General features: G+C 45.0%; 3 protein-coding genes across 3 annotated transcripts in view; 1 reads left to right on the plus strand and 2 right to left on the minus strand.

The window, feature by feature from the left end:
• Window positions 1-11,245: 11,245 nt before the first annotated feature.
• LOC119446879 (ras-related protein Rab-35) lies at window positions 11,246-41,588 on the minus strand. Its single transcript, XM_037711458.2, has 7 exons — window positions 41,431-41,588; window positions 36,583-36,633; window positions 34,336-34,459; window positions 31,483-31,607; window positions 29,039-29,163; window positions 20,460-20,640; window positions 11,246-13,449 (listed from the first exon to the last, which is right to left on the minus strand). Exons 1-6 carry the CDS (start codon window positions 41,480-41,482, stop codon window positions 20,515-20,517), a joined length of 603 nt encoding a protein of 200 aa, XP_037567386.1. The 5' UTR covers window positions 41,483-41,588; the 3' UTR covers window positions 11,246-13,449; window positions 20,460-20,514.
• A 103-nt stretch (window positions 41,589-41,691) lies between these two features.
• LOC119446878 (probable tRNA (uracil-O(2)-)-methyltransferase) lies at window positions 41,692-56,838 on the plus strand. The gene is made up of 10 exons (XM_049664477.1): window positions 41,692-42,292; window positions 42,696-42,915; window positions 43,824-43,892; window positions 44,846-44,950; window positions 45,720-45,791; window positions 46,828-46,928; window positions 47,571-47,754; window positions 50,981-51,288; window positions 51,801-51,913; window positions 56,634-56,838. Exons 1-10 carry the CDS (start codon window positions 41,844-41,846, stop codon window positions 56,807-56,809), a joined length of 1,797 nt encoding a protein of 598 aa, XP_049520434.1. The 5' UTR covers window positions 41,692-41,843; the 3' UTR covers window positions 56,810-56,838.
• Window positions 56,839-66,536: 9,698 nt separating this feature from the next.
• LOC119446880 (putative RNA-binding protein EEED8.10) overlaps window positions 66,537-72,089 on the minus strand; it is a 50,540-nt gene continuing 44,987 nt past the window's right edge. Inside the window, exon 19 of the mRNA XM_037711459.2 lies at window positions 66,537-68,353. Within this exon, the coding sequence (XP_037567387.1) occupies window positions 67,977-68,353 (377 nt within the window). The 3' untranslated portion in view covers window positions 66,537-67,976. The remainder of the gene's footprint in view (window positions 68,354-72,089) is intronic.

Below are 72,089 nucleotides of genomic sequence, written 5' to 3' on the forward strand. Positions count from 1 at the left end.
AAGAATTCAGGATCGCCAGCCAGCCCCTAGAGTTTGTAAAGGAGTACGTTTATCCAGGTGAATTACTCACAGGGGACCCTGATCGTGAGAAGGAAACTTACAGAAGAATAAAGTTTGCTTGGAGTTGACAGGTGCATACGGCAGGAATTGACAAATCCTGACTTGGAGCTTACCACTGTCGTTGAAAAGAAAAGTGTACAATCATTGCATTCTACCAGTGCTAACATATGGGGCAGAAACTTGGAGGTTAGCAAATATGCTCGAGAACAAGTTAGGGACCGCACAAAGAGCGATGGAACAAAAAAAAATGTTAGGCTTAATATTAAGAGACGGGAAGAGAGCGGTGTGGATCAGAGAACAAGCAGGGATAGCCGATATTCTAGTTGACATTAAGCGGGAAAAAATGGAGCTGGGCAGGCCATGTAATGCGTAGAATGGATAACCGGTAGACCATTAGGGTTACAGAATGGATGCCAAGAGAAGGGAATCACAGCCGAGGATATGGCAGAAAACTAGGTGAGGTGATGAAGTTAGGAAATTTGCAGGCGCAAGTTGGAATCAGCTAGCGCAAGACAGGGTTAATTGGAGATCGCCGGGAGAGGCCTTCGTCCTGCAGTGGACGTAAATATAGGCTGATGATGATGATGTTCTCAGATAAACGACAGCAGCGAAATTCAGACAGGGCTCCGGCAACAGAAAACTTTTCTAAAATGTCTCAAGGGAGAAGGCTCGCGTCGACCCCACGAACTAGTTCTTTAACACAAGCCAGGTGTGAGGGAGCGAAGCAGCTCACAGGATGTGAGGCAAACGCTGCATATTATAGGCCTGCGACACAGGCCTGGTCTGGCGAACAGCCGGGAATGCCCCCGCAACCGAAATGGCGTACTTCGGTGATCAATTGATCAATAAGTGACCCGTAAAAGAGCGAAGGATTCTGGGCTGCACCGTCTGCTAGCCGTTTCCGGTTCGAGTCAGCGCAGCCGCCGCCTCGCCGTTGAAGCGGTTGAAGCCCATTGATGCGCTTGCAGTCGCCTAGCAAAACGATTGTCGGCTGTTCAGCCGTTGGCTGCTCAAATTCAAGCATTAAAGGTAAACGCATGTAACTACAGTACTCGCATGCACTTATAGCAGAATTATGAAACATGGTTTTAAGGTGCAAACTTAAACGGGACACAGTGAGATAACCCGCCGTGGTTGCTTAGTGGCTATGGTGTTGGGCTCTTAAGCACGAGGTCGCCGGATGAAATCCCGGCCACGGCGGCCGCATTTCGATGGGGCCGAAATGCGAAAGCACCCGTGTACTTATATAGATTCATGTCCACGCTTAAGAACCCCAGGTTGTCGAAATTAATCCGGAGCCCCCCACTACGCGTGCCTCATAATCAAATCCTGGTTTTGGCCCGTAACACCCCATAATTTAACAGCGAGATACATAATATTCCTTGAAAGCAGATAGATATAATGCGCAGCCGTAATATGTCGGCGATACGGCCATTCCCCCATCTAGTTGACAAAAAAGCGATAACTTCCAACTACGTACCACTTCAAATGAATCTCGAGTTTCGACCGAGAAATGCTATTGACAGCGCGCAATGTTTTCAAACATATTCAGCACTTCATTTTCTGATTACGCTAGCTGCGCCGTTACCGACGATATCGGTTGCAGCGACGGTCACAGAGCAGCATTTACCAGACCGCTGTAGCCATCGCCTCAGCACCCGATTTTCTCAAGCAATGCCTCTATACGCTTGATAAATTATCGGATAAAGATTACTTTTTCATCTGTCTGACTGACCCGCAGGCAGAGCAGTCAGTGACGATGCGTCAAAGCAGCGGCAAGTGTCGTAGAGCTAATAGTGTCAGAAACAAAAAAAGGCTGCCGAAGCGAAAACCAAAGTTCGTTTATGAATCAAAGCATATCCTAACCGTTCTTGGCTCGTCATCGCCGCGCCCAGAGTGAACTGAAACCTAGAAATCAGCTGCATGAATTGCACGACATTGCTGGTCGACAAAGCGGACGGAAAGCCTCACACGACTGACAGTTGAAACCGCGCAGAAAAACACGTGCGCCGGGCATGCCGCGGCGTCCGTCGAACCGGAAGCTGCTAGCAGACGGCGCGCCCCACAATTCCTTGCGATTGCTCGTTTTACCGGTCACCTATTGGTAGTGTGGTGTCGCCTTTCGAAGCTCTTCCTGAATTAATTTAGGGTTTCTCATGCGAACTGACTGTTCATTGGTCGGTACCTGAGCCACAGTAACCAATGGTTAGTCCGCTGCGCAAGAAAAGGTCAACTGGACAATCACTAGGAGCAAGAGAAGCCGACCAGGCACCGTTCGTCTGGCTGGGAAGGGAAACGGACATCGGTCTGGTGGGGCTAGGTCAATCACCGTCCCAAATCCAGCCGTACCGACTCACGGAGAGGGTACACCAAGACACCACGAAAGTGCCGCTCCAGTCAAACGGTGTTGGTCGACGTCCGCGTCTTCACTGAACGGCCAGGGACTTCCGAAGAACGTTCTTGAACTTGTTCTTCTTATCGCACAGATTTTCCTTTCTAATTTGTTTCGTTTCATTCGCGTAAATATCCAAAAGAGCTTCATGATGATGATGATGATGATGATGATGATGATTTATTGGCATCCCCTTTGAAACGGGGCGGCGACAAATATTCACCTAGCCTGCTTGATTTAATCAGGTATACTATACATGTTCTTTATCTTGCATTTTTATATACCTATCATTATTTTTCTTTTTCAAAAATTTACCTTGTACCGCTGCCTATGATTTTAAGAGATCAGGTCGCATCCATCTTTTCCCTACTTTTTTTCCACCAGTACTCTAATCGTCTCTTGCTGATCTCTACGGCTGATCTGTTTATGTTTCCTTCCACTTTAAACCCAAGCGCTTCTGGGAGTTGCACGTTACCTACGGTTCTCGCTGGGTGGATCCCGTCGCATTCCATTAGGATGTGCTGAGTGGTCTCTGGATCTTTACTGCAGCATACACATGTCTCATCTAATTCCGAATATTTGTTCCGATATGTTTTCGTCCTTAGGCAACCGGCTCGAGCCTCAAATAGCAAGGCACTGCCCTTTGTGTTATCGTACAGATTTTCCCTTCTAATTTCTTTCTTCTCATTCTTGTAAATCTCCATTGTCCTTTTCGTTTCCATTCTTTGCATCCAATTCACGGTCTCTATTTCTCTCACTTTCTTTCTGATGACCCCTGGTTGTCTATTTACAGTTTCGATTATCCTGTACTTGGTTGCCAACTTCCTTGACCTCTTCCTCCATTCTGTGTCCACGCTTTTCATGTAGAGATACTTGTGCACTTTAGCCGCCCATTTATTTTCATCCATGTTCCTGAGCCTTTCTTCAAAACTAATTTTTCTTTGTGCTTCTCTGACTTCAAAAGAGGCCCAACCCATGTCTCCATGCACTGCCTCATTTGTCGTATTACCGTGTGCTCCCAAAGCCAACCGGCCTACTGATCTTTGGTTAACTTCCAAACCCGCCAATATATCCGATTTTAAGCATATAATGGCATTTGCGAATGTTAGCGCTGGCACCATTACTCCTTTCCAGATTCCACGCACCACCTCATACTTATTGTGGCCCCACAGTGCTCTGTGTTTCATTAATGCTGCATTCCGCTTCCCCTTTATTTTCAGATTATCTTGGTGGTTGCTTGAGTAATTCTTTCCTTCGTTTATGTGTACGCCGAGGTACTTATATTGCTTCATTATGGGTATTACTTGCTGTTGAATTGACACCACGAAGTTACTCGTGTGCTCATTAAAGATCATAATCCCTGATTTCTCTGTGCTGAACTTAAGGCCTAGATTTGTCGCTGCGTTCCCACAGATATTCGCAAGTATCTGTAAATCTTTTTTATTGTCCGCTAGTAGCACAATGTCGTCTGCGTACATCAGTCCAGGGATCTTCTGTTGCACCATTTGTCCATTACGCATGTAGGATAAATCAAAACCTAATTCGCTGTTTTCCAGTCGTCTTTCTATGCCCTTGACGTAAAGCGTGAACAACAATGGTGACAGAGGGCATCCTTGCTTCAATCCTTGGTGAATTCCCACCATTTCATTTCCTTTTCGGCCTTCCCATGCCACTTGTACTTGGTTGTCTCGATATATCTCCCTCAGCAGCTCCACGAAATCGTCATCTATGCCTTCGTATTGAAGAATATCCCACAACAATTCCCTGTCTACGTTGTCATAAGCTCCTTTAATATCTAGAAATGCTATCCATAAAGGTCTTTTCTGAGCTACTGAAATCTCTATGCACTGAGTTAGTACAAACATATTGTCTTCTAAGCGTCTGCCTGGCCTGAACCCATTCTGTAGTTCCCCCAATACACCGTTTTCCTCCACCAACTTCGACAGTTCTAATTTTATGGCTTGCATTGCCATTCTATATATCACCGACGTTACTGTAACTGGCCTGTACGAGCTCGTCTTATCCTTATCTCCTTTGCCTTTGTAGATAAGATTCATCTTGCTTTCACGCCATCCAACGGGAATATTCTTTGTTCTAATCACTTGCTCTATGGCATTAGTCAGCAGTGCCTTGCTTTTTGGACCGAGGTTTTTGATTAGCTGTATTGGGATTTCATCGGGTCCTGCTGCCGTGTTGTTAGGGACATTTTCTGCTGCCTTTTTCCAATAAAAGCTTTCTATGCTAAATTTTGATCTCTCAGGCCTCTCTGTTGTTGCTGGATCTGTTGTCTGAACTACGCTTTTTCTCGTACCGAAGTTATGCCTGATAACGTCTGTGATGTACCGCAGCGCAACATCGCCTTCATAGATGTTACCGTCTTCATCCCTTATAGCCGTTTGCGAGTTTCTAGTTGGAGCTCCGAGTGCTTTTATATGGTTCCAGAATCTTTTTGGGGCGCCTTTGTCTCTTTTGTGAATGTTATGCACCCAACGTTCACTTGCGCATTTAATTTTCTCTTGCACGAGCTCACTCGCGACCCTTTTCTTTTCTCGGTATGTATTCCATCTAAGGAGCACCTCTTCTTCTTGTAATCCCAACTTTTTGGCTTCTCGATGAACCCTAGATGCCTCTTTACGCTCTTCTATAGCTTGTTTAATTTCCTTGTTCCACCACTTACGTGGTTTCCTCTTTCCAATCCAACAATTTTCCAATCCAACAACTCTGGACACGCTACGCCATCTAGCGGTGCCGCCAAGAAGTCCGCGCGTGGTGCGTGTCTGAATATAAATTCAGACAATATCAGGCGGGTTTGGTTCCGCTCAGCACAGGAGAAATTTCTAAATATTTTTTTTTGTCACTGACGAGCAGCACACATCCAGTGACCCAAGTTGGCACGAAGAGGTTAATTGAAGAGTGACACGGGCATACCAAGTGATCCAAGTTAGCGTGAAAGTGGTTAGGTTAGGTCGGCAAACTGGACGAAGTTCACAAAGAATGCTAATCGCATTACAACATGTCCGACTGTATGGGTTTCGGACCCAGTTCCCTCGGCACAGCAGCCCGATCGATGCTCTACCCATTAGACCTCGGACTATCCATCGACCCAAGTTGGAGCGAAAAAGTTTAGACAGGGACAGACAAACATACCGCAAACTGGGTTAAATTAAAAACACATAATTTAATTTTTAATTCTCCTATGCACATGGCTGAGTAAAAAACAATTGATGAGGTAGGCGTGGGAGGGGGGGGGGGGGGCAGGCGGGTGGTCATCGGAATCAACGATATAAAAGGAATAATATGGAATATAAGACGAAACAAAATCATTAGGGGGAATTAAAAATGATACAGATATGTAACGAATAATAATAAATAGAAATAATAGCGGACGTACTTCATATTTACTTTTATGCACGTCGCAGAATAGAAGTTTTCCTTATCTTCCTTTATCTTTTTGTGCTGGCACCATAAGTGATTACAACAGAACTGCAATCAGTTCGTACGTTGTCTTCCATTGCTAAATATAAAATAATTCTTATTTATTTCCGTATTTACGTTTTGTTGCGAGGATATATCATTATAAATTATATCGCAGCCTTTCTTTGTCATTCCCGTGTAATCAAGGAGCTGATCCACGTTTTCTTAGGGAAATACATGGTGTAAGCTTGCCACAAGAGACTATCACGACCACCATAATGATGATGTATCGCTTATTTCTGTGAAAATGTACACTGCCTTTATTCACGATAAACTACTCCGCATATACTGCATACAGATTAAGGGACATACTTCAGTTAATTTTCTCATAACGTACTGGAGGAAAGCAAGGGTCCCGTTAGCAAGAACGTTGTCGAACAAACGGACTCATGATAAAACTTGGGAGCGAAGGTGAGGGAGAGGAGCGAATAGCTAAATTTCCTGTATATATGCTAGCTTTATTAGCATTTTTAAATGCTGTTGGCATTTTTTGGGAACTTCGCCCATTTTGTATGTACGTGTGTGTGTGTGTGTGTGTGTGTGTGTGTGTGTGTGTGTGTGTGTGTGTGTGTGTGTGTGTGTGTGTGTGTGTGTGTGTGTGTGTGTGTGTGTGTGTGTGTGTGTGTGTGTGTGTGTGTGTGTGTGTGTGTGTGTGTGTGTGTGTGTGTGTGTGTGTGTGTGTGTGTACGTGTGTACGCACCTGAACTCTTTCACGCCAACTTGTGTCCCATTGGTAGTGCATGGCCAACTGGGTAAAGCAATGGGCTGTTGTGTTGAGGGAACCGGGTTCAATAATAACCGTCGGACCAGCTTGGGTCACATGGTATTTACCAAAAGGTATGTACCGCCTTTAATAATAATGATTATATAAAACATAGTATCAACAATTGCCCACCAACCATAATACACGAGATCATACAGTATACCGTAGATTGCTAGTAGTATTACAGTCACGAATCATCTCTAAAGCTCTGCAAGTATATATATATATATATATATATATATATATATATATATATATATATATATATATATATATATATATATATACATACATACATACATACATACGGTGTGCCACAACTATCATGCACCAAGATTTACAAATTTTTGAACACGTGAAAATCGAGATGTTCGATTTATTTTTCTGCCTACCACTTCCACCTACTGACCTTCCACTTAACTTATCATCAAACATTCGCATTTTTGGGGATGATTGCGTTTTATACCGTCAAATAACAAATACTTTAGACTGTTCCGCTCTTCAGGTAGACATCCACCAAATACAGGCATGGTGCAGCAAATGGTGCATGTCCCTCAACGTCAGTAAGTGTTCCCACGTGTCCTTTCATCGACGTCGTAATTACGTAGTGCCTTCATACTCCCTTAACAACTGCACTTAACACAAAGTGAGACATTTAAATACCTAGGAATGCCTATGTCGAGTGATTTAACTTGGACCCATCATATTAATCAGTTATCTAATTCCTGCAATCGATTACTAGGTTATCTACGCCGTAACTTACCTTCAGCATCTCCCTCAGTCAAACTACTTGCATATAAAACTCAAATCCATTCTAAACTAGAATATGCATGTGCTATCTATGACAACCACAAGGTTAATATGATTAAATTCCTTGAATCGGTTCAGAACCGTGCTGCCAGATTCATTCTTTCTGGCTACTCCTATAACACAAGTTTCTCAGCCTTAAAATCCCGGTTGTGTCTTCCCTCGCTGATCTCCCGTCGCAAAAGTGCGCGTCTTTTTAATTTTTTTTAGGTTCTTTCATTCGCTACCCACAGGTAACCAAATCATCATTCCAAGCGCATCGTTTCTCCTGCCATACGCATCCCAATGCTGCGTATCTACCAACCACGCGCCCATTCCACTACGTATCGGCGTTCTTTTTTTTTCTGCACCCAGCCCGAGAATGGAATACCCTTCCTTCTGACATCGCCCTCATCATCGACATTTCCCGTTTCAAAGCTCCTATTGAAGACCATCTTTCAAGTCACGCCACCTAACCTGTCCCGCCATTTTTCTACGTGTCCACTCTTCATGTAATGTCCCATTCTGGGACCTTTGAGGTATAATAATAATAATAATAATAATAATAATAATAATAATAATAATAATAATAATAATAATAATAATAATAATAAATATTCACAGGCGTCGTGATCAGTGCTGCCCCATGAAAAGGGGTAAAAAAGCAGGTGGAAAGGTCTGTAAAATTACTTATGATAGATCCATTACTACCGATTACTGCAGCAAGCAAATTCATGGAAGCAGGCTCCTCCTCACTAGATGTGTTGTTTTGGTGAAGTGACCTTTGCCGAGCACATTCAAGAGTGATGCGCGCGTAAGGGAAATAAATAGCTAAATAAATGAATAAATAGTCGAAAGCGTTGTGATCAGTACTGACTTATGAAAAAAAGGGTAAAAAGTAGACGGGAAAGTCTAGGCATGTAAAATTACTTATGATAGGTCCATTACTACAGATTACTGCAGCGAGCAAATTCTTAGAAGCAGGCTCCTCCTCACTAGATGTGTTGTTGTGGTGAAGTGACCTTTGCCGAGCACATTCAAGAGTTATGCGCGCGCAAGGGAAATAAATAGTAAATAAATGAATAAATAGTCAAAAGCGTTGTGATCAGTACTGACTTATGAAAAAAGGGTAAAAAGTAGACGGGAAGGTCTAGGCATGTAAAATTACTTATGATAGGTCCATTACTACAGATTACTGCAGCGAGCAAATTCTTAGAAGCAGGGTCCTCCTCACTAGATGTGTTGTTGTGGAGAAGCGAGCTTTGCCGAGCACATTCAAGAGTTATGCGCGCGCAAGGGACATAAATAACTAAATAAATGAATAAATAGTCGAAAGCGTTGTAATCAGTACTGCCTTATGAAAAAAGGATAAAAAGTAGACGGGAAGGTCTATGTATTAAAATTACTTATGACAGGCCCATGACTACAGGCTACTGCAGCGAGCAAATTCTTAGAAGCAGGCTCCTCCTCACTAGATGTCTTGTTGTGGTGAAGTGACCTTTGCCGAGCACATTCAAGAGTTATGCGCGCGCAATTTGCCACGTGAGGCCGCATGGGAAATCGCGGGATCAAATCCTGGCGACGGCGGCCGCATTTCGATGGGGATCGACGATATATGCAAAAACGCCCTTGTACCGGGAATTTTGTGCACGTTGAACCCCAGGTGGTTAAAATAATCAGCAGTCCACCACTACGGCGCGGGTTATAATCATACCTTGGTTTTGGTACGTAAAACCGCAGAATTTAGTTAAAATCGCGTGCGATGTGATCACGGACGCTCGATAAAAACACAAAAGGCTGTGTGTTTTCATCGAGCGGCCACGGCGATGAGTTAATTTCGTGTCGTACCGTCAGTCCAGGGTACAGCGTGCCGGTGCGACCGCACTGCCGCAACTTCTCTGCAAAGGCGGCGCTGTCAGCAGGCGCAGTAGCGCCGTCTAGCCTCGACACCGCAGCGAGGCACGCTCTTCGTTTGTAGCGTTCCCTCCATCGTCGCTTCGCTGCTTAGCTCCCCTTGCAAATGCGCACCGCACAGCCACTGTAACCGCGCGTAGCTCAGGCAGCAGCGGCGGCGCCACTCATTCTTCAGCGTGACCTCTTCACTCTAGCGTGTGCTCTTCCCACTTCGAGCATGTGGGGTCTGAAATGCTTAGGAACAGAGTAGTGGAAACAAACAAAAGGGAATTTATTGCGAATTTTATACACCAATGCCCACTAGCCGAATTACAACGAATGCATCATGCCGATGGAAGACGCTGATGAATCAAGGGGTTCTGCTCATGACGAAAGAATGCCGAGCGAACATGTTCGCCTCATGCAAGAAAGTCGTTCACGGGCGAAGGCTCGCGAGAGTTGAGCCCCCCTCCCTCCCCCCCCCCTCGCAGAGCACCCGGACAAGCGCGCAGCTAAAAAGGAAAAAGTTACGTTCCTCTTGCGTACGAGTATCGCACCATCAGGTGGCGCTAGCATCAAGACACTAGCGCCAACTCGCGTACTACTCCGCTACTACACAGACTAGCAGAGCCGCAAGTGCTACGCAAGGAAGCCGAATTCCAGGAGACGCGAGAGTCCCATATCTGGCGGCAGCGTTCCTTTGTTCCAAATGGAACGAAGCAGACGCAGCTCACGTTTTCAGTTTCAACTTTGCGAAGAAGAGGACTCGATCGTGCGGTGATTGCGAGAGAGCTCGTGCTGGAGGGAGGGTATTCTGCAAGAGTCCACCATAGTGGACTGTCCATTTCGGCCACTACTGATTGGCTGGCGCTGCACGAGTGAGGAGGAGACAGGTGCCCCAAGCCAGTCTCCGTCTCGCTCGTGCAGCTGCAGCCAATCAGCGACAGCCGAAATGAACAGTCCACTAGGTGGACTCTTACAGAATACCCCCAGTTCGCCTTTGTGATTATCACTGACAGCCGAAATGGGCAGTCCACTAGGTGGACTCTTACAGAATACCCCCCGGTTCGCCTTTGTAATTAAACCTCAACACACACAACCCTTGAGACCCCACAAGCAGTGGCTCCAATGGTGATGCCAGCATTCGCCCCACCCAATCACAGCACTTGTCTCGTTTGGCAATTTTCCACTCGCTGATCTCTTCCACTGTCGCAGCAGCCAGGGGAATCGGACGATGATCGTATTCCTAATGATCAGTACAATGGTCCCCCATTAAAATGGTGCCGACTGAGGGCATGTCAAGGGAATAAAAATATGCAGCAATGAAAGTTGACTAGTGGTTATTGCTCCAATTCCAGACCGCATTAACCACCTTGTGGCAAGTACATTTTCTACTAGCTTGACGTCTACAGAGCATCTGTACCCGAGGGTCAAGGTGCTTTCAAATATACGGGAAAGAATGATCAAAAGAACTGGATGTGCGGAAGTTATAATGCTGCTCTGAGGTCAAGAATATAAAAACCTCAGCAGTGCTCCACAGGGAGCTTAGCAAACAATTTCAGCACAATGCATACATATGCTGACCACTGCATATCTTGCTTTCAAACAACGTCACCCCTTTTATTTGCCAGTATATCCTCAGCCTCTCTCACTCTATCATAAAATATTGTTCTGTAGCACAAAGTTCTGTTAATAAATGAGGAGGTGTACAAGCTAAACACAGCCTGGCAGCACATGCACTGCAACTTTCAAGATGATAGCATCATGCACTACAATCACACTCAGGCCACTCTCCACAACTCTAATGCACTTGTAATAGATTTGGCAGCAATCATTCAACCTCGCAGCAGAGAATAAAGTGACAATGCAAATGTGCGTATGATTCAATATGTTTATTTTGCACTGTAAAATTCACTGTATGCTTTTTTTTTTCTTCTTTTTTTTTTACTTTCAATGTTCTTTGCGCAGTGGAGCGCTAACTCTCTTGCTGGGGCACACACAGCACTTTACAAAGCGTCCAGAGCGAAACCACCTTTTTTTTTCTTCCTCTTGTCAGCAAATATAAGAAAAAAATAAAAGGCAGACTACATACTTTTGTAACATGCAGTGCGGGCACATTTTCTTCCATTTTCGCTTCACACGATGACCCAGATATAATTACCATAACCCACAAATTCAACAACACAGTCACAATCGTGGTGCAAGCTCCTTCGGGTCATAACCAATTGCAGGAATTAAAAATAAAAAGAAAATGCTTACGACTATAAATTCTACCAAACCCGGGCACAACTCGAGTACCTTCCTCACACGAAAGGGCGTGCAAGATGAGTAAAACTGCGCATACAACAGGCCTATGGCCTCCATCCATCATATCCCAAGTGAACCGGCTGGAACTAAGAAAACAACACGTTCAACAAAAAAACACAACAAAAACACACTTGCTACAAACTATTTTTATGGTACATCCTGCTGCACTTTGCTAGCACAGTGAAATGCCAAGCAAATGTGCTATGCAGCTCAAGTGACCAGTGTGACCTGCATGAACCAGGAGACACAGCAGAGACGTAAGAAATACTCATCAAAATTACTCTGCTCACAAAAGAGAAGAGAGAGAAACAAGGGGGACAGTATGCAGTGTACACTGCTCTGTAGGGAGCCACGCGCCTTGCAGAGTTGCACATAAGATGGTGATATTTCTCTGGCATGACATAACTAAAACTCTGCATTGACAAGTGCTTAAGCAATGCAAAATATAACACAGTAACCTGTATTTATATAACCAATAAACGCTATATATGCCTCTGCAGAAACACAGCAGCATTTCAAGAGCAATTTACATCCAGTGATACTGACAACAATATATGATGCAAGTGATGGTTGTGATGAAGCACACTGGACGAAGAAAAAGATCAAAAAGATGACACATTCTGCGCTTCAAAATCTAGAGTCCCATGTGGGGGGGAAAAAAAAGGCTCCATGCTATGTATGCAAAAATTCGGTGACTAAGACTAATCCGAACAAAAATGGTGATAGTCTCTTCCCTGCTGGCCCCACAGCTTCAAGAAGCTGTCTGCTACAATGCCTATCTGGAAATCTCTCCCTTAATTCACGTTTCGACCTGCAGCGCTAATTTTTAAAAAGCTGCAATGAGCACACCGGCATAAGAAAGGGCAAACAAAGATAACGGAGCAATGTTGCTATCGAGCGAAGTTTAAAAAAATTACATAGACAAGACAGGGCTTAGACATGAGAATTACATGCATGCTTTCCCACCAGACTTACCGGGAGGAGATGCAAGTGCGCAGGCTTTTGCAAACACATATAAAGGCCGAGCAACAGACACGGCATTGCGTGCTCTCTACTAAGCAGCTGTGCTGTCCAATCGCGCTACCACTTCTTGCTATCGCAGACCTAACACCTGAGCACAACATCTTTTGCGTACAAACGCTTGCTCAGCCTGCATCACACTGAAGCACACCACAATCTGCTCACAAATATCCACCACCCGGGCCCACCACTACATGCTCCTTTGGGATGCGCATGGTTGCCTGCCGAAGCCCGGCTGCACTTCCCCCTTCATCATATTTACAGAGAACCAAGCTGCACGTCCTTCTGCAGACAGCACCCGCCCGCTTGCGGCTGTAGCTCAGAGGGTGTCGTCCGCTGCCACGCTTATCAATAAACATTTGCACAGACAGGTCATGGCTCGAGCAATGCTTGCAGTGACGGCAGCAACAAAAACCAGGACTGGTGGGCAAGGTGCACGCTTTCACACAGACCGCTATGTTAGCGAGGCTAGACGGGCGAACATAAAAAAAAGAGAAAACCCGCTGCATGGTGCACACTGTAGTCCCCACCTCCTCAACACTGGTGACGCCTTGAAGTACCGCGAGGCAGTGAGCAACGGGCATAGACAGAGGACGAGCAGACGGAGGAGGAAGGAATGAAGAAAGAGGGAAAAAGCGAATGGCGACGACGAGAGTTTCTTCGCACTGGCAGCTCTTGGCAGACGCTGTACACCCCCCCAGAGGGAATGAGCCACGTCCTCTTCCCCCGATCCTATTCAAATGTACAGGTTTTCCTGGAAAATGCAAGATGCCAGTTGAGGGGAGGGGAGTAAACGTCCGGAGTCAAAGAGAGCACTGGAAAAAAGCTGTAGACAGATTTAAAGATTAAAAAATTAAATTATGGGGTTTTACGTGCCAAAACCACGATCTGATTATGAGGCACGCCGTAGTGGGGGACTCCGGAAATTTGAACCACCTGGGGTTCTTTAACGTGCACCTAAATCTAAGTACACGGGTGTTTTCGCATTTCGCCCCCATCGTAATGCGGCCGCCGTGGCCGGGATTCGATCCCGCGACCTCGTGCTCAGCAGCCCAACACCATAGCCAATGAGCAACCACGGCGGGTTGTAGACAGATTCTGCAGCACTTTTTGTAAAAAGGTTCAAGGGTGTGTAAATAACTTCAAAAGCTCTACCGAACAACTTTCAGAGGCTAAGAGCAGCATCACGTTTGACAGCTTTGTAAACAAGATGTCATCAAAAATGAGTAAACACGTCTTTTTTATGTCACTAAAACAGACATACTCGGAAAAATGTCACCGCTCTGCCGAAAGTTTACTTAACTCCAGTTACTTGCCACAAGCGAAATTTTCTTTTTTTTTTCCTTGGAATCATTTTGTGCCTCAATGTTTTTTTTTTTTGTCCTATTCGTCCTCTTTATATCACTTGATTTGGCATAGTGGCGTGCTTCAATGAGCTGCAGTGCCATGGGAAGCCTCAGCACGGGCAGTGACAGTCTTGATCAAAGTAGAGCACTAGGCAAGTACTAAGGGGCGATCCAAACGTAACAAGTTCTTTTAACTTAGGCAAAAGTCTGCACTATCGTCTCCATCAGCTGGCTAAGCAGGGTCCTTGTGTAAAGTTTTGTCTGCTTACTGCATTGCTTTCTTTGAGGCTCTGTCAAAATCTGCGTCGCTCTTGCGATGGTTGACGTCTAAGAACAACACGTCTGCTTTAAGTTTTGTTTGCTCTTGGGAAGTTATTTTGATATCAAAGAAGTTGTTCATTTTAAGTTGGCTTTGCATGACCGAGCAGTGTTTTTACGCTGATGTGCCCAAGCTGTTACGTGATGCAGTTAGAAGAAAATGCTGCAATCTGTGGAACTCGGATGAATGGCTCGTGAATCAGAACTCACTCACCCGCACTGAGTGTGCAGCCTTTCCTGACAAAAATGAGATGACAGCAACATACTTCGCCCTAACTACTCCCCGCTCCTTGCGACTTATCTCCCAAACTGAAATGAGACCTCAAAGAAGAGTGTCTTCAATATGTGCATTATGTAAAGAATATAATGACACTAACAGTTTTCAACAATGGTTAAAGCGGTGGGACAAATCCACGGCATCAGTGACAGTGCTGCGGCACCAAATGCGTATCTTGCAACCAGGCGCAAGGGGAACAGGCGACGCAATCTCCCACGCGAAAAGAGGAAAGCGGAAAGGCAGCGCGGGAGAGAGGGGAGGGGGGGGGCAGCTTCTACTCTTGCCAACTGCGTTTGTACTTTGCCCGGCTGCGGCAGTCGCCCGCATCGTATCTTGAAAGCGATCTCCACACAGCTCTGACCTTTGTATGCGCTGTGCATTCGCCGCTCAGGTTCCGTTGAAGCGATAGACCGCATGAACCTTCGCTCGCTGCAGCGGCTGCGCTTGCTGCGAGCGTTTTGACAGTGGTTGTCTGCGGTCATCTAGTGTGATCTATTCATGTTTGCTTGTGCGCGCTGACACCATGCTTGTTAATTCAGTTAATAAGTTTCTTTTTTCTCTAAGTTTTGGTTGCTATTTTGAACATGGCGTCTACACTGAGCAGATGTCTCTGAGACACATGTCTCGGTGATCGGCGCAACCTTCTGTGCCTTCGCGAGAACTAAAAAGCAGTGCGAAGCTCGTTTCTTCGATCTCCATGGCGAACTCGGTTGGCAGAGATCGCCAACGCAGTGACGTTCGTGTCGACTGTACATGGAGACGACGTCAGTGCTGCGCAAATCCGAACAAGTCGATCCCCTCCAAGCATAGTGTGAGGCAGGGCATTATTAAAGAGTTTTTTTTAAGCTGCACTAAGGGGCCTAGTAATTCTTGTTTTTTTTTTCCCGGCCGAACGAGCTTTTGGGACTATTTTTCAGCCTCCACGAGCTCGGAAAATCGGTTGGCGACTGTACGGAGCGCCCTAACCTAACAGCCACACGTTGCTGCCAGCCGGAAACTTCGAATTATCTGAATAGAGCCACGCGGCCCATTCAAATTATCCGGTAGAATTTGCATCGAATATGACGGGACCGCTCATAATTAACCGAAATTTCGAATTAACCGAGTTCAAATTATCGAGGTTTTACTGTAACTCTATTGTACGAGAAAAAATGCATTAATGCTTGAAATCTCCGCCTCATAGCATGCAAAGTTTGCAGCTCACTGCTGCCAAAATGTGCGCAAAACAAGTATGCCAGTGAGTCAAATCCGCGTTGGCCAATAGGAGGTCTCCCTGCATGCAATGTGATTATAATAACGAATCATGATGCAAATTTTTATCGAATTTTGACCAAGTCAGCCATTTCATTGCCACGTGCAGTTTTCCTATATGTTTATGTTTTTGGGTGATACGAACTTTTGCACCATCCAAGAGATTCATATCACTGAGATTTTCAGTGATTCAGTTCATAGTTTGTCCTAAGTTTCTTTACTATGTACTATCAAAGTGAAGAAGGTTTTTTTCTAATTTCAAATATATCAGTAATTGTGTCTTGCTGATATCAGGATGCGACAATTATGTCGTTAAAAAAATATACGATATAATGAAGGTATTTTGGTGTCATGTTTGATTTCGTTCTAGAGGTTCAAAAGATTTTTGTCGTGTAAGTAGGCCTGTATGTAAGAGTCCTATACAAAGGCCATATTTCCACAAACATAGTTCTTGACTCGTTCTCAGAGTTCCAGACTTTCTTTTAGAACTGCTCTATAATTTAAAATTTCCATTGCTTTGTGGAACTACTCCAAGTTTGTATTTAAGCAAGCTGGCATTTTGTATAGAAGAAATAAATGTCCTTTTGTGCACTGCTAGTATGGTATTGTTTCCTTTGTTACCAAATGCACCTTCAGGGCCCATAAGTAGCGTCCAAAGCTAGACCCAAACCATGGAGCACCTATGCTTGTGCCAGGACAGAGGAATGATCAGATAATGACATGTCAATGGGTTGATCAACGTGTTGACTGGATGACAAACAACTCATGTGCACACTGTATCCTGGAAACTTTCCCAAACACGCCACAGCATTGCGATTGCTGGAAGGTACCCTGCTTCGTTTATGCTTGCACTTGATAAATACAACCATGGGGTTTCAAATCAAAGCATCTTGTTTACCATTCTTACAGCTAAACAACAACAATGCTCTACTTGCCTGAATGAAACAAGTGCATGCTGCCAAAGTATATTTAATAAAAGTTTTCTGGAAAGTGACACTGTGCTGTTTTTTCAATAGACAAGTGTTCTCTATATAGCACTAAATATTTACATATGTGCTGTTCGGTGAATGCTGAGTGATAACAAATTTAAATCTCTTTAACAGCTTGTAAAGACTCAATGAAAAGAGAATTCGGGTGAATCATTGAAAATAAGGTAACCTTTAGGTAACATTTTTTTTTGGGGGGGTAACATGGCATAACCATCATACATCAATGCGAAATATTGAAGCACATTTCCAAATTTTACAGGCATAAGCAGCTCTGTGTGGACAATTAATTCATACAAACATGAAAGGCCAACGTCAAAGGGACGCTAACAAGACACACTAAATAAATTAGATTGATAAAATATTTATTCAAGACTCCACTTTTGTTAATTCTATGGTAATAGGTTGATAACTAGAACAGAAAATGAAGATGGTAAAATTTAATTACCAAGCTTTGTGCCCCAAATCCAACAGCCGCAAACGTCAGCGTGACGTCGTGGCTATGAGACTTCCGTGACGCAAGATTCCAAAATCCTATTCGGCTCCCGTAAAGACGGCAAAAGGAAAAGCTGGTCGCTACCCATCTTTCATTTTGATGCCTTTTCTGGCTTATCAAACCTCCTCTAACATTTAGAGGGGAATATTTTTTTTTTTCACTACGGAAGCAACTTGGGGGCCTTTGTTGTCAACTGCCATCGTCCCACCGCTGCGTTGGTCATTGCCAGCACTGCAGTATAGCATATGGGCTATTTACTTATACAGTGGAACCCCGATTATACAAACTTCTCAGGCACGCGAAAACTTCATACAATCTGGGCGTCGTATAATACGACCATCAAAAACTATGTCTTAAATACAGCAGAACCCCTTTATAACATTTTCCACGGGACCACGAAAAAAATACCGTAATACCTTGGAAACACATTGCGAAAACATGCTGTTAAAATAACAGTTACATTTTAAAATAAAGACGCCATGGATGACTCAGCCTCCAAAGGATTTGCAGTTACCAAATGATAATGCGGACTCGACGGGGATTGGCTAAAATTCAAAATATTGCATTTGGTAGAGAATGAGCGAGTTATTCCAAAAGCGGCCGTGTCGTATTTTCGGATCTTCCCTTTCGCTGATACCTTATCTTTCACAAGATTTCGCATGACAAAGTGCAAAAAGCATGAGCACGTACAAGCGACCGCTTTCTTGGCACAGTTCCAAGCAAACTGTCCTATCACAGAGCCAGAATCGTTGACGCCCGTCAACACGTCCGGTGCTACGTAACAGATGTAGTATATTTAAAAGTGATCGTCCAAGAATACGGCTAAAGTTTGTCAATGTGTTGCTGCACGTACATAGGCTCGCCTGTGACCTGGTCAGTCCATATTTCAACTGTTGTCATACTGTCGTTACAGAGAGACGAAAGCACTGTCAATGCATGCACCAAATCTTCACCCCCTGGCAACATAATACCAGAAACACTGTCGGCTGTATGCACGGATGCTTCTGGTGCCGAGTCACAGCAAATCTTGAGAAAGCGAAAGTCCGAAAGTTTTTGCCCGAGTATACTGCCCCTGCATGTTCAAGTGTCAATCCCGCTTTATCAGAGAGATTTAGCACATCTTGTACCGTGATCCGCAACCCCCCCTCACACCGCATGATAAAACTTCCTTTTCTCAATTACACACTTTTAAAAAATTGGTAAGGTTCTTATAGACTGAGCCATTCAGCAAGCGCTTTCTTCAAAATGCAACAATGTCCGTAAGGCGGTCACCTATGGCGCCACCTGCACAGACAAATCTCTGAACGTTGTCCATGCTACATAGCACACTCACAAACGTAGGCACAGGAACGGCAGCACATGTGACGACATTCTCGTATATGAGGTTGCAGCCAGCACTGTTGATGCCTCTCCCGCATCATATGATGACCCATGTGAAACCGGAAACCCAACGACGAATGTGTGAGAAGTCTTGTGTGCTCGCACATATACAGTGGAATCTCATTGATACGATTCTGCGTAATGCGTTTTTTTTTTCTTTTCCGGGCCAATAGGAGCAATGCATTTTCAAACGGTTGATAAGATCGCATTTTCACCTGAAATAGGATAATACGACTGCAAACCCACTAACAACGTATTAAGGGCCAACCACACTAGCGGAAAAATGCGCGGTGCACGTCACAAAAGCTTCTGCGAAGCAGGTTTTTCGTTCCGCGGGAGGGATCAGTGCTGGACCGATGTAAATTGTGACACGTCGCAATGGCAGACGCACCGTGAGTGAAGAAGACCAATTACAGCTACCCCTTCAGTGACGTACGCGCAGGAGTCATTTGGACCCACCCAACTGCTATTTTCTTACTCACGTCTAGTACCGTCTGCTCGCGTCAGCTTTTGTTCGCATTTGTTTTGGTTCGCTTTTCAGGCGAGGTTTTCATGCAGTCACGTGACTGAGTAAAGCGCCTGCCCTCATCCGACAGTCAACGACGACTGACGGGTGACCTATTAAACTGACAAACTACTTTAAAGTTGCTGAATAAAAGTGTGTTGGCTGTGGTTCGTGATGTCGAGTAATGCTGCTCCGCATAATGCACGTGCTATGCGGAGCAGTATCCCTCGACGCCACAGGAAGCTTTGCTAGCGAGTTTGTCACCAAGCTAAGCCTGTTTTTTTACGTTTTGGCGCTTGCTTTGGATAATACAATTTTTGGATGATACATTTTATTTTACGGTTCCTGCGAAGATCGTATCAATGAGATTCCACTGTAATAAGCTCCAAACTGTGTGCGCGTGAACACGCATATCCAATATGACCTGCATGACTTCCAGTGGCTAATTAGTTTGATCTTCCCACATGCTTTCGTGGTTTCCATACATGCTGTAGTGGTATTCTCAGACAATCAATTTCAGAGATAGTTTTGTTTTCACGAGACTTGGGACGCATTAGTATACGACTGACTACTGGCACAGTGCCAGACGTATACGACGACTCTTGGCACAGTGAAAATATAGCGAGCTTGATACAGCGCCAGAAATGTTGTCAGCCGTATACATGGACATGTCGGATGCCAAAAGCGAAAGTATCTTCGAAAGAAAATGTGGAAGAGCTTGGGTGGGCAGTCAACACAAAAAACTCACAACGAGACAGCAGCAAAGGGATGAAGACGGGCAGCAGCTAAGCGACAAGAAGAGAGGGAAGGGAAAAGACTAGAGAGAGCCCGGCAACCAGTAGTAGCTTTCCGCATTTGAAAGTCTGCTCTCCACCTCCTGAGAGAGTGGACGGCGCCACAAGGGAGCTGCAGGAGGCTGGTGGCGCATCTCACATTTCTGCTGTTGGTTTCCCAACTTTTCACGGGTCATCGTATGAACGGGACGTGTGTAATCTGCTGTTGTATAATCGAGGTTTTTAACACATTGTCTCTATGGGGAACTTGCCGGGAATGCTCTAATCCGTCGTGAAACCCGGGACGTTGCAAAATTGAGGGATGCGTAACCGGGGTTCCACTGTTCAACTAATTTTTTTTTCTCTTTAAGTGCCCCTTTAATCAACTTTCGGTGCCGCAAGTTCAAAGGCAAAGCTGCCCCCTTCACTCACCGGCAACGAGAGCTGCACGGAAGGGTGCTGGTGGTGGGGGAAGGGCCGCCGCCAATCAGCAGCACTGCTTCTTCTTCTTGTGTCCACCGGGCTTTAACCGCAGCTTGTCCTCGGGCACCTGCTGCCGCTCCTTCTGCTCCTTCTTGCTCTTGAGCACCATCCGCGTAATGGCATTGAACATCTGCACACAGGAGTAGCAGGTGCTCTCATCAGCAGACGGCACACACAGGCACGGGTCTTAAGAGTGCAGTCACCCGCTCCAACACCAATCCGAAATCAGATCCAGGAGGGAGGAGATTCACAGTGACTTGACTGTTTGTTTGCTTTGTGCCAGCACTCTTTTTACCTTTGCTATCATATGTTTTGATACTGCTTTCAGCAGCTCTCCCCTTAGTTCTTTCATGGGAAAAGACTGATAGCCCATTCTAGTAAATTCACAATATAGGTCAGGTCATGCTACTTAAATTACTAAGCTTCAATTACTGAAGCTAATTATGGGTTAAGTAAATTGCAAACATCCCGGTGTTCCTGTAATGCACTTACTGAAGAAACCATCCAATCTTTCAGCATGAACAAGTGAAGCTCCGTTCTTAGTACAGTCGAACCTGGATATATCAAATCTGAAGGGTATCAGAAAAAGTTCATATATAGGTAATTCGATATATAATATAAAAATTTTATACAAAAATTTTCAAGGGGATTTTACTGCTGTTTGTTATACACAATAATTCTTTATACGTGGGTTCGACTCTAGAAACAGAACTTATTATGCCAAATTGAAGGAATGCAATTACCGAGCTGTTTCTGGAATGGGGATTTGCAAACCCTATCTGCTTTAACAAGTACGAGGAGTTCATTAGCTACGATTCCCTGGTAACGCAACAGGTACTGTTGAGACCAGTTATACAGTGGTGCCTCGCAGAAGAAACGTTACTCGGTCAGTGGGCGGACACATAAGAAAAAGCTTTGTCATATATTTACAAAGGACAGAGGATGTTCGAAATCCAGAGAAAGGCAGTGGAGGATGGAGAAACGGTGATTATTTATACTACTGTACCCGGAACATCAGGACATTTAGGAACCCCTCTTAGGTCAGTGTGAGTCCGTCTCACTCAGCTAGATGAGGCAGAAGACACTGCTGCAAAAGGTTTCTCCCATCTCTGTCCTGGCATTCTTTAAATATCCAGGACGGAAGAACTGGTCTAAACTCACCTGCCTCTTCCCTTTCCTCAACACATTTCTGAAGACTAGATGTGAGCAATCAGAGAGCAAGGCTAGGTGAGGGAAAATGGTGGCCCAAGAACGTGGAGGCTCAGAAAAACATATGGATCATTCAGGGAAACCAGGTGTGCTCCGCGAGTTAAAAATCGTGAGCAATCCCAATGTGCCCCAAGATATCATTTAAGTGCCCTAAAATATTTTTACAGAGCGAGGCACCACTGAAAAACGTTGCCATTATGGGTCCTCAATAGCTGTAGTAAGTTTTAAGTGCAATTGTGAACTCACGACAAAACACACATCTCACTCCATGTGAAGGATATGCTTACATAACCAGTGGAGAGAGCCTCAAATGCAAAGTGCTGTAGTTACCTGATTCTAACGCGCACCCAATTTTTGTGGGCTTGAAGTAGGAAAATAGAAGTGCACCCGAATGTAACACGCCGCCAATTCATAAAAGAAAAATATAACATGCCCCCCACGCTTGCGATCTGAAAGAACAAGACGTGAATTTACCTTCACAGATGCGATTAAAAAACAACATAGCTCTTTCCGTACCGCGCCCACTAGGCACCGTTAGCTCGCGATCGATGGTTTTAAATGCCGCTTTCAGGACCTTCTGCACCCCTCATGGACACACTGCGCTATCGGACATGAAGGAGGAGAACCATATTTTGGTTTCCTAAGCAGTTCACTTTTTTCCCGCAAGGCGGTGATTTTTAAACGCGCTCCGAAGTTCTGCGATTGTCAAAGCAGAACGCAAGAATGTCCGGCTCCGAAAGCGGTGCGCGCGCTTCAGGAGATCGCAGATATTGCGATTCTGCTGCCTCTGCGGCTCATCTTATCGATGCATCGATCAGCAGCGAGTCGGAGGGCGTTGACTTTTCATCGGATCTTTAGTCTCAAAGTGACGACGACATAAACCAGCCCAGAACATTGGCGGCCGCAGCTATGCATGCTAACTGTAGTGCGTGCAGTTAAATTTTTGTAGCGGAATACCTGTTCAATTAAAATTTTCGATTTTTTCGGAGGTAGTGCCTATTAGACAGCAATACATTTTGTATATTTCATAATTTCCATAACATTTTTTTTCTTGGTAGATACAAGCGTGTCTTTACAAAGTTTGTTCAATTTTATCCCACAATCTTGATTTCGGCAATTAATATATTTTTTATGAGATACATCTCGTTAATAAAACTTTTATGCATGAAAAGTGCATTCATTCGGCTTTTTGTTTATGTGTTACATAAAATATTGAGTGCAGTAGTTGCTTCAGAAAAAAATATCTGGCGTAACCTTCAAAAAACATATTTTCCCCGTGGTAGGGAAAGAGTTATTGAGCTTTCATAATCAAAGTGGCGTGTTGTCATTTGCACTTCACTGGCCACACACACCAAGCACACATGGGTAGTATTCTCGAGTGATCGCTTTTAGAGATAGTACTATCACATTCACGAGACTCTGCATCAGAACTGCTGATTATGAAACAACTGTGGCACACGTCATGTCATTTACAGTTGTGTAACGAGGATGTTCAGGGTCCGAATGTACTTTAAAGAAATATGTGAGACTGTAATATCACCTCTGTAAATGGAGTCACCACTCGTTTGATTCGATGTAGTGGCTACCTACAGGACTTGTCCTGAATGCACCTGTGGCCAGGTAGATTCCCAAGTGGTGAACAGGATTAAGCATGCTTAAAGCGCTAGGTGCAGCAGAGTGGTACAGTCGCCGACCAATAAATCAGACACCGCTAATCTGGACATGCTCGGTAATTCAGACAGCTTCGCGGCACTGCCAATGGCCCCGTAGACTTAATGTGTAAAGATGACCGATATTTCAGGCAGTCACCAGCTCTACATTCGATTATCCGGACTCTGTTCGTGACTGTAGCGTACACGGATTCTGCCGCCATTATCTCCTCTGGCAACCTCAATGAGACATGAAGTATGGCCTCAGAGATACTATACAGTTAAACCTGGATATAACGAAATTGACAAATTCCAGAAAAACTTGGTTATAAAGAGGATTTCGGTATATGCAGGTTCGGCACGAAAATTCGAAAAAGAAACTCTTACTGTATTTACTCCGTTCTAATGCGTCCTCAATTGTAACGCGCACCCGTTTTCCGTTTTCGTCGAAGCACCCATCCTTGGAATGTCACACCAGATGCGTGGACGCGTGTCGTTTCGCACAAGTGCGAGGCATTGGAAACGAAGAGCGAGCGTCACGATGGCGTCGTAGCGTCGTGTTACAGTAGAACCCCGCTGTTACGTTCCGGGGGGGGGGGCTGCGTTTTTCCGGCTGTTACGTCATTTTCGGCCGGTCCCAGCATAGCTCCCATAGAACCCAATGCATTGGTAACCCCGCTGTTGCGTCGCAACTGCGGGACTGTTCTCGCATCGTACATTGTGAATTGCCACCCCGCGCCGGCCCGAGCGGCCATTTTGACTTTTCATGTCGCTTAGCTTGGTGGCTTGACGATGGCATTGGCCGCCCAAAGTGCCGGGGGCGACAACTATGATGTATTTTCGGTTTCCACCAGCAAAAGTATGGCCTTTGAGATCCGTAAACGCTATGTAAAGATGGTGTCTATGACACATTGTGGCCCTAAAATTGGTTTTGGCTCATAGATATTCCGTATAAAGTCCAAGGGCGATAATGCAGTCGCTGCGCGCCGTATGCTGTATGTGCGAGTGAAAACGTGCGTGGGGAGCCGACGACCGCGTCTAAATCTCGCGCGCGCAAGAAAAGCAGGGAGGAAGTGCGACTTCTTCCGTTGTGCTCGAGGCACCGGCGAGGGAGCGAGGGGGAGGGATAGCGGGTCGGCGTTGTACTGTACTCTGGCATCAACTGCGTACTGCGTGGCGGCGCGCGGTCGCGCGGGCCGTATCTTGAAAGCGATCTGCGTTGGGGCAGAGCCTAGCAGTGTAGGTGCGTCGGCGGCTCGTAGCTTTGTGCGTGCTGTGTGTTTTCGGCGCTCAGTTTGCGTTGAAGCGATAGACAACAGCACGAAGGTCACTTCGCTCCCTTCTCCAGCGCCGCTTCCACACGCCGCCAGCATTTGACAACGCGTGTCCGCGCTCATCGAGTGTGATGTGCCACACCGTGTACCAGCTAGCGCTTCGGCAACATCAACTGGAAAAGGAGAGAGTGCCGGCTTGGCGGGCTAGGCCAGCTGCAGCAAGCGGCAGGATCAGGTTTGAGTGAAGGGAAGGGGAAAGGTCACGCCCGCGGCGACAAGATCGCTTCGCATTCTGTCGCGGCGGAGAAGGTGCTTCCGGTTGCTGCTCGTGCAAAAATGACAAAATTTGGGGCGAAATCTCTAGGTTGTCGGAGGGGGAAATTCGTGATATCGAGGGGGTCTCCCGCTGCCACTTCGTTACATAGAGGTCTCAAATACACGTGCTTCTATGGAGTAACGGCGGGGAATAGAAAAACTTCGTTATATCCACGAATTCGTTATATGGAGGTTCGTTATAAGCAGGTTTAACTGTAGATTAAATATGGCCTAAGAAATACAAAACATTAAGTATAGCCTCAGAGATTACACGTAAATGGTAATCTCTGAGGCCTTGTCTCGGCCGCAGCACTATGCTTCAGATTAAATTACAAATGCTCATCTTGGAGGCTTTGCCTGAATTGTGAGGTGGCATCAACATCGCGATCATCACATCCAATTCTGGCATCCCAGCGCATGGCCCGCTCTCGCCATTCTGTTTGTTTAGTTGGCATTCCAGACAGCGTGCTACTGGCTCCAAGAAGTCTTTCTCGTGAAGTTATCGACAGGCCGTGCCAAATGGCACCAACGGTCTCCTCGCAGTCCAACTCCGAATGAGTCTCGAGTCGCAGTACGAATGACCCAGACTCCGCAACTGAAGAGCCTGAACTGCCGCCTACCCCAACGAGCTCAAATGCGGACATCATTAAAGACCTGCTAGGCTGCGGTGTGCCGATTCCTACCGCCATTACATTTTAAGACTTTGCAGACGTCGACAGCGCAGTGTTGTGTGCCGAACTGGATGATAACGAAATAATTGAGCAAGTTTTCCCACCGTCAAACAGCGACTCTAACTCGGATGATGATGTGCCGTGCGGATCTGCCTCGAGCCTTTGCAGTCCTTGCATCAGCGTACAGCGACAACAGAAAACCAGCACAAATTTAGGCGTACTTGGTTGCACGTAAGCGGAAGTGTGTGCAGCAACGAATCGACCACTTGTTCCTTGCACAGGAGTATTAAAACGTAAACAAAATTATCTTTTTTGGGTGCATTCGTTTTTTCAGACATTCAATAGTTGGGACTTATACATTCAATAGTTGGGACTTATTTACGTTCCCTGTGAAGTCCGAATTATCGGTCGTCGACTGTACACCACCGTGCCATAATCCAAGTGTGATCATATGAGGCTTTTATACAGCTTTGTTAGGCCCTTTCAGTGACTGCGCCATGTTGTGCGCGATAAATGTTTTCAAAAGTATGCTCATTGTTTTCAGGCATTTAACCTTGAGGTACTTGATGGGGGGGGGATAAAGGATAGCTTTAAGTCGAGTATGTCCCCTAAAAACATTTGCTACACATTCAGAGGTAAGCGCTGTCCGTCGAGTTCGATATTGGGCTCTGGGCACAGGCCTGTCTTCCTTCTAAAAGGATGCAAGAGCTTTTCTGAGGGTTAAGCATAAACCCATTATCCGTGAGGAAGCTCAGCAAAGAAATGGGTGTCCCTCTTCTAGAACACCATCTAATGCTTGCAGCGAATTGCTTATTGCCGAGGCAGTGGCAGATAACTGAATATGACACATTGTTTATTGAGGTCACTAAGCACGCCTCTGAAGCACATATTAAAATGCACTTTCTAGAACTTCTGGCGAAACATTTATGTCTGGAGTATTACACCGACGCATGAACATGTCATGCCGGTGTGTCTTATGTAGCACTCAGATCATCTTTATTGGAATCCGATCATCTGCACACTGAAACGAGTATCTTTACAGCTGAGGCATACGCAGTACTGTGTGCTGTTAAGCATACAGTGTAGACCGCTTATAACGTAAGTCGCCGGAGTCGCGAATATCCGCACTATAACCAAAGCAACAATTTTCAAGGCCCGCACATATGCAAAACATGTGCACCGAGCTGCCACGCGTATGCGACAGTCGAGGAATGCGGCTAGAACGTTTGCATTCAATTTACCAGTCGAATCTCGTTAATACGAACCAAATCACGCGGCGGCGCTTCTGACCGGCATTGCTCCGGCACCGCCATAGAGTAAAAGCTTAGGAGAGACCCCTCGATGTCGCGCGTGAACAAAAAAAAAAAAAAAAAAAAAAAGAAGAAAGAAAAAAAAAAAAACGCGTCAGAAATTTCGCCCTCTCTCAAATGGCAAGGTCACCGATTCTGCCTTGCGCCGGAACATGCGTGTACGTGCCGACGTCTCAGCCACACTACTGTAGCCACGCGTAGAAAATGGCAGTGAACCCTTCTTTCTCCTTTATGCTTCCTCTACTTTTTAGTCACGTGTTGACCTTGCACGCTGCGGCTATGGCGCAGAGAGAGAAGCAGCGGTGCTGTCCCAGGCCGGCCAGCGAAACTGCCCCACGCCGGCAAACGCCCGCTTCCCGATAACGGCAAAAAACGAAACTTCGGTGAGCTGGCGCCGGGCCGGCTGGAGCGGCGGCGCCTGCACGGCAGCGGGCGTGCACGGTGACAGTCAAAAGTGAGGGAGCTACGAGGGAGGGCAATGGGAGCCACCGAAGCGGCGGAGTCACCAAGACAAAATCCGCTTCCCTGCCGCCCTCCTCCCTCACATTCCACGGTCTTCGCGTGTGCCCTTCGCCGTGCCATGCCAGCGCCGCCCGCTCCCTAAAATTTTGTTTACTGGCGTTATCGTGAAGCGAGCGTTGGCCGGCGTTAGCAGTTTCGTGGCCCTCGCTCGCTATGCGCGCCGTGATATTTTCTCGCACTCAAGGTTCTGGTTTCAGCCTCATTGGCTGTTCGTTCGCACCATGTGCCCTTCTCCTCCACTTCGTCTCTCTTCCTCGAGCACTCCTTGGGGCGCCCATTTGAGGGGAGCGTTGGTCGTCTCCGCTGACTTCTGGCAGCCGCACTGTAACCGGTATTTCGTTTCCCGCAACTGCACTATAAGCGATGCGTGTATACATGGAGTGCTATGGGAAAATTAACGGGAGTTTGAAAAGACTGCACTATATCCGGTCCTGCACTATAAGCGGTTGTTACGTTATAAGTAGTATATACTGTACTAAGAAAATGAAGATGCCAAAAGACATTACATACACTGACCCTTTAAATGTCGTAGAATCTTTAAGTTCGTTGCATAAATGTAAATATCCAGTACTAAATGACCTTTATTCACTCCTCTGTATGACATACATGTCTAATCAGCATGTCATAATATACTGCGTTCCTGGGCACAGAGGCGTCGAGAACAATATGCTTGCTGACAAAACCGCCACATCAATAGCAACAATAACCACAAGCTCCTCTCTAGCTTTACCTTCCATAGACTTGAATCCTTTCCTACCGAAAAACCTTAGGAACTATTGCAAGGCTTATGGGACACTGAAACATCTCACAAGCTGCATGTCATTAAACCACAATTAGGAAATTGGCCATGCATATAAAAAAAAAAAATACGACAGACCGAGGTCATCACCTGTCGACTTAGAATCGGCCACACGTATGGCCCACACTTGTACCTGTTGAAAAGCGATGAGCCACCTATCTGAGGTAGGTAAATGTGGTGCAACGTTGACTGTCCTCCATGTGTTGATGGAATGTTGTGAATTAGAGGCTCGCAGAAAGAAACACTTTCGTTTCACTACATCCAGCAATGTTCCTAGGCAATGACTGCTCTTTGATAGTAAATTAGTGTTAGGTTTTTAAAACGATGTTGGTGTACTACATTTGATACACCCAAGCGATACATAGCACATATTATCAGAAGTTGCTTATCTTATCAGAAATTATTGGCCGAAAAGTCGATAACAAAATGAACCGAGGACAAAATAAACCACCAGCAACCTTCTCAAAATCATGCTGTGATGGTGGCTGTATCCATTGTAATGGTTGCCGCAATCTGAGCGACCAGGCCAAAGATGCAATTGTCATCAAAAAACAGCGATGTTGATGACAGTGCGTCTGAGGGCTCTGACGGTGGGCTGTTCATAATGCCACGGATGTGATTTCAGTTTCATATCCAATTGTAACGTGCAGGCAACTTCCGGATCCATTTTTTTTTCGGATTTTCGGAAAGAAGGTGTGCGTTAGATTCGGGTAAATACGGTAAATAAGATGCTGACGGCAGACTTGTTCCAAATGTTGAAATTCAGTCACAACACTTACCTCTTCGACATTAATGTTCTCCTTGGCGCTTGTCTCAAATAGCTGTATGCCCATCTGGTCGGCGAAGCGCTGTGCATCCTCTGTTAGCACCACTTTCCTACTTGGGTCATCATTTTTGTTGCCCACTGAAAGGTCACAAAAGCAATGTGATTGTACTATAAGTAAGAGAAGGTTCAAACTGCTTTTTATTCCTGTACATATGGCTTCGCTTCACAGCACTGCAGGCTAAAAGAAAAAACTGCAATAAGATCTGCCACTCTGCACTACAACGGCAGTGTATTATGCAGTGAACAACACAATTTGACGACCTTTAGAGATTGTGCAAACAACCGTGCTCAGCTGGAAATATAGCTTTTAACTAGCAGTCCAAAGGCATGGTTTTCCTTCCTCTGACAATAATTTTGTTGGAAAGGTAGTGTAATAGCAAAAGCTACAGGCAGATGAAGTGATCAACTGCACTGTCATCAAAACTGAGTCTTTCCTTTACTGCTCCAGATCATCTTGGACCATCGAGCTGCGCACTAATGTTCCTTTTCGGTTGAGTACAGCCAGTGCTAGCACCTTCCTGTACACTAAAGTTCTGTACGCTGCTTAATATCTGGAATTGCCAGACTTTACATACAGGACAGCCTCTGATAACATTCAGCAGGATTGATATCCTATTCCCCTTCCTCAGTACAGGGTAGCCAACCGAAGACGTTAACCTCCCCGTCTTTCCTTCGCTTTCATCTCTCTATCTCTTTCAGCAGGACGAGTGGTCTATGACAGCTAAATGTTAGACAACCAATGGCCTACATGGTGAAGAAACAATGCCTACACACTGCACTAGTTCATTCGAGATTCAAACGCAGTGGTTCGCAAACCTGTAATCGCCACAAACGTTTTGACGGACCCACAGGCAATTGGAGGACTCGTCTAGTACTCTGTACTTAATGCAAAGATGTAGGAGCAATACATATGTCAAGTTGAAGTTAGTGTGACTAAGCAATACATTTGCAGACTTTTTATTGCGATAGCAATTATATGGACACTCCAAGCGCATTTTTGCCGTCGCCGTCATCGTCGCAGTGAGGTTCCAGTATAAAGTCCAATGGCGATAAAATCGTTGCCGCACGCCGTGTGTGCGAGTGCCAGCGTGCGAGGGTGAGCCGGCAACCGCAGCCTCATCTTGCGCACGCGAGAGAGGAAGGCGGCCGGAAGCGCACGGTCTTCGTTCACGCGCGAGGAACAGGGAGGAGGCGACGGAGACGGGAGGGTGGGGGGGGGGGAGGGTGCGTTCTGCTTACGCGGCTGCTGCTCACGGAGCTATCTTGAAAGCGATCTGCGATGTGGCCGAAGTGTGCGCCTGCGGGGCCTCATCTTCAAAGCGATTTGCGATGGGACAAAGTGCATTCGCACAGTGCTGGTAGCATCGTATGCGCTGCGCTTTCGACGTTTAGTTCGCGTTGAAGCGAGAGCCAGCGCGAAGGTCACTTTGCTCACTGCCGCTGGAGCGCTTTATCACTCCAGCGTTTTGACAAGCTCCCGCAGTCATCGAGCGAGATGTGTTCATGTTTACCTGTGCGCGTGTGACGCCGTGCTTGTTTATTTAGTAAGTAAGTGAATATTTAGAACTTTATACGGCTGATAAAACTACTATCCTTATTTCGTATAGCTGTCTACAAATTTGCTATCGCAATCGATGCTTTGCCTTTCGGGCAAAATTGCAACTTTTTTTTTTACAGGTTCAATGAAAAGTACAAAGTTCCACATCATGTCACTAGGATTTCTTGCAATACAATGGCAGCTGCTTGCTGGCTTTTTCGACTACAGGAGACATCCGTCAGAGATGCATTACCACAGAACCTTCTGCAGAATCCCTTGAACTTTTGTCTACCCCATGGGCTCTGTATAGGCGTATATGTTTCTGTATAGAAACACTGGTATAGGGCGTGATTATGGAGACAGGAGAACAAGAGAAAAGAAAAAGCCCAGCAACAGCAAAAAAAGAAGCAATGAGGTAGTAGGAAACTGATGAAAAACTAAAACAAATGATGAAAAAAAGAAAGATAAGTCTGTCATTAATATAACAGGTGACTAAGAATGAGAAGAAACATTTTATTCATTCACCCAAGAAAATAAAAGCACAGCAACAAAATATACAGGAGGAAGTCCCAAAGCTCATCAGGGCTGTAAGGGGACCTCCTCACAGTTTAACCATTGTCAAAAAACAAATAATGGCTTATTTTGAAAAAGAAAGGTGATAAGCACACAAATCCCCCCCCCTCCCTCCCTTCACCCCCCCAAAAAAGGGCAGGGTGTGTGTGTGTGTGTGGAAGGGGGGGGGGTGTTATCAAGTAGACATACAGATCAAGCAGTCAATGTGCAAACGAATTAAATTAACAGTTGATGACAGAGAGCACTGTAAATAACCAATAGCATGGTTGGAATTCAACAGCACGTACCTAAGATCCTATTGACGACATCGCAGTTCTGCTCAATCTCGTGAAGCCAGCGTTTGACATTGGCAAAGGACTCCCCATTTGTGACATCATAGACCACGACCACACCATGGGTACCTCGGTAATACCTGGGTACAAATGAAAATGTCCAAGTCATACTGTAAACTGCCACTTGAATACATTCTGTGAGAGAAAACATTTATGACTTTTGTAGTTAAGAACTCTCACATGAAGATCTCTGCTGCGTCTACTTTCCACAGAAACAAATCCCACTTGAATAATTTCTGTAACTGTGCACAGGACTATTACAGCAGGTCTTATTTAGGTGGCTGCTCAAGAGCACCTTGCAATTGCTTTGCTACTGTTGTTTCTTAAAGGGACACTAAAGTCAAATAAGAAGTCAAGATAAAGTGATAGAGCAATGCTCTAGAACGGCTAAGGCGTCAATATAATCGCAAACAAAGCTTTAGTAATCGAGAAATTGAGGTAAATGCAGGACATGATAAGAGACTCCCTAGGGACATTCCGGTACTTACCTGATGACGAAGGCACTCCTCAAAAAAGATATGTCACTAGTACTCGACCACTCGTATTAAAAAGATTATTTCGTTGGATTATAAGACGGAAGAAAATGCTACTTGTCTACTTCTATTAGATTCTTAGAAAAAAAATACCTTTTTGGCGTTACGCTTGATAACGACGCGGGCGGTCAAAAGGTTTCGTTTTTGCTCGACTCTGCGCCGTGCTCGCTTTCGAGTTTCAGAAGTTTCGTTATCGCGTAGTGCTGCACTCATGGAGGAAAATCTTTTCCTACCTCCATGACTGCGCTGGTGTTGCTGGCTCGCTAAACTCGCACTTGAATTTGCTAGCAGCTTGAGAGTCGCGACGGCACGTCCAGACGGTGACCAGCTTCGTCGCCCGACGTCGCATTGCAGGAGTCCTCGCTGCTTTCGCGCTCGAAGAGCCGGTGTCGAGGCCGCCGTCATCGTAGGCAACGACGCCGGCAGCGCGAGCCCTCAGCAGCATGTCACGCTCATCGGAGCTTAAATCACTAAAATCGAGCCCAGCATCGCGAGCCAATGTGTCGTTGTCAGGGTTGTCAACTAGTTGGTCCATTGCGACGAGCGTCGACGATCACCGTGTTGACAATTCGGCGCGTGCTTTACCTTCCGCTAAGGTGACTAGCCACCATACTTCCACTTTCGCACTGCCGTCGGCTCTGTCTTGGCTCTGTTTCTGGCCGCGTGTTTGCGCTTTGTGCAAAAAAAGCCATAGCGCCGTCTGCGGGCGCCGTTTTACTCACAGGGGCACAACGTCACAATATGGCCATGACGTCACCACTCCTGGCTGGGGCGGGCGATTTGAATTGCGTTAGAGGTACGCGGACGCTTCAGATGCAATTTTCTCTTAAAATGAGTCTTTTCTTGGCACGAAACAAGCGTTTCAAGGTTTCTGGTATCATATTTTAACAGTCCATGTTGAAATAATATTTGCCTTTAGTGTCCCTTTAAGGCGACATGCTGGTCAAAAAACCAAAATTTTTTTCTCAAAAAAATAAAAAATCGATTTTGTGTCTTGTATGCCTCCAACCCTCCTCTTTTATGCCTTAAGAAATCAAAGCTGCAAATCAACTAGAAGTTGGTAAAAAATGCAAACAGCACTCGTGGTAGCCCGTGAAAGTGCAAATTTACCCTAATTTCGCGCATGCAGCATTTCGCTGTGCGGCGTTGCCTGCTCTTGAATTTTCACGGGGATGTAGTAGGCCTAACCCTCTTCTCCCACTCTTAGAGCCCACTTAAGCAGCGCTGCATTCTTGCTCAAAATACAAAAAAAAAAAAAATGTTTCCCTGCCGAAGTCTAGCATTACCAAATGTTTTTAAAACTTTCAAACCGTTTTTTTTTTTCTCAGTTTTTCCTCTTGTAGCGTTTTTAGAGTTCGTGCATAAAATTTGTGCACATTATGTAGTCTGATCATAATGAAATTTAGCATCCTTATGCTTTAATATGTCCTGAATGCAAAGAAACAACTTTCAGAGCTTTCCAAAAACATATTCAGTAAGATCATTTTAAAAGTTTGTTCGTTGAGAATGGTAAAACAAACTCAGCATAGCAATTCTTTTCTAGACTAAAACACAAATGTTACGTACACTATATAAATATTTTTTTGCTTTATTTAATTCTACTATTCATTAGGGGCAATATGAGCTATTTTTTGTGTTTTCTTGTACTCAGTGTTATCGAATAAGCTTGCACAAAAATGCAATGTTTTTACAATTGCATGGTGTGCAGAAAATTAACAAAATAAGCTATCCAAAAACTACAAGCAGATTTGAAAAGAGGAGTTCAAGCTCTGTAAGTGGCGAAAGCTTCATTGAGCTGTCACAAATATTTAAAGAAAAAGTTTTCCTAGTAGCATCTCCCCTTAAAGACAACACTTTCAGTGCATGAATAAGTAATTAAATATTGACAAATGATGCACTGACATGAAAAATCGAATGAAGTTCACTGAAAAACGTAACATTTTAAATCTTTTCTACTACCATTTATTTCTAATGATACTGAAAATATAATAAACACTTTGAAATTATATCTCCAAAATGAAGAATTAAATTGTAGCTGAAAGAGCTAGGCTAGTATTAGAAGCAACTTTTAGACCTGTGATGACATTAGTTTTCACAGTTTTCTGCACTGCTGAGTAGAGAAAGAAGTCTGCAAAAGTTTTAATTATAATGTAACTAGCAAGCACGCACTCTTTGATCAAGCATTATTTGCGTTTCACTACACCAAAAGAATACCATGAAAGTTCTGAATTCAATGAAAGCGTGAAATACAAGCAAAGTGCCAGACGGGACTTACGTCGATGTGATGGTGCGAAACCGCTCCTGACCGGCTGTGTCCCAGATCTGCAGCTTGACTCGCTCGCCATCTACTTCGAGTGTGCGGATCTTGAAGTCTACCCCGATAGTTGTGATGTAGTTCCCTGGTAGTAATTTAGCAAGCACAATTACTCAACTGTTCGAATGCCAGCTCACACTTCCCGACACAGAAATGCCCGCTATTGGAAATAAATGAATTATGAATGGAACAGTTCTAATACCAGACAATAATCAGGAACATTTCGTTTGAAGGTGTTCAAATAACGGTGTCATTCATTTCCACATACAAGCAGCACAGCAGCATGTGGCAAAGTTAAAGTTAAGCATGGGACCTGCCTTTTCCAAAACTGAGTTGTCCCATTCACATTACGTTCACAGTTGACCCATCCATATGGATTCCAAATATGAACCTATTATAGCGATTTCGCAAGAGTAACACATAAATTGCCTTTGCCTGCCAATGGTGATCGACAAATAGGTTGGTGGCATATGATACAAAATGCTTGCAGAACTGCACCAAGTGAGAAATGTGTGCATGGCACACGAAGCATGCGGCAGTGCAGTTGTCTCTTCCTAGGCTGTTAATTTATCTGCATCAATCATGTATGATCCCATGCGTCATTAATCTATTCTTTTACACACTTTCGAAATTCTACATTATGTTTTACTGACTTTTATAAAAACCCGTGTCCTTGGGCTCTGTAGTGTGTATGGCTGCTAAATATATTGTTAATGGGCAAAAAATAAAAATCATTACGGTATTAAGAATACCTTAATGACGGAACTTTACTGGTAAGACAAAATGTACGTGACGACACTAAATGCGATAGGCTTTTATCACAAAACAAGCCAAGGAAACAAGTATGCAATGTAGTCTAACATGCACACGACTCCATACAAACAACAAAGAGGCACTTTCAGTGACTGACAGCTCCCTTTCATGCTAGCACTGCAGGAGAGCTTTGTCAAGGCTCGCAGGAGAGGTTTCAACTCATACGCACTGTGAAGGAGTTGCCAAGTAAGTGTAAAGAAGAATAAATAAATAAAAGTAAGCGTAAGCTACGGTCGAGCTCTGCTGAAAGATCAATGATGAAATCTATCGCATTGAACTGAAAGTGCAGCCATCAAACATGCTGAATGCAACTGACGGCTACAAATTCAGCCAAGTCCCTGCGTCACTTGCCAGTTTTAATGAAATGTTTTCAGTTTGCAAGTCCAGAAACCTGCACTGATAAGTCTCGACGAACTTTCCATCCATGTTCAAGCACAATGCACAATGCATGCTGCTTTTAGAAAGTTAAGAGAAGACAGCAGTGTACTCCATGGTAGCATTTGCTAAAGAACAAGATCATGCAAGTTAAGCTTATGTAGCAAAGGCGACAGTGCTGTTGTTATGTTAAACAAACTGTTCCAGAAGATAAGTTCACATTGCAAACCTTTTGAACTATGCATTCTAAGACTTGCATGCCTTCTTAAATTGCACATTATATCAAATGTGTACCATAAGTTCAAAAAAATAATATGATAGCCGATTTGGATAGTTCAATGCTACCTACGCTATCTACATTAGAATCCATTAATCATATGCTAGCTACATAAAAAAAATAATAAACCTCTGTGTGCACCCTTCAAATTTTCAATGCAATTAAATCATTCACTTGCTGAAACAACAGACTTAACCCAAACAAAACTGCCCCAATGCCACTATGTATAAATAATAAAGGGTACGTAAACTTCGAAGAACCAAATAACAGCTGTTAGTCTATACAAAACGTTATGGACTAGCAAAGCTTGGACTAAGTTATGGTATACCAAGCTCAATGACATGATCTATCAGTCTTTTAGCATTGACAGAGCTAAATATCTAAAACTTTGTTAGAACTAAGCCAGCAAAACAGGGTTGGTAAATCACTGACATTTTGACAACTATATGTGCTGTCACGGTAGAGAAGAAACGTCAAAGCAAGCATTTCTAATACAGTGAGTTTGGTATTGAAAAGGCTCCATTATGAAGTACTGCAGCCTTTAACAGCAAGAAGCACATTTATACTATGAGAACTGTGGCTGAACAGGTACGATGTCACGAAAGTATGAAAGATGTAGCTGATGTGACCACGTGACTGAGTACTTACTGAGGTTGCACCGAACGTGCTAGTGGGCAAAAAAAAAAAAAAGAGAGGGACAAGTTAAACCGAGTGTCGAAAAATGTTACACAATTGGGACGTACCCGTGAAAGTGTTGTCAGCAAACCTCAGCAACAAGCTGCTCTTTCCAACTCCTGAAACGACAAATGGGGTGAGATCAGAGATAAAGGCTCAAACCTCTTGTGTGTTTACTAAGGGTGTGAGCTACCAGGCAGGAGTTGATCACTTCTGCTTTGAGAAGTACCAGTAACCTGAACATCTAAGCAAGGAGAACAAGGGCAGCTTACATATACTACAGAATAAGCTAAGCGAGATAGATAAAAAGGACACCATGCTCCATTTCGCACACAGCAGGTAATGCTACGAAGGTGAGAAAGACTTATTCACTGCTCCTCATATTCACAACGAGAAAATAGTGCGTTACGTGTGAAAGAAATATGAAGATATAAGTCAGGTAATTTCACGCAAAATTAAGTCTCGTACTTTTACGTCACAAAATAAGATATTATTACATGAGGATGTTGCTGATCTGAACCTGTTTACCACCATGTGAGCGGAGCGACATGTTTCTGCGACCAGCACCACTTTTGCGCTCAACCAAAATATAGTATGCTGAATACTAGACGCACAGAGGCGCGCAAGAAATGCCTCTTACACTTGTTGCATCCTTATGCAACCATCTGCACAGACATCAGACGAACCAAACTGCAGCACATCCCTTTGTACTGCTGTCAGTGCCAAGGTGCTGCCAGCTACAACGCATACAATGCGATCCCACTCAGCTCATAAACTGAGGAGCCAGAATGAAATGTATTGCGGCAACCCTGTCATGAACATGTGACAAGGAAATCAAAGTGCTCAAGTTTCAATTTGTCACCTAAATTTCATGGTGCTAAGCTCTTAAACTAGTGTTAAGCGTTTGAAGAAATGTGTTACACAGGCTTTAACTTAGCTGTCAAGAGGATACACAGGCTTTAAGTAAGCTGTCGAGAGGAAGAAGAGAAGAGAACTGAAGAGAACTGTAAGATACCATCACATTTTAGCCTATTTCTCAGCTGCGCCTTTATCTGAAATGAGCAAGAACAATCGGGGGAACCAATCATACAAAGCCAACAGATAATGAAGCCAAAGAAAGCCAGAGGAAAATTATCTGTTATTTCTTTATTAGCTATAAAAATAAACATAGACGAGAGTTAAATTATGTAATAATTTTTATAGTCTTAACAAAGGGACATTAAGGTGTAAGCACACACAACTTTTGCCACAGGTAGGAGTGAAACAAAAAGCTTTACATGATGCATGCAGTGAGTGCTCTGCCAGTTAAGCTACAGTGATGACTGCACTTCGATTCACCCAATCTTGTCTGTTATTGTACATGTATTTCAAACCTAGCCCTGGCAGTGTTAGTGAGCGCCACCCGTGGCCACAGCGGTGGATGTCAGACATCCATTAAACTGCAAGCAATTGGCAAACAGTTTTATAGAATATGAAGTTTAACATATTGTGATAGATCAAACTGTAATTTATAATTAATTCTATGGTTCGATATTAAAATAATATTTTTCCCTCATGCTTTCCATAGCCTTCAAGGCCTATTGGCTTCACATATTAAGTGTCTGAAAGTCGCAAGAAAAAGATTTACAGTACTACGCATGATATTAAGTTGCTTCACTTTTTCATTTGTAGCACTCAAACTGAGCCAGAGCAATATCAGGCCACAATTTTTTACACAAGGAAATGAGTCACTGCACACAGGTCAGATGAAACGAGGTCTGTCATCAGAAAAGATGGATTACAACACTAATCAATGTGTGCCTACACTGCAACAGTAATAAAAATTGCCAGTTTTTGGAAAGATGATACTTTATTGGATAGATTTCGGCGAAAGATATATGTCCCATGATATACAAGCACAGAGCAAACAAAGTGCTATTCCGACCGATATGGACCAACAAAGAATGCAATTATGCCATTAACCTTGGGTTTAAAGGCTTATCTTGTACAGCAGTAGTGAGTAGAAGAATTTGGCTCAGCTCAGACATGGAAAAGAAGCTGCTGGCATAAGTGCAAATAAGCTCCCACATTGTGTTTCCTAATATGGCATGCTCTTCAGATCCCCAAAATGCATAACAAAACTTCCTCTGAACAACAATAGTATTAGCAATAAAACTAGAAGCACTTCACATGCCCACTAACAGAAACATCATCATGGATTCTAAGATATTCTATAGGTTGTTCACCTCCCCTGTACTTTGCTGTGTTTGCGATGGCTTTTGTAAAAACAATGGCAAGCTAATGTATGACATGAAAAAAAAAAAAAAAAGCCGTGTTATGGTTCACCTGCAGAAACAAGACTAGTTCATTGTAGTTCAGCATTGGTTTCATTTCTTCTAAAATGAGACCACCACTGATGGCATTAAAGGCACACTAAAGAGAAAACACTACAAAGAGTTTAGAATGATGAAGTTTCTTTCAAAACATTACTTTCATTATTCAGTGGCAGTAGGTTATTTACTAAAATAGAAATTAAAGGTAAAAAGTTCAATTTTTTAAATTTCATGTGGGAATCACGGCTATGGTATGTCATGGATTAACTAGACCTGTGCAGATGCCGTCATAATACATTATGTGTCCGTGAGCTGGAGCGGAAACTTCAAGGTGGTGTTGTCACCTGTCTCATTTTTACTGGCTTATCAAGACTTCTGTCACAGTAAGAGGGGCTTTTTTTTGTTATTACAGAAAGCTAATTACAATATAGATCTAAATACAGATCAATTTGTTTTTTTAGTTTAGTGTCCCGTTAAAGGCTCGCCACGTTTCCTGTATATGCCAGATGCGACACAAACTGTGCCTGCAGCTGTTCGAAATTAAATGTTTTGAATGCATCATCTCAAGAAGCAGTTTCGAGAAATACAGAAAGATTGAGGTGCTCTAAATAGAGTTCATGAAACATTTCTTCTCCTCGGTGCTAATTTCTTGCAGAAGGTCATTCCACGGCCAGCAAGCATGCAAAAGCGACCAAGTGCTGCAGAACCTCAATGCGGCCAGCTAAAAAGTGATCCATCAGAAACTACATTTATCCATAGTCACATCAGAAACAAATTTTATCCATAGTCACATGACCCCTTTTTAGCTCTGTTCTAAAGCCTAGTGTACTACTAAGAATATCGACATAAAGCATTATGCCTCCCGCCCATTAGTGACAGTGATAAGAACCATCTAAGTGCGCACTCAGTGTAGCTAGACGACTTTTGTACTTTCAACAATCGGTACTTGAAACCACGATCAGCTAAACTTGACGACCGCGCAACAAACTGCACGGGAACGATTCCAACAAACAGCTTGTCTCTTTCAGTGCGTGTCATGATCGGCACTGGCGCGCTGCGTCGGGCAAAGAATTCCTGTCTTGTCCAAGTGCGCACAGGACCACAAACAATGGAAAGTGGGGCACGCCGAACGAGCGAAACGCGTCGTTGAAGAATGCCGGCGGCCCGGAATAAATTTACGCTAGAAAAGAAAATAAGAAACTAAACACGCGTCTAGAAAGCCCAAGGTAAAAAAGCGGCGCCGCTGTCATCGCCGGACGCTCGAGTGATTCCGGGAAACCGGGGGCGCGCGAGTTTGGTTACGCAGACGTGGACAGCACGAACCCGGCCCCTGTCGAGCAAACGTCTGTTGACGCGTTCACGGCGCGCTACGTGATAGCTACGACTTCTGAGTTCACAGCACAACTGCTCTGAGTCACATGTACCCGGAGAAAGGAAGCGTGCCGCGAATGCCCTCACTTGCATCACGCCGCGGGCAAAATGACGTCTTTCCTCACCGCTTCAAGCGAACGAACCACGCTAACCTCGCGCAACACGAGCCTCATGTGCTAAGCGACGCTGCTGTTTTTAAACCGTTCGCTCAACCGGACTCTGCGGTAGTACGTCTACTACCGATCGAATTCGGTTAACGGCGCCCAACGACGGCTCATCGTACGCGTGCAGTGCTTTTTTTGAAACGACGTCAGCGCGGCACACAGAAGGCACGGGCGGAGCGTAGACCTGCCAGAGAGGCTCGGTAGAACGCGTTCACGCTTCCCATGTGGATCACGCCCAGCAGGCCAGGCCGCGGCCACTAACCTCGGCTACCCAAACAAACTCTGCGGCGCATAACTTTGCTTTTTTGGCAACCCGGTGAAACAAGCGACCACAAAAACTGGCCACCAGAGAGTTGTTTTATTTTCTTCTCTCCTGCGTGGTTTACAGATGCGACGGCACGCGCGTTCCGCAAGCGCGCTTTTTCACTTGGCGCTCCCGCAACTCCGCCAATTTCGCCAGTCACTGCGCTTAATTGAGCGTGCAGAATGCCAAATGATGCGCGCGGTCACCGCCTGCGATCGCATTTCAGACAATGAAAGCGCGCCCGTAGACGCAACACCCCCTAAACGCAGGTGTCTCAGCGTTGCTGCGTGCCCGAAGGGTGGCAGATCGCAGTCCGCAATCGCTACCGTGACCCAAGCCCACCACGGCGAAACAACCACTTTAGCAGTTCGCGACAGTTCAAATGTAACGTGACAAATGACACTAGGAAAAATCTTGTTTTAGACAAGGAAGATGAGCAACACAGTGGCGTCTTATGATTCAGGAGCGGCTCCATCAACGGAGATAAAAATATTCAGATACAGTCAGTGCTTTCCTGTCGCTGAACGGCCAGTAGTTACGATTACGACTCGAACCTTTCGGCAGCGTGCAGCACGATCACGGAAGATCAGTGAACTTGGACGCGACGTTTAAGGAAGCACTGATGTGCTTCAATTGGGGCAGACCGAAAGAGAAGTGCACTTTTTCTTTCGCTCATAGCAAGCGTCAGAGCAAATCGGCATGAACTTTGTTCGCCTTTGGAAAGGCAACAGCCACGGCAACAGCATACTTGAAAAGGCTACTTACCGCTGTCTCCGATTATTAGTAATTTGAATAAATGGTCGTATTCTCTAGCCATTCCTAGGATTCAGGCGTGGGAGATTGGAAAACAATTTCATAAACGACGTCTACACGGGCCAAATGGGCGTACAAGAGCGTTACCACGACAGGGGTGGAGGCGCTAGCGTCGCTCGCATTGCCTCGGCTTCCTGAAGCGCTTTAGGAATTTCCGCTCAAACTAGGGAATACAAATTGCCATCGTAATCAATGGCGTCGTTTGCGTGGGTTGCGTTTCCATTGGTACCATTGGTTTGGCAATTGTTTGGCACGTGCGATTTGTGTTGGTGCTCTGCGTTTTAAAGCAACTTCTCCTCGTTTAAAGTCAACGTTAACTACTGCGCCGTGATTGTCGACTGACATGTTGCTAAAGAGTCGTTGAGATGTGGTTTAACGCGGACTGTTCTGCGGAAGTGCCAGGCAAGGATTCCTTCCAAACAGCTTTGAGAGTTTGGATCGACAAACCACACACTATCAATAGGCGATTGACTGGTGTCAAACCTCTCCGTGAGCGTCTGATCAAGCCCACTGTACTGAAGTCCGATGATTCGCTTACCGCTCTGACGGAACAGCTGAGCAGCGTGGACGTAGATGGACTTGGCAGTGTGCTGGAACCCCTGACCCATCATCCCGAATGCTCGTGGAGGGATGCTTCTGAAATCGTTGGTTATGTCCTGGAAAGAGACCTGTTGCCGAAGCAAATTGACCGTTTTTCTCCCGTTAGGGAGGTGGTGATTGTGTTCAGTGACTGTGCTGTGTTTTACAACGCCTCCAAAACATCCGCAGTGTCTCCCAGCATCACGTACAGGCTACGCTTGAGTGATGACTCGAGGTAATGCAATGTAGCGTTGTTGACCCATGATCAGGTCATGGCTGCGTTGTAGTGCACGTTAAAGAACACCAGGTGGTCAAAATTAATCCGGAGCCCTCCACTACGGCGTGCCTCGTAATCATACCTGGTTTTGGCACGTAAAATTCCAGAAAGCAGAAGAGAAGGTCATGGCTACCTGCAAACAAACCGTACAAAGCTTGGTGAATTGCGAGTGCACAATTCTTTTTATTTTCTTTATGTCTCATAGCACCAATGTCGTCACATTTGTAGAAACGACAGAACACTGCCACAGTGAGCTATGTAGTGCTACTGCATCATAATCTCGAAAAGTAGAACGCATTGTTTAAAGTTGAAGCGTGTTACCAGATGGGCAGTTAGACGCAATTCATTGATTTCATTCTAGAATTCATTTGGAATTCTTCAAGTTCAAGTGCGAAGATGAAATGTCGGGGGCGTCGTGGCTCAAGGACCACGTTCTGCCCAAGGTTACCAAGTGGGCTTGCAGCGAACCGATGACAAAGGGTAAGCAACTGGTGGTGCCCTCACTGAGCCAGGTGCCCATTGAAAAGTACAACACAATGTACTTCAACTTGAAGAAGAAGTACGGCAAACATCTTTGCAAGGTAAGTGATAAAGCGTGTTTTTGTAGAGGTGTAAGAGCTGCCAACTTTTAACACTGCCTGAGAAAAGTGGCCGGGGGATCAAAGTATGTTAGTTGGTACTGCAAAAAATCCCAGTTTTGGAAGAGCAGCCTGAAGCCGAGACAAAAGGAAATTTCTCGTGTTGCATACTCCTCCTAAGCCAGTCACCAACTGAAGCTATCATTGTTTCAAAAGTCCAGGACCGGGATAGCTTAACGATTGTATTCCTTTTTTCACTTTGTCAGTGGTCAAAGCAGCACCCCACCAACATTATCACTGGGATTGGCTGGTCATAAACGGTGGGCGGTAAAAAAAAAAAAAGAAAAAAAAAATTGTGAAAGGAATTTTTACATTATACTGGCCCAGCATATATTCACAGTTAGTGTAACTGTTGGTTGTAGTCGTATCTCCATGAGCCAATTGGTATATTAATGCAGCAACAGTCATTAAATGATTCCTTAAAGGTAGCATCAATGCATGCAGATTGTAGGATCATTCAACGGCATTGTTAGAACAAATCCTCGAACCGTATCCTCCTAAGTCAACCGCTGAGCTTTGTGTCCAACATTTTGTAGCAATGAATTGCATTCAATTAAAATAAATGCGTATTTAATGCATATTTATTTAGCAAGTTTTGTACCATTAGCGCAATGAAATATCTGCATCCTTATATGCTTACCTCTGGCGGATCTGTGGAAGCTTCAGAATAGGACTCTGACAGTGTGTTATAATTCCCTCTTTTGTTCAATCTTTAAATGCGCCTTGCATTAATATTTTCCAATACTGCTATTTTTGCCTGAAAATTAATAGGGCTCAACAAAAGTGTATTTTGCAAGTTCTTTCATTAAGTTGTTCCTGTGATTGCTAATAAATGTAATCCTTTTCTCTAGATCTGGCCTGAAACCACTGATCCCTTAAAATATGTGTATGAAGACATTGCCATTGCAAGCTACCTGTTGGTAAGCATTTGTCGCAGTGTTCCTATATATGGCTTGCATGGGTGTTGCCGCAGCTGCAGTGGAAGCAAGTTTTGTACCATTAGCACACTGAAAATGCTGCATCCTTATATGCTTACCTCCAGTGGATCGGTGAAAGCTTCAAAACAGGACTCCGACAATGTGTTTATAATGTGACACTGCAGCAACCTGTCACATATGAACCTGAGTGTTATGATTGCGGATATAACAAAATACTGTATACAAGAAGTAAATCGGAAATTTCATTGGCTGTGCTGTATGTCAACAAGTGCTCTACTGATGCAGTGAAGTTGAAAATGCGGGCTTATGTAGTGTTAATCATAGAAAAACAAATTTATGTTTGTATGCTGATCAGGACATTTAAACGTGCAGTAAAAAGTTGAAACATTTGCAGCCAACTTATAAATGTAGTCGTCCATATGTTTGAGTCTTCCATTGCACAGAAATAAATATTTCGGGTGTTCGCGTCATCTATAAACAGCAAACAGAGCTGTTATCTATATATATATATATATATATAACATGATTGCAGTTACAATGTGGTCATAAAATTGATGCTGACACTAGAAAGTGCCATCCCAAAAATACATAGAATTACGTCAGAAGTATGTTCTGTGTGATTGCCACTTTACAGAATGTTCATGACGAGCCTGTTTTCCTTTCAAAATTTTTATGCCTGCTTGTTTTTAACATATAGCTAGATTTGTAGGGTGTGGAAGCGAGTGTACTAGTAGCTGCAGACTAACTCGATTCCATCGTAAGGTTAAACAAAAGGCATTTTAATAACACTGACTTGGTCAGTGAAGCCCTGCTAGTAGTCGACAGTCCCCATTCTCTTCTCGTGCTCGACCATGCGCTTCTTTTCTTGCCCGCACGGCGCTTACTATAAAAACAAAGGGCACGACCGCATTTTTTTTCATGATCTTCCTTGGCAGGCCGTCTGGGACGAAGATAAGCAGAACGGTTGTGACGAGCCACCCACCTTCATCGACGTTGGCTGTGGCAATGGGCTCCTTGTCTATCTACTGACAGCTGAGGGGGTGAGTCTTGCTGAAGTCTAGCTTGGTGATGACAGGCATGTTCGTGCGTTTAACATCCACATAGCATGCTTTGGTGCCAAGTAAACGCTAATTGCATGCTACCTTGTTGGATATGTACAACTGACCGATACAACTACATCAAAACCACGAATTTCACTGCTCAAACATGGTTCCAGTTGAAGGTATCTTACTTTGATACGCTCCTCTGCATGGAAACAGTCGGGAATATCTATAATGAGGCATCACTAGGAGCAGGGACGTGGCTTTTGTGTGTAATACTCTATCTAAAGCGAACACCATAATTGGTTGTTCTGATAAATACATCGTAAGGCTTATGTTGGAGGTGATTTAATGTGAATAGCTGTTCAGCTACAAAAACGCAAAATCATATAATTCGAGCCTTAGTGGAGTCTTAGTGCCCGTGCTATGCAAGCCTCTATTGCTAGAAATTTTTACACAGTAATTTCTTCTATTTTGACTTTCAGAAACTGTTCCGTAAGTAAAGAATAAACGGTATGCAAATGTTTTATTCACTGCTTAATTTAAATTATGCCGTGTCTCAATCCGCGTTAAATGGTTCCTAGTATTTGTGCAGCCTTTGCTGCACTTTGTCAAGTATGCCGTAAGGCTCCTGTTTGGAAACCTACCTTTGAGCTCTTTGCTGTGAGCTCGTGGTTAAAATACAGTGTGTGGAATAATGAATCTCGTGTAACTCGACTGTCACTGCTGTTGATGCCAGGGTGAGTAACAAATTAATTTTTTGATGCAGTACGATGGTGTTGGTGTGGACGTGAGAAGACGAAAAATATGGGACGTCTTTGGAAGCACTACGAAATTACTGGTGAGTAGGCGTCAGACATTTAGGAAAATGTATTATGGTGGAGCTGATGGAAAAGCTCTCACCTGCGGTGAAATCTTTTTTGAAGCCTTGAATTCTCAGACATGAAACTGAAAGGCAAGGGTAAGTTAGGTGATGATGCTCACAAGATCATCTTGAGGTGACTTCATCTTCTGTTTGCTTGAACTCGTTCGCTATTGAGACAAGTGATGTGACCACACAAGAGGGACCTGCAAGATCACAATGGGCTTCCATAGTCTTGGAAGCCAGTGTGTGAATAAAAATACCAGCTCATATTTCCCACTGCTAACCTGACTGACTTACTAAGCTGTGCTTACATGATTTGTTTGTGCGATACAATTTTATTTGTTCTTTTTTGTACAACTACCAGCTCGAGAACGTAGTTCATAATATATTTGGAACCATGCTCTCAATATAATGTGAGATTATGTTTATGTTCTGACTTTGTGCTTTAGAATGCATTTCACTTGGGCGGGTCAATTTGTTTTCTGGCATGCTTGACGGTCGGGGAAATGAAGGGTACAGAGGTGTGGTGTGCATAATGGTTGAAATGTTCACCTTACATAAAATTGTTTTACATGTCAGATGCGAGTCACAAAAATGTGCAGTGACTGAAAGTAAACGACATAAGATATTGCTTGAACTGTGAGTAGCTGTATACTACGCAATCCCATATCCCCAGACATGATACAAATTATCAAACGTTTCGTATGTTGGTGTTTCAGCTTTCAGTTTAGATAAATAATGTACACGGAAGTGTGGTTAGCTGATGTCATCCAAAGTGGACAGGCATCTGTAATAGCTGACGGTCAAATTTTTATGGCTTCCTTGTTCCAAAAACTTCTTTGAGCAGCTGTATCCTAGGTGTCAGTGCTGTTCTTGACATATCAACTCTTTAATGCAATTCACCACTTGAAATTGAAGTAATAGCTATGTTGTGCCTGTACAGTTATTGCGTAGCAGCACAAGACAATAGATTTCATGCTGATGTTTCACCCCGACTCTATTGTTCTTGTAGGAGCAGCCCATCACGCCTGAAACACGTTTCCCAGAATACACTTGGTGGATTGGAAACCACTCAGACGAGCTGACCCCATGGATACCGTACCTGGCCTCAAGGTGACAGTGTTTGAAGTTTTCTGCCCAGAGACTATTTTAATGCCATGTTGTCGGGTCAAGCTAAGTAAACTCTGATAATGTGTCGCACATTAATACAATGCATATATGGTATGCACTTTTTATTAGCCTAAACTTCACTAAGTTGTGTGTAGGGTGTGTAGAATAGCAGTGTGGGAAAAGAAGTGACAGGCTTAATGGGTTGAAGCCTCCCAGTAGCTCCCAAATCCCCAACAGTTTAAGCTGTTTAAATGGCACAGTCATCACATCATGTTGCCTCTTTCCCAAAAGCACCCTCTTCCTCCCTTCCCAATGAAAACATCTGACTGTGTCGGTGCTTCGTTTTTCAGGTTGCTTACATAAACATTCAAATTAATTTTCTGTCTGTATGTTTCTAGCATCAAGATACTGTAGTAGTAGCGAGAAAGTTTCTAGTTGCCTCTACCCTTTTGCACCTGAGTTGTGCTATTGAGCAGGAACAGAGTGCAGAGGCATTGAAATGTGAACATGTTTTGTCTCACAGCTTGTGTCTTTTATCTGTCATTAATGTGGCACATCATTGCTAGCAGGCCGGAAAGACCATTTGAAATAAGGTGCAGTAGGAAAGTTTTCCTGAAGTAGACTTGTACCAATGTCTGTCAACAGATCAAGACCAGATGCACGGGTGTTCCTGCTGCCCTGCTGTCCTTTCACCTTTCATGGGAAGTACCAGCGGCAGCACGGTGGCATGAGCCAGTACCAGTCGTACCTGCTTTTCCTGCAAAGCCTCTGCCACGACCTTGGCTTTGATGTCACTTTGGACAGACTACGCATCCCTTCCACCAAGAGGGTGAGGAATGAGGGTTGGCATTGTCTCCACCAATCACAAGTTCCTCACGGAAACTTGAAATTTTGCTGTGTACCAGATCTGATTAAAACTCCACTGTGTGTACATGCTCTTCAATAGTTTGAGATGAAGAATATGGCATCTCAGGCTGCAGAGCTTCCAATGTGACTATAGTGGGAAATCAGCAGTCTGAAAAAGTGGCTGGCCCTGTGCTGTGCATGGCAGTAATCACTTATGGTGCATTTTGCGCAGACATACCATATTTTTGTGGGTTTAACCCGCACCCCCAATTACAACAGCCCAAAAAGAAGAAAAAAATAAAAATATCCGGGTGTATAATCCGTGGCAATAACTGCATATAACAATGCTCAAATCTCTGCAATCAAAGTCTCCACTTGCGGATGCACGACTCATCCACGTCGTATCTTTGACTAGCGGCTTGGTTCCACCATTCTTTGGCGATGCTGGCAAAGCTGTATTCACATGCCGGCGTTATCGTGGATGAATCAGTCACGTGGTATGTGGTGTGAATCGGGTCACTTTGCAGCTAGCACTCGCACAACAGCAGATGGAGAAGCCCTTGCATAGGCAACGGCAACAGAGCAAATGCGACCGAGCCGAAAATCCGAGCGGTGATTTGGCTCACCACCATATCACAAAGTGCTTCGTGCGGACCGAGGGCGCACTGCAAAAACGGGTGGCATATGAGTTTAGTAGTTAGTGAATAGAGCGTGCAGCATGCGATTCACTAACTACCAAACGCAATATAGCGACCCGTAAAGAGGAGAAGAATTGGCAGCCATGAAAAAGGGGAGAAGGGAGCTTCAACACGTAGAGGTGGGTAGATGGAACATTTGTACGCAGACATTCATTTCGCAGCCTGTGAGGTGTATGACCAAGCGAGCTTTCATGGCATTCGAGAGCTTTAGCTTGTCCATAAACGTGGTACCCTTTACGAAATACCACGTTACCAGAGCCGTGGACGGCAGTAGCAGCGCTGGTAGGGACACCTTGTGATACTTGGTCCAACTGCAACATGTTTGAAACATTTGTGTCACGTGTGTTGATTATATGGCACTACCAATGCTTCACAACAGCACTTATCGCGAACATAGCAGTATGCTATGTTCTGTCCGTGTTCTCTCCGGTTGAAGATTGTGCCACAAGATGGCACCACCAATGTGGCTGTTCACGCAAACGTTTCCAGTAACTCACCGTTGTATTCTAGAGCGTCCCACTCAGCCCTCCACCTCGACTCAAGAAAGTATATGGCAGTGCCTGCCCTCGACAGCAGTAATCACTGCGCTTCGTGGTCATCCACAGCATTTCTTGAGAAGTGTAGAGTCTTCGTTGGTCGAGGGGCAGCACTATGCTCTACTCGGTGGAGTGGAGGAAGAGCTTCGAGTCGAGGATCGTTTGAGAATACGGGTGTCAATCACTTCCAAGGAGGGTAAGACAGTAAACCCTCATTGTAACGAAGTGAATGGTAAGGTGAAGAAATGATGTATAAGTGGTAATTTGATAAATGCAACTGCTCCATAAAAGTTAAAAAATTACAGCTGAGATAGGACAACAACTCTGTGGAGGTCTAAGTCTGGGATATTCACTGAAGCAAACCTTTATTGAGGTGTAAGAAAAGCGCTCAGCTGGGTCTGTCGAGTAGAATGCAGCCTTGTCTAGGTTATAAATGTTTTTTCTATTCATATTGCTGAAGTAGGGAGCTCAGCCGATGCTTACGCCATCCCTCCATGGTGTCACGGTCCACGGCTGCGCTTTCTCCAACACTCGATTTTGAGGACACTCCATGCCATCTCTTGAAGGGTTCAAGCCAGCCACTGCTACATTTAAAATCTTGCTTGTCCATTTGGAGGGCTAGAGCTTCAGCTTTTGCCGTCGGTACAGGCCCATTTACAATTTACAGGGAAGTTTGCACTTCTGGTGTCTTTCAGCCACTCAAGAAGTGCACTCTTCACTTCAGGACACTTGGAATCACAGTTGTGCTTTCATTTGGCTGAGAAGCTGTTCTCGAAACCGTTCAGTTACAGCTTCCTTGTTCTTCAGTACAGTTGGCAACTTTGATCGTGGTATGCCGAATTGCTTTGTGATTTCACATTTCTGCCAGCCACACCTTTCCGTGTCATGTATCAAAAGAACTTTTTGCTCTAAAGTCAGCCACTTTTGCACAGGGAGTGGCAGTGGCATTTCCCACTGCGGACCACAGAAGCACATGCGAGGCACGCGTACAGAAGCAATCCACAAACCTCGTGTTCACAAAGCTTGCAGCGAGCGATGTGAACACATACAAAAGCACAGAGGCAGTAGTGCATCTTGGTTCAGGCAGTTAGGGTGACCTTGGGCGACATGGTGCATGCCGGCTATGAAGAAGGCTGTGCAGAGTAACATCTGTTTTGTTGTGCACTTCTTCCACATTGCCACGGCACCATGGCAGCGGCGCTCGTGGCTAACGCGTGAGCGCAACATGGAAGAAAAGGGTGCGCAGGCACTGCAGTGATGGTAGCTGGTGATGGAAGAGGGTAGCTTGCCACTGATGACACATGGGCACAGCATGGAGGAAAAGGGGACGCAGGCATCGCGATGTTGTAGCTGGCGATGCAGAATATCACTCACTCGCTCGGCCCAAGAGGCACTGAGTGCCGCCATGAGTGTGCTCCCACTCCTAGCTTGTTTGCTCTAAGGGTAAGCGGAGCAGCCACTCGGTATGCTTCAAGCAATCTGGTTTGAAATATGTGTGTTCTGGTTCGGACTGGGGGAAATTTCGATTAAAGCGATAATTCAAGTAAAACAGTTTCGTTATACCGAGGGTTGACTAGATTTACTTACAATCTATCATTGTAATCCTACTTTAAGAGACTCTCTTTTGTCACCACCATTGTACATTTCTTCCAGAAACGATCATCAGTTCAAAGTTGACGTGCCATGTTGCCGCACGAACACCCACTTCAATTCATTCATTCCCACAACAAGCAACGACTGGAACCGCCTTCCCGCTTCCATTGTTTCACTCGTAAATATGCACGAATTCAAACAAGCCCTTGTTAACCACTTTTTGTAACCTCACTACGCTGCTAAAATGTGTTTTTTTTTTTTTTGTGTGTGTTTACACTACCCACTCCTCTCTGTAATGCCTCGGCCTTGAGAGAAAATAAATGAAATAAAATGAAGTTAAAGCTCTATTGTCATAATAAGTGTTCTACTTGGCTTCCCACAGATTTGCTTGGTATGCAAGCCAGGAGAGCGAAAAGACCGGCGAGCCGCTGCTGACGACATTGAGGGCTTCATTCCGAGCCGCATCGACTTGCAGCAGGAGACTCGACTAAAGCAAGAGCACGAGGTGCATGCAGAAAAGTTTGAGCCAAGAGCCAAGACGGAGGCTGTCCGCAACTGTACTCAGCTGGACAGGGATTTTCTGGACTGCACGGTGGACCTCTTGGCCAGGAAGCTCCTCCAAATGGGTGCCGACTCACCCTGTGGGTCACCCGAGTCTCCAGAACAAGACCATTGGCTGAAGGGAGGCAAGTTGAGCTTCACTTTATTTTTGTTTGTTTATTTTTGTGTCACTGGAGTCCCCGTTGTCATCCAGAAAGCAGCATGAGCTGACGAGGGGCACAGTAGATGTGAAATGTACTGAAGAAGGATGAACTGTTGGACTAGTTGGTCTTGCATAACTGCGGAGAGGACTTATACTAAAAAAGATGTCCCCCCTTTCTTAGCTGAGTCCCCTCTTTGTGATGTGAAATGGTTTCATACAATCACAGCAAAATTTTGGACTAAATTGAAAAGCCTTGTTTCTGGTAGTACAGATACAAAGCAACGACCGCGCAGAATTTTTGCATTTGAAATACAAGCAGATGTAACACAATTGGCATATTTACACCAAACTCAAAGAAACACCGCCATTACTGCGCTCCAGAAATGACGCGGAACCCGGAATGTGAAACGCCTTGTTCCAAAGTCGCGCTACTGTCAGTGGGTGGTCTGGGTATTATAAGGACTGACGTGTCTTTCTTCAACATGTATTTTGCAGGCAGCCTCCATCTGAGTGAGCTTGCAGAAGTGCTAAGCAAAGATGACCTAAACATGTTGAAGAGCCAGTGTGGGGGCCTCCAGACACTGATCAGAAACCACAAGCACATTTTTCAGGGTAAGTTTTGTCGTACATGGATGTACGAGCAGAGCACCGTCCACTATCATCATTGTCATCAACGGCACAGCTAGGCACGAGCGTGTGAGCTCTTGTATGGCCAGCCTAGTTTGTATGTAGCCTTGTGATAACTAGCAGGTTCTTGCATACCTCAATAATATCTGTCCTATGACCATGTAGGTAGTCCTTTGCTTCCCTCAGTTACGCAACAAGTATGGTGCAAGGGAAATAATAACAAGAATTAGACCTGTATGGATGGCGATAAATCGACACATTGTCCCACTGATGGGACAATGTGGCCATTGTGAGCACTTCACCTTCAGTGTGTGCTCTGAAGTGTACATGCTCTGCAAGATGGTGAAACACACATTGCGCATGACGCGTTGCCTTGAGCCAGCTGGGGTGCAGAGTATATATTTAACGCAACAACAGGAGGTGAAGTTGTAAACAAAGGTCTCTAAACAAAAGTTGTAAACAAAGACATCCACTCTGAAATTAACTGATACAGTTCACATTTAGTTGTTTGATCAGTGCAAGGCACTGAGACTATTCTATGTTGTGTGGCTGTTCTTAAATTGAAATTTTTTGTCAAATGTTAAATTTTTTACCATTGTTGTGGTCTCTAAACTTTTCCTCCCAAGGGCACATAATGCACCCAAGTCTCTGTGCTCGCACTTTCAAATTTTATTTTGTTAGCACTGATACACCAAGTGAAAGCAAGGGTGGGTTACTCGTTTAGTGCTCAATGCTTTATTTAGAACTGGCCGTGTCAGACACTGTGGTCTCCAACCAACTTTAGTGGCACCTGTAGCAGGTACTATCATCTTTTTTTATCATCATCGTGTTTCCTGAGCAGAAGCTGCCAGATAACCTTGTTGCCCATCAAGAATTCAATCTTGCTTCTGTGATGTGCGAGCTGTTGTGAGCCTGGTCTTCTGCTTTCACTTTTTTGGGAGTGCTCACTGCTGTCATTCCATTACCGTCATGACATTCAGTATTCACTGCCATGATTGCCCCTAGTTGTTGTCATTGTTGACAGGCCATGGGCCAGCTTAGTCAACTACCATTCTTTCCGCATTTTTGTCCAAATGTAACCTCATGCAACTGAAACCTTTATCGAATGCAACTTGCATGGTTTCAGCACTGAAAATAGACTGTAATGCATATCTTCATTTCTAAGTACAGTGTGCAGCGATTGAAACCCGATACTCAGAGTGCTAAGGACAACAAGCTGATTAATTATGATAAATACAATGAAAGTGAGAGCCTTTGTATACGCATTGTGACTGCATTTGGTCTCCTACTGATCTGTGCTGATGAGCGCTGGTTGCAAAATTGTCTGAGCATCGCATTTCAGTCCCTGAGCACTGTACCTTAGTTACTGATAGCTTGCTGCATTCTTGTTATGAAATGCTAGGAGACTCTCGGGCATCTGCAGCCCTGCGTTTTCTTGCCCAACATCTGCGAGCATTAAACATGAAAAATTTTCCAATATTCGATTCGATATCGGACTTCCTTTTTCTTGATTTGATTCGATAATCAATTCGAAATGTACTATTCGGTATTCGCACACCTCTAATCCTAGGTATACACACTATATACCATAATACCTTGCTATAGTGAAGTTGAAAGTATAGCTGCACTTTGTTAGTACTACAGTTAAACCTGCTTATAACGAACCTCCATATAACGAATTCCTGGATATAACGAAGTTTTTCTATTCCCCACCGTTACTTCATAGAAGCACATGTATTTGAGACCTCTACGTAACGAAATGGCAGCGGGAGACCCCCTTGATATAACGAATTTTCCCCTCCGACAACCTAGAAATTTCACCCCAAATTTTGTCATTTTTGCGCGAGCAGCAACCGGAAGCACCTTCTCCGCCGCGACGGAATGCGAAGCGAGCACACGTGTACGTGCGTGCGAGCGTGTGCGAGGCAGGCCTGCATCCCTCGACCTGGCGATCTTACCGCCACGGGCATGACCTTTCCCCCTCCATTCATTCAAACCTGATCCTGCCGCTTCCTGCAGCTGGCCTAGCCCGCCAAGCCGGCACTCTCTCCTTTTCCAGTTGATGTTGCCGACGCGCTGGTACAGGCTGTGACGCATCACACTCGATGAGCACGGACACGCGCTGTCAAAGGCTGGCGGCGTGTGGAAGCGCCGCTAGAGAAGCGAGCGAAGTGACCTTCGTGCTGTTGTCTATCGCTTCAACACAAACTGAGCGCCGAGAACACACAGCACGTACAAAGCTACGAGCCGCCGACGCATCTACTGTTTCTGGCAGCCCGCGGGTAGCCAGAAGTGGAAAATCGAAGAAGCCCACTAGACTCTGCCCCAACGCAGATCGCTTTCAAGATACGGCCCGCGCGACCTCGCGCCGCCGTGCAGTATGCAGTTGATGCCAGAGTGCAGTACAACGCCACCCCGCTATCCCTCCCCCCTCGCTCCCTCGCCGGTACCTTGTGCACAACGGAAGAAGGCGCGCTTCCTCCCTGCTTTTCTTTCTTCCGCGCATGAGTTAGACACTGTCGTCGGCTCCCCTCGCACATTTTAACTCGCACATTCAGCATACGGCGCACCGCGGCTACGTTATCACCCTTGGACTTTATACGGAACATCTATGAGCCAAAACCAATTTTAGGGCCACAACGCGTCATAGAAACCGTCTTTAAATAGCAAATACGGATCTCAAGGGCCATACTTTTGCTGGCGGAAACCGAAAATACGTCGCAGTTGTCGCCCCCGGCACTTTGGGCGGCCAATGCCATCATCAAGCCACCAAGCCAAGCGACATGAAAAGTCAAAATGGCCGCTCGGGCCGGCGCAGGGTGGCAGTTCGCAACGTATGATGCGGGAACGGTCCCACAGTTCCAATGCAACAGCGGGGTTACTAATGCATTGGGTTCTATGGGAGCTGTGCCGGGACCCGCCGAAAACGACGTAACAGCCAGGAAAACGCAGCCCCCGGGAACGTAACAGTGGGGTTCTACTGTAACACTATACGACGCTATGACGCTATCGTGACGCTCGCTCTTCGTTTTCGATGCCTCGTGCTTGTGTGAAACGACACGCGTCCACGCATCCTGTACCTGGTATGACATTCCAAGGATGAGTGCTTCGACGAAAACGGAAAACGGGTGCACGTTACAATTGAGGGCGCGTTAGAATCTAGTAATTACGGTAAGCGTTTCTTTTTCGAATTTTCGTGCCGGACCTGCATATAACGAAATCCTCTTTATAACGAAATTTTTCGGGAATTTGTCAATTTCGTTATATCCAGGTTTAACTGTATATTCATTATGTCGCTGTAAAGATAGTCTGCCCTCGTGGAGGACATTGGCTTTCATGAAAAGAAAAGGGGTGGGGGGCTACAGTTTATAACCACTAGGTAACCATATGTAAAAATTCGCTGCATACCGGAGAAGGACCGCGAAGCGAGATGACTGCTTTCTGTAATGCAGCTGTTAACACTAATCCATTTTCACCATCATTGTGTGTGATGCAAGTAGCGCGATGCAAGATCAAGTAGCGATGCAAGATCAACTAGCGATGCGACAGGCCTTACTGTGTTTCTTGAGGGCACCGGCGGAGTGCTGCAAGCCTAATTTCGTAAAACGCTTGTTGCCGTATGCAGGCGGATGCTTATAAACGTTAAAGAAGTATCTCTTAACGCTGTCATCCAGTGACGGGCTTTGCATTTGATCACAGGCTGGCATGTTCAAGTATAATGCTGTTAAGCCAAGCAATTACCGCAAATATCAGCAGTAGCCGTAATTTGCAACAATTCATAAATTCTTTTCCTACTTTTATTATTTGTCATGCTGAACGTCCAATCCCTGCAATAACGGCGGCGCACCTTTGTCAAAGCTAGTGTGCAACAGATTATCGCAGTCATGGTTAGAGCATGCACTGTATGTACAGTCGTGAGGACAAGTCTAGAGACCACGACAGCAGCAAGAAATGTAAATTTATTATAGCAAATTCTTGCAACGTGGAATTATATCAATGCTTTACATTGACGAAGTAGGCGCACCTAGGCTGTACTTGATCTCAGCCTGCATGCCTGGCTGCCAAGATGTAATTTTTGATGGCATTCGTGGTCTCTAGACTTTTGCTTGCGACTATACATATTTTAGAGGGGTGTGTATAATAGTACATCAATTTTGTCTGCTTTGGATGTATTATTAGGTGCAGTTTGCATAACTGTAACATCATTTTTTTATTGCCAAGTTACAGAGTTGTAAAATTAAAAGTTAATTTTTTTTTATTTTGAGATCTTGCAGCTTTCAACAATTTTATTTTAAAAAACTGGCCACCTTAAATAATTGATCTGTTTCCCACAGTCACTAGGTCTGAACTTTTTTCTTTTATATGCATTAAACATTGTCAAACTTGGTGCCGTGGTTGCCGAGTAAAACGATTTCTGCGTTTCCATGTACCTTGTGATGAATTCCACAAATCGCACCATTAGGCAATGGTGCGCCCTTCTACGATGATGATTGGATGAAACGGTACCCTAGTGCACACTGGGGCGATTTGCTGAATTCATCATTACATAGGAGCCCCCAAGCTTAAGCTTTAAATCTGCCCATACGACAGGGGTTGATTTGCAATGTGTCTCCCATTTGAGCAGTGCCGTATATTCCTTTGGAGCAATATAAAATTGTTGTCTGTCAGTGTTCTTGCATAACAAGGATGGTTTGAATAATTTCAGTTGACAAGGGCCTGGTATCCCTCAACGTTCCCAAGTCTGCAGTCGAGAATGAGGGGTCTTCAAAAAAGAACTCGGCCACGAAGCCACGGGGAAAACGGAAACATTGTTGGTTCCACCGGAACCATCCGCAGGGCTGCCCGCTTCAGGGCGACGAGTGCACTTTCATTCATGAGTAATAAACAACTTTCTACGCACGATAAAAAAATATATATATTGTTCTTGTGTGTTGTACTTGGCAGCCACACTGCTGTAGTGGTGGGTTTAGGGTGTACTGGAAGCGAAATGAAAACTTGGATCTCAATTTTGTCACAAGTTTCATGGTACTCACTGTGCCTTGAAATCACTAGCACTGCGGTTACTTTAACCTTGCGCACACAAGATAGGTGGCAGCACTATAGTAGTACTACTCCGTACTACTATAGAAGGCAACATTACAAAGGCGAAAGACTATACTTCTCACACTGCTCTCGTATTTGCGACCAAAAATAGTGCGTCACGAATGAAAACGCGATATAGGTGTGCGTCATGTAATTCAACCTTTATGTAACAAAATATGATATAATTATTACATGGGCGATGTTGCAGATCTGAAGCTATTTACATTTTTTTTTATTGCATTAGTTTGCCTTACGGCACCATTTACAATTCAATTCTGGCCGATAGCCAGTAAAGATGTCGCTGCAGAAAAGTCCTGCACAGCTGCATGCAGAGACCCACCTGTCACCCACTTCGCAGTGAACGTGTTAAAAGGTGCTCTGAACTGTTAAGATACTTTTGCGTGTTGGCTGTATGGTATGATTCGAGTTTTTCCTTCAGTGCAGGAGCAAATACGAGAATAACATATCTTCATAACATATCTTCAAAAGAGTTGCATGTTGGGCTAGTTGGTATTTTGACATAAGAACCATCTTGAAATGCAGTGCAACGGGACGGCACAACAGAGAGGAAGACGAACACAGGCGCGCCTGTGTTCGTACATTGCTATAAAGTAACTTGTCCTGCTTACAGCTGGCAAACTGTAGTGGAATACTAAAAATGAAGTACTAGCAAGTTATGCTGGAATTTAACATAAAACAAAATGCAATTTGATGGCATTGTTCTCGAGAACTCTCCGGTGCAATCTCTTCAGTGATCTGTTGGTGCCATTCGGAGGAGTTGTGTGTACTGCCCGTTGTTGGGCTCTGGCTTAAAGAAAACAATAGCATATGGAAGAACATGACTTACAAGATGATGATACAATACAGGGTGATCATTTTTAACTTTCATGGCATTTTTAAAGATAACCGGTTGCAGATAACATAATTGTAGCCCTTCAGCTGGATTATTCAGAGAGGCGGATATTTCTTGCACGAGAAATCAAAATACATATTCAACTTATTAACAAAAATCCACTAATTATCTTTTGAGTCAATTATTTTACGGCACATATTGCAATTTACCATTTGTAGCCGGTGAGTTTGCAAGGCGTATCCACTTGGAATGAATTCCCAGAATGGCACCAGTTTGGAGATACGTGCCATCAAACATGCCCTAAAAATGCAGTGTTGTTCAACTTACTTTTTTAACAAAACACTCTTTTATGCATTGAAGCACAAAAGTAACGAGAATGCCCATGTATTTCGTCCCACACTTTGGGAAATATATCGAAACTGGTGTCATCCTGGAAATTAATTTTAAGTGGATACGTCTTGCAAGCTCAATGGCTACAATTTTCTTTTTATTTATTTATTCATACTGCAGGCCAACGTATGGCCCATGCAGGAGGGGCAATAGAGTTGACAAGTAATGACAAAAAATAGACAAAAAATAGGAAAATATAAACAGTGCATGAAAAGGATGCAGCCCATGGCCACGTTATAAATTCAAAATGTAATATGTAACTACAAGAAAAAGAACCGCACATTTGAATTTATACGTGGATGAAAAAAAAGCTGTGCCAAACAACAATCGGGCACTAGACATAACTAAATACACGAAATTTCACATAAATAAACGAGAAAATAGGTACAAATACTGCTTATGGTTGTAATAATTTATGTGACAAATAGTTTTCTAACTCATTTGTGAAGTTCGCTGATTGTAGTACATCAACAGGGAGGGAATTCCATTCGTTTATAGTACGCGGATAAAAACTATTCATGTGAGATTTTGTTTTAGCAAATATTGGCGTAAGGGAAAAGTTGTGTCTATGTCTTCTTGTTCGAGCAATAAGAGGCATTACATAAGGAGGCAATTGAAGCCCGATTTTTCCATTTATGATGTTATGTAAAAACTGGAGACGACTAACTTTACACCTGTGTTCTAGTGAACTGATTTTATTTCTAAGCATTAGTTGGGACGGGGAATCCTCTCTTTTATATTTTCCAAAGATAAATCTAACGGCCTTCCTTTGTACACGTTCCAAACTCATGATGTCCTTCTTGGTATGAGGATCCCATACAACCGCCGCGTATTCAAGTTTCGATCGCACGAATGTGTTATATGCTAAAATTTTGGTGTTTACCGGTGCCTTTTTAAGTTTCCTTTTCAAGAACCATAATTTGCGCAAAGCTGCTGAACATGTAAGGGAAATATGGTCTGACCAGGAGAATCTGTTAGTGAATGTGACGCCTAAGTATTTGTATTTTTCAACATCAGTTATTTTTGTATCGTTTAGAACATAAGAAAATATACTAGGTTCCTTTTTCCGTGTTACTCGCAGCAAGACTGTTTTATGTACATTTATTTCCATGCCCCAAAGCTTACACCAATCGGAAATTGCAATAACTGACTTCTGCAAGCATGCGTGATCGTTCCGTGAAGCTATTTTTTTAAATATGACACAGTCATCTGCAAATAAATTAACATGCACATCATCGGGGATTTCGTCTATTATATCATTAATATAGATCAAAAATAAAAGGGGCCCTAATACGCTGCCTTACGGTACGCCCGAAGTTACCTGACGGACACTTGAGGAACATTTATTAATTTCTACGAACTGCTGCCTATGTCGAAGATAGGCCTGGATCCATGATATAATATTTGAAGGAAGACCAATGCACTCAAGCTTGTGGATTAATTTTCCATGGGGTACCTTATTGAACGCTTTACTAAAATCAAAAAAGAGCATGTCAACTTGTCCGGACGAGTCAAGTACTTCAGAGATTTTGTGAACAACTGACACAAGCTGAGTTGAAGTCGATAATCCCTTTCTGAACCCATGCTGAAGTGGAGATAGGATATTGTGATCTGTCAAATACTGACGAATAAAGCCTGCGACAATGCGCTCTAACAATTTGCTGCATGTGCTTGTAATAGAAACAGGACGATAATTTGACACTGTAAGGCGATCACCCTTTTTATGAATTGGGACAACTCTTGCCTTACGCCAGTCTGATGGTATCTCTGCTAAATGTAATTAATAAATTGCAATACATGCTGTAAGGTAATTAATTAAGAAGTTAATTAGTGAACTTCTGTTAAATAGTTGAATTTGTATTTTTATTTCTTATGCTAGTAATGTCCGCCTCTCCAAATAATCCAGCTCAAGGACAAAAATTGTGCTATTTGCCACAGGCGATCTTTAAAAATTCTGTAAAACTTACAATGACCACCCTGTATGGAGGTGTATGTTTTCCTGTTCAGATAGATGTAAAATGCTGAAATGCTGTTATGAGACAACTGCTGGACCCACTTGAATGAAATTTGTTGCCATTTGAGAGAGAAAATGAAATTCTAGCGACTGTGATGCAGAACTTTGATTTAAAACCTCGTAAAAATTGCTGAGAATTGGGCAATTTCAAAATAATAGAAGCACAAGCTTTACAAATATGCAACTGCACCGAAAACAGATATCGCAGTTCTGTGAAGTGCATCTGTTAAGAGCAGTGGTTCTCAGCCATGGATGTGCCGGGGACCCCTTGCAGGGGCGGAGGTCAAAAGGTTATTTTCACTTTGACGCAAAAATCGGCAACGAACATTATGACGTCTTTTTTATTATTATTATCTTGTGCGGATTGCTACCGCAGGTCCTGGAACTGGGGAATGATGTCAAGGCTAAAAAACAAACGCGCAATATGTTTTTGAAGAGCGAAGCTGTTTAAGCCAGCCGTAATTCGTGGTTCGTATCAAGAAACTGCCGCGCCGTAGCCATGGCAACCAGGAGGGCGGAGGAGGACGGCGTATGCGCACGCGGTCTCCTCGCCAGTTCCCTCCCTTCCCCACCCCGCCTCTCTCCGCAGCGCGTTGAGCAAGGCGGAAAAAAAAAAACAAAAACATCACCGCCCAAGCACTCCGTACAGATCGATGGTTAACCAGCGAAGCTGAAACGTGCGGCCCCGGTGTTTAGCAGTGGGTTAATCCCGACGCTGTATTGAAGCGTTTCTCAATTATTGGTTACATGTTTGTGTTTCTAGTGGAACGCAAGCGCCAATGGCGGGCGGATGCTGCTAACCACGACGCCGTGCTAACTCGAGATATCGAACGCATGGGACAACGGCGAGCCGAGGAAACGGCGTTGCGGGCAGAGCAGCGTCAACGTGGCAATGGCGGGAACGCGTTCGCCGGTGCCAACGCCCGCTTTCGGCGGGAGTTTCTCGAGCGGCACTTTGGCTTCGGCTGCGACGAAACGTCCACGTTGAAATCGCGAAGTGGAACGCAAGCGCCAATGGCGGGCGGATGTTGCTAACCACGACGCTGAGCTAACTCTAGATATCGAACGCATGCGACAACGGCGAGCCAAGGAGGCGGTGTTGCGGGCAGAGCAGACGCGCGTGCTTGGGTACGACGCAGAGAACGACGTCACTGACGGCGCAGGCAATGGAGACGTTTAGCGAAACATGGGACGAACGGTTTTTCGTTTCGCCTAGCCATATACAGCATACAGCTTTCACTGTAAAGAAAGCGAAAGCTTGCACTAGGCCGCGCAAAGCTCAAGACACAGCGAAGCTGGCCGATTGATATCGAGCGGCTAGCCTCCAACGCGTTCGGCGTCGGCAAGCAACAGTGTTCTTGGCACTGTGCCAACCTTGGTTAGCCTGCCTGTGTTTATTGTGGCACGCGGAACGCTGTCGCTCGTAGGCGCCGACGCGTCCTGCGCTACTCACCCGAAATGTCGCCAACGCGTTCGGCGTCGGCAAGCAACAGCGTTCTTGGCACTGTGCCAACCTTGGTCAGCCTACCTGCGTTTGTGGCATGCCAGGAACACTGTCGCTCGTAGGCGCCGACGAGTCTAGCGCTAGTCACACGAAATGTCGCGAAAGGGAAAGGTACCTCCAAAAATGATCGCTCGAGAATACCTTCCTACATGCGTAGTTAAGTTAAACCAATAAGTTAAGACCTAGCAGCAACCAAGTTAATACCTAGCAGTGGCAGTCAGTAAGACTTGAGGATCGACAGTTTCGCTGTGCATAAACTTTCTCTGCACGACCAAGTGCAAACTTGCCCGTTTTTTTTTAAGGGTGTGCGAATATCCAAATTTTCGAATACGAATCGAACATGAATGCTTCGAATATTGAATCGAATGTCGTATAATTATGTGCACATGCACACATGCAGTTATTAGCAAGTTGAGTTAATTTGATATGTTGGAACATTGCAATTACATTGTCAATGCTATAAAACTGGGCTAGTAAGCCGTTATACTAAAACATTGCGTATTTGGCTCACGTTAACTTGGACAATTTAATAATTCCCACTAGCTGTCCTCGCTGCAGCCTGTGCCTTATTATACCGCATCAAATGTCCGTAAACTCGGAGGCATTTGACCCAGTGCCAGTCGTCACTCATCGCACTTGCTGTCAAGCAATGAGCTCAGGGTGGTGCGGAAAAAAAAAAAAAAAAAAAAAGCACCCGCGCTGTTCGCAAACCCGTGCCCCCTTGCTACTGAGGCTGGCTTTTCCACCTAGTTTCTACGTTTAGTGGCTAAGTGTGCTTTACAGGCAAAATTTCTCCAGCAGCACGAAATCATCGCATAATTCAGCACAACATCGCCCCATTTTCTTGGATTAGATAGAAAGAAATGATAAAAACCGTGCTTGCTCCCGCACAGCCAACAATATATTCTATTTTACTTGAATATTCGCATCCAACCGAATATTCGGACATTTTCGAGTATCTATTTTCGAATCGAATTCGAATAGTGGAACCTCGATGATACGAATCTCACGGGGTCACGAAAAATATTCGTATTAGCCGAAATTCGTATCATCGAAACACAATTAAAACTACAGTCGAATCTCGATAATTCGAACTCGAAGGGGCCCGAAAATTTGTTCGAATTAAAAGGACGTATTTTTGAAGTATTTGTGCACCATAGCACGATGCACGAACGGTGCGAGCCGTGAAATATCGCGGCGCGCAAGCGCATAGCAAGCGCGGGCCACGAAACTGCCCACGTCGGCTAACGGTCGCTTCCCGATAACGGCAGAAAACGAAGCTTCAGGGAGCGGGTGGCGCCGGCACACGGGTGCGCGCGGAGACCGTCGAAGGTGAGGGAGGAGGGCGGCAGGGAAGCGGATTTGGCCGCGTGAACTCCGCCGCTTCGGTGGCTCCCCTCGCCCTCCCTCTCACCTCCCTCGTAGCTCTCTCACCTTCGACTCCGTGCGCGCCCGCCGCCGTGCTGGCGCCAGCTTATTTTAGCCGCTCCCTGAAGTTTCGTTTTCTGCCGTTATCGGGAAGCGAGCGTTTGCGGGCGTGAGCAGTTTCGTTGGCCGGCTGCGCCTCCGCCGCTGCTTCCCTCTGCGCTGCTGCCGCAGCGTGCAAGGTCAACATGTGACTAGAAAATAGAGGAGAAGGGTTCACTGCCATTTTATCCGTGTGGCTGAGACGTCGGCACTAGTGTGTGCTGGAATACGGTTGTCTAGAACACTCTAGTCGGCACGTACACGCTTGTTCCGGCGCGATGCAGAAACGGCGACCTTGCAATTTGAGAGAGAAGGAAATTTCCGCCGCGGGTTCTTTTTTATTTTTTTCCCCCGTTCCTTCGCGCGCGGCATTGAGGGGTCTCTCCCGAGCTTTTGCTCTATGGCGGTGTCGTAGCACTGCCGGTCGGAGGCGCCGCCGCGTGATTTGGCGCGCTGCTAAGAGCATTGTCGGTGCGCGGTATGTTCGAAATAAGCATGTTCGAATTAACGAGATTCGACTGTAGCTAAATTAGAGAGTCAGAGGTGAACTCACTCAGGCGCATGTACCTAAAAAGCATTTATTACTTGAAGAAAAAGTCTCTAATGTCCTTCTACCTCGGTAGACAATCCTATCTCGGTAGACATAGCTCGCTGCGACTAGGTAAAATGGCGCGAACACAAAGAACGCGGCCCGAAGCACAGCAGCCACTCCGTCCGATGGGCGGCCGCCGAAAAGGAGGAAAAGTACAAAAGCGCCACCGCTTCAAACTCTTCGCGCCCAGTCGCGGAGTCCGCGCTATCCGGTGCCGCGTCCGCGCCTCCGCACCAAAAGATAACGGGAGAAAGCGCGTGACTGCGCGCTGTTCTCTTTCGCGGCCATCAGTGGGGCGGCGTTTATTCGTATCAACCGACGCAGGCCGAAAATCGATTCGTAACAACCGTTCTCTAGCACGTTGCAAAGTAATGGGGCTCGGCCGGGACCACAGAAAAATTCGTATCATCCGGAAATTCGTATTAGCCGTGATCGTATCATCGAGCTTTTACTGTATTCGTATTAGCCGAAATTCGTATCATCGAAGCACAATTAAAACTAGCTAAATTAAAGAGTCAGAGGTGAACTCACTCAGGCACATGCACGTAAAAAGCCTTTACAGTATAGATCACTTATAACGTAGCCGTTTATAGTGAAGAACTGGCTACAATGCGGCCTTTTCCGACTCCCGTTTACCCTCCCATAGAACTCCATGTATACGCATACCGCTTTCAGTGCAGCCGCGTGAGACGAAATACCGGTTATAATGCGGCTTCCGCGGTAAAATCTCGCCGACAAGCGCGGTAGCGAGCACGCTTCTCAACGAGGACGCCCACCGATGGGAGAGATCAACGAGGGCGATGCGGAGGAGGAGCATGAGACGTGGAGCATGAGTCCAAGGGCGATAAAATCGTCGCTGCGCGCCGTATGTGCCAGTAAAAGCGCGCGGGGGATGCGCGCCTTCACGGAGAGCGAACGCACAGCGGAGAGAAAACGCGACAGAGAGGCCGTGGGGGTAAGGGAGGGAGGGGGGCGTGGCGACGCTGTGCTACGTCACCAAATGCGTATCTTGCAACCACACCGTGCTTGCAACCGAGCGCAAGGGTAACTGGCGGCGCAATCTCCCACGCGAAAGGAGCAAAGCGGGAAGGTAGCGCGGGAGGGAGGGCTTTTACTGTGCCAACAAATGCGTTCTTCTACTTTGCGCCTGTGCCGGCTGCGGCTGTCGGTGTTGTCGCGCGCACCGTATCTTGAAAGCGATCTCAACACGGCTCTGACCTTTGTATGAGCCGTGCTTACGCCGCTCAGTTTCCGTTGAAGCGATAGACCGCACGAGCCTTCGCTTGCTGCGGCGGCCGCGCGTGGGGAAGAGCGGCCGCCGCAGCGAGCGAGCAGACAAAAGGAAAAGCGCAAAAGCAACAAAAGCGCCGCCGCTTCAAACTCTTCGCGCCCAGTCGCGGCTTCGTCCGCGCTATCCGGCGCCGAGTCCGCGCCTCCGCACCGAGAGAAAACGCGCGGGACTGCTCGCTGTTCTCTTTCGCGGCCGTCGGTGGGGCGGCGTTTATTCGTATCAACCGACGCGGGTCGAAAATCGAATTGTAACAACCGTTCTCTAGCACGTTGCAAAGTAATGGGGCTCGGCCGGGACCTCAGAAAAATTCGTATAATCCGGAAATTCGTATTAGCCGTGATCGTATCATCGAGATTCCACTTAACATTATCATTTTCAATAATATTCGTACTTTTCTAATATTCGCACACCCCTATTTTGCGGGCGTTGGTTTCGCGGAGCCCCATTTGAGAACCACTGGGTTAGAGATTTATGAATTTACAACTTATGTGAAAGTGTTAAATGTCTACAAGGGCGACCCCTTGTACCTTGGTCCACCTTGACTTGGCTTTAGACTTTACAAGCTGTGTTAAGATTGGCGACTGCAATGACATGAATACTGCGATGGTGACCCTTTTGCATCGCATGGCAGATTTCACGATCGTTTTCAGGGGTGCCATGCGGTGGTCAACATACGGTGTCACCGCAGAATGGTGAAGTATTGGTGGTGTGCCGTTGCAGTTTTTGGAGTTAAATTAAATTATGGGGTTTAACGTGCCAAAACCAGTTCTGATTATGAGGCACGCCGTAGTGGGGGACTCCGGAGATTTGGACCACCTGGGGTTCTTTAACGTGCACCTAAATCTAGGTACACGGGTGTTTTCGCATTTCGCCCCCATCGAAATGCGGCCGCCGTGGCCGGGATTCGATCCCGCGACCTCGTGCTCAGCAGCCCAACACCATAGCCACTGAGCAACCACGGCGGGTAGTTTTTGGAGTTGACCGAGAAGAGAAACATAACCAATGGGAAGCTAATGCATATACACATAAACCCACCCTATGAAAGCTAAATGGGACCTGTGCTTCAGAGCGTATCAACTGGGAAAATGTAGCAAACTGAAATACATCGAGGTTCTGCTGTAACAAACCTGACACACTTGTTAGAATGCCAGCAAGCAAGCAGTCTCTACACATCATAACATAGTGTAAGCTGATTGTAAAAACTAAATGTTGTGAGGTACTAGTGCAAACCACATTCATAAGAGGAAACGTGGATTCACCTTGGCATCACATCTCATTCACATCTCAAAGGCTAAGTGTGGTGGTTCCTTTGAGCAGTGAAATGATGCCCCCCCCCCCCCCCCCCCCCTTAGACGGGTACCCACTTCCACACACATTGTTCAGAAATTACACTGTTGCAGAGTGCCTACCTTCTGAAAACTTGAGACCACGTAAAGCTTGTTAATAATATCTGGGCACACACCTGGGAGCTGCAGATTGTGCTCAGCAATAAGCATAAAAAAACGTCTGTACTGAGAAAACACTGCTTGAGATTTGAACAGAAATGCAAGAATACAACACAGCACAACGGCACGTAAACATACAAGATGCCCATTTTTTATTTTGCTTCACATTATTTTTTGTCAAACATCAGCAAACAACAAGGAAAACTAGAATGTTGTGTACAGCAGTCTGTAGCTTTAGACTTATATAGTGGCTCTCAATTGAACGGTCTATCACAAAGTGAATTGAGATGTCCATAAAGGAGGCACCACTTTCAACTCGCTGCTAATACTGCAGAGTGAATCAAATTTTAGAATTTCATTTGTCTGTCTACACCGTCTTTACATCCATGCTTTCACAGTCAGTGACACATGCTACTTCCAGTAGAATAAAAACATGGCTTGAATCATGTTTATTTTTTGGTAAGTAGGGCTGTTAATTTGTAATTTTTGAGGCCAATCTCAGATCCAAAGGTCATTTAGTGCCTGCGGTTAACCAAGAAAATAAATATACGTTTCTCGTAAATTACTTCAGCTATGGAATACACAATCATATCAAACTCCAAGACAGGTGTGACTAGTCATCAACACTGAATGCAGGAAAAAATAAAAGCAAGTACACCCTAAGCCCAGCAAGCATAAGGCAAGGTGTATTGTAGGCCAGAAAAGGCAAATCATCAGAGTATGTGCTTGAAACTGATGAAAACTTGGTTCAGACGGGGAAAGTTAAAAGAGATGCAATTTGCTGAGAACAAAAATCTTTCAATGACAAGATAAAAAAAAAATCTGAGTATTGCAAAAGGACAGCTGCTTTAAAGGCCTAGAATTGTTCCATAAATGAGTTTCCTAGCCTTCTCCCCCACAACCAGACATTTGTGCATGGTTGATTCGCAACAGCTAATTGTAGTGGAAGGACTGCCCCAACTTACATAACACTTGCATTTTTTTTTACTGAACAGTTCATTGTTCACCTTGACATACTTTCCCGGTTCTCGACAAACAACTTGCCTCATGAGCTCGGCACAAAGCTTCGGAGAGAAAACCGATTAGCAATAACACGAAAGAAAAAAGAAAGAAAGAAAAAAAATTAACACAACATGACACACCTGGCGGCATGACTCATGTACACTAAAGCAACAGTCCACAGAGTGTGTCTGTAAAGATCTGCGAGTACAGCTTTGGAGTTTCAGCAGAACGCAAACAGGCAAAACAAGATGCCCCAAACAATTAATTGGACACAGCGAAACACGGGTGGTGTGCGAAATTGCCAGGACATGAGTAGTAGGGGCCGGTCAGTCACTGCATTAGTCCACCTGAGCAATAAACTTCATTCCTCCTTGCAATACACTTGTGTGTGTGGCCCTGTTTCATTCACTACATCCAAAATTCCTCTTCGGGAGTGCTGTCATTGTCTAAGAAGCCCTCGAGTGGTTCGTCAGGTGGGTCCTCATTGTCTAAGAAGTCCTCGAGTGGGTCGTCGGGTGGGTCCTCATTGTCTAACAAGTCCACGAGTGGGTCGTCGGGTGGGTCCTCATTGTCTAACAAGTCCTCTAATGGGCCGTCGGGTGGGCCCTCATTGTCTAACAAGTCCTCGGGTGTGTCATCGGCTTGGCCGTCATTGTCAAAGAAGTTGTCGAGTGGGTCATCGAGTAGGTCATCATCAACCTCAACAACGTCCCACATGTTGTCCAGGTCGATAAATATGCCACCAGGCCTCAGCAGGTCCCCGGCCATCAGCTCGTCGTCGTCGTCTGCAAGAGGAGATGGTCACTCAAGTCGGAAATGAGCTCGGAGCCATTTGTGCAATAATCACGCATGTCTGCACTCGTGCAATACAAAATTTACACGGGGCTCCGACGTAACAACAGACGGCATCATGGTTCCCTTCCCCAAGAAGATTACTTTCCTTTTTTTTTTGGTCTGGCTATACAAAGATGATGCATACCTACGATTTATTCAATTCAGAACAGGAAAGTATGGCATTTTAACATAATACTGAACAGAATGCATGCTGAAATGACATCTCTGTACAAAATGTAACTTGACACGTTCACAGCAACGTGGGTCACAGGCGGGTTACGGCAGCTATTCGTCCTGTGTGACTGTGCAGGGCTTTCCTGCAGTGCGCCAGCGACGTTACTGATAGAAATCAACACAGAAAAAATTCTGGTTGCTTCTGATTTGACACATCGTGGTGCCATCTCTTGGCACCTTGACGAAGTATTATAGGTGCTTTAGTTATGAACTGACAGTCTGAGCTCTTGCTTTACACAGAAGCAACTGTATTGGTGATGTGTTATTTTTCCACTACTTGACTCAGTTTGATTTTTTTTTATGCCTACGACACATGCGTAGTCTCAAACGTTACTGAGCGGCGGTGTCAAACTCGTTGAGGCCTGGTCACATAAAATAACCATCATAGCCACAATCAAATGTGAAGCAGCCGTCATCGATATGCATCCCTGTCGCCGCGTGAGCCACTTCATTCACTAGTACTAGTACCTTTTTGCATTCACAAGTGATTATGCTAAGGAATTTGATATATTAAGATAGTCTGAGTTCATGTTGAACTCGTACTACCAGCACGGCTAGCAGACGGAGATGATGATGTGTGGTGTTTTATGGCGCAAGGGCCAGTTATGGCCAAAGAGCGCCATGCCATTGTTTGTGAGTGTGCAGTGGAGCGATGAATTCTGAGAAATAGATGAAGTGTGGCTGTAAAGGGGCCTAAAAAAATAATCGCTGTAAAATGCGTAAAATATACATGCACTAAAATCATGGCAATGACTAATGAGGTGTACTATGAAATGGAGAATGCATTGAGAAAGAATGACAATATTTAAAATATTGAAGATGTAGTAATTGGAAAGAAGCACTACTGCCTAAACAGAGCCCTTGAACCACAAGGGCCTGGAGGCATGTGCTTTATACAAAACTACTATCACAGCAGCATCCTCTGGAGGGAGGATGCGCTATGAATTTATTGGGCTGATAACATGTAGCACAACATCGTTCAAAAAGCCGAGGATTGCTTTGGCGTTAAAAAGTGGTTCTTCACCAATAAACATCATGGGATGAAGAGGGATATGATAGCGGTATGCTACAGGAAAATATTTTCTTCTCTCCGTTTCGGCTTCCCGACACTCCAGCAGGACGTGGAGCACGGTCAGCCTCTCACCACATCTACCACAGGTTGGTGGTTCATCACCAGTGAGCAAAAAATTGTGGGTGCCGTACGTGTGTCCTATTCTGAGACGACAGAATAGGACATCAATTCGTCGTGTTTTCGTAGCTGAGGGCCAGAAACCTAACTGTGGTTTAATCATGTGAAGTTTATTATTTGTTTCAGCGTCCCACAAGTGTTGCCAGTGGCTTCGTAGCTTCTTTCGCAAGAAAGGTTTCAAGTCTGTTGCAGGAACAGCAGTTGTAGGGTTAATAGCCTGAGATGTAACTGATGTGGCCATTTGATCTGCTCGAACATTACCCTCAATGCCTCTATGACCCGGTACCCAGCATAAAATCACATGCTGGTTAGATATATACGCTTTACACAGAATGGAATAGAGCTCATTAAGTACAGGGTTTTTGTGTTTACAGAGTGATTGCAATGCTTTCACAACACTTTGCGAGTCCGTAAATATGATAGTCTTTTTGAGTTTTGCTTTCATTATAAACTTTACAGCCGATAATATTGCATAGGCCTCAGCCGTAAAGATACTTGTCTCCGGGTGCAGTACACCGGTTTCCGAAAACGATGGACCGATGGCTGCATAATAAACCCCGGCATGTGACCTAGAAGCGTCCGTGTAAAACTCTGTACACGAGTACTTGGATTGAAGCTCTAGGAAATGCATTTTAATGTGCGCCTCTGGAGCGTCTTTCGTGACCTCTACGAACGATGTGTCGCACTCTATCATCTGCCACTGCCACGGCGGTAACAATTTAGCAGGAGCCATAGGACGATGTTCAAGCACTGGAACACCCATTTGCTCACTAAGATTCCTTACACGTAAAGAGAACGGTTTCCTCGCTGCAGGTCGGTTATGGAAGAGTGCAGCGGCGGTCATATCGTTTATGGTGGAATAAGAAGGATGTTCGTTGTTTGCTTGTACTGTCAGAAAATATACGAAACTGCTATATGAGCGCTGCAGATGGAGTGACCACTGGTTCGACTCTACATAGAGACTCTGGATCGGGCTTGTTCGGAAAGCACCGGTCGCGAGGCGGATACCCAAATGGTGAATGGGGTCTAGTATTTTTAATGCACTTGGCGTTGCGGAGTTATAAACTATAGCTCCGTAATCAAGGCGCGAGCGGACAAGACTGTTGTACAAGTTTAGGAGGCATTTTCGATCACTACCCCATGTTGTGTGCGAGAGAATTTTTAAAAGGTTCATAGTCTTCAGACACTTTGTCTTCAGATATTTAAGATGGGGGATGAAGGTAAGCTTAGAGTCCAGAATTATGCCCAGGAATTTATGTTCACTGCTCATGGATAGTTGCTCTCGATTGATCGTGAGATTTGGTACCGGTGTCACGCCTCTTTTGTTTGAGAAGAGTATGCATGTACTTTTCTGTGTATTTATTTTGAACCCATTTACGTCCGCCCATTTAGACAATTTGTTTAATCCAAGCTGCACCTGTCGTTCACAGATAGCGATGTTACATGATTTGAAACCTATCTGTACATCATCGACGTACACAGAATAAAACATGCTGCGTGGAATCACTGTATGCAGGGAGTTCATTTTTACAATGAAGAGTGTGCAACTAAGTACACCCCCTTGCGGCACGCCAGCCTCCTGGGTGAATGTTCTAGATAAAGCATTGCCCACTCTTACGCGAAACGTGCGGTTAGACAAGTAGCTTTCGACTGTATTTAACATATTTCCGCGGACCCCCATCGCAGAAAGATCTCGCAGAATTCCGAAGCGCCATGTCGTGTCGTACGCTTTCTCTAAATCTATAAATACAGAAAGTAAAAACTGTTTATGTATAAACGCATCTCTGATGTTTGCCTCGATGCGAACAAGGTGGTCTATTGTCGACCTACCTTCTCGGAAGCCACACTGGAAGGGGTCTAGTATTTTGTTATTTTCTAGGAAACTGATTAAACGCCGGTTTATCATTTTTTCATACAGCTTGCACAGGCAGCTCGTTAGTGCTATTGGCCTGTAGCTGCTGGCTAAGGACGGGTCTTTGCCTTGTTTAAGTATAGGGATGACTATGGCTTCTTTCCATGAGGACGGGATACACCCAGCCGCCCACATGGCATTAAACAGAGATAAGAGTGTTTTCAGTGTTTCAGGGTGTAGGTATCTAACCATTTCATACATGATACGATCACCACCTGGCGCCGAGTTGTTACAACAAGCGAGAGATGCTTTAAGTTCGGCTAAGTTAAATGGTTGATTGTAAGCCTCACTCGAAAAACCTTTGCGGTTAAGAGGCTGCCGCTCTTCGCGTTCTTTGAACTTCAGGAAAGTG

This window comes from Dermacentor silvarum, chromosome 3 (genome assembly GCF_013339745.2).
Source record: "Dermacentor silvarum isolate Dsil-2018 chromosome 3, BIME_Dsil_1.4, whole genome shotgun sequence".
Lineage (NCBI taxonomy): Eukaryota > Metazoa > Arthropoda > Arachnida > Ixodida > Ixodidae > Dermacentor > Dermacentor silvarum.

What these genes read in the sequence shown, in the direction of transcription:
- LOC119446879 (XM_037711458.2), bottom strand. Translation starts at nt 41,482, where the DNA reads ATGGCTAGAGAATACGACCATTTATTCAAATTACTAATAATCGGAGAC. An exon ending in TTTCGCACCATCACATCGAC is followed by an intron (nt 31,608 to 34,335) that starts GTAAGTCCCGTC and finishes ATTTGTACCCAG; the next exon opens with GTATTACCGAGGTACCCATG. An exon ending in AGAACATTAATGTCGAAGAG is followed by an intron (nt 20,641 to 29,038) that starts GTAAGTGTTGTG and finishes TCCTGTGTGCAG; the next exon opens with ATGTTCAATGCCATTACGCG.
- LOC119446878 (XM_049664477.1), top strand. Translation starts at nt 41,844, where the DNA reads ATGTGGTTTAACGCGGACTGTTCTGCGGAAGTGCCAGGCAAGGATTCC. An exon ending in ACGGCAAACATCTTTGCAAG is followed by an intron (nt 42,916 to 43,823) that starts GTAAGTGATAAA and finishes CCTTTTCTCTAG; the next exon opens with ATCTGGCCTGAAACCACTGA. An exon ending in ATACCGTACCTGGCCTCAAG is followed by an intron (nt 46,929 to 47,570) that starts GTGACAGTGTTT and finishes GTCTGTCAACAG; the next exon opens with ATCAAGACCAGATGCACGGG.